General features: G+C 40.1%; 1 protein-coding gene across 1 annotated transcript; it reads right to left on the reverse strand.

Moving 5' to 3' along the window:
• Positions 1-17904: 17904 nt before the first annotated feature.
• ANAPC4 (anaphase promoting complex subunit 4) lies at positions 17905-59477 on the reverse strand. The gene is made up of 28 exons (XM_060103562.1): positions 59122-59477; positions 56268-56373; positions 54439-54571; positions 52830-52904; positions 52691-52717; positions 52554-52598; positions 51827-51911; positions 51081-51185; positions 49702-49785; positions 48500-48586; positions 48015-48079; positions 47205-47247; positions 47020-47096; positions 45459-45559; positions 45323-45374; positions 38946-39001; positions 36576-36622; positions 28207-28263; positions 27819-27875; positions 25648-25741; positions 22250-22347; positions 21620-21681; positions 21501-21539; positions 21303-21404; positions 20420-20494; positions 19308-19481; positions 18607-18730; positions 17905-18240 (listed from the first exon to the last, which is right to left on the reverse strand). The coding sequence occupies exons 1-28, from the start codon at positions 59248-59250 to the stop codon at positions 18013-18015; spliced, it is 2427 nt and encodes an 808-aa protein (XP_059959545.1). The 5' UTR covers positions 59251-59477; the 3' UTR covers positions 17905-18012.
• Between the last annotated feature and the right edge of the window lie 1471 nt (positions 59478-60948).

The following is a 60948-nucleotide window of genomic DNA, read 5'->3' on the forward strand; positions in this document are numbered from 1 at the left end:
AACAGATGGAGAAATATACCACATTCGTGGATTGGAAGAATCAATATTGTGAAAATGACTATACTACCTAAGCAATTTACAGATTAAATGCAATCCTTATCAAACTACCAATGGCATTCTTCACAGAACTAGAACAAAAAATCTTACAGTTTGTATGGAAACACAAAAGACCCCGAATAGCCAAAGCAGTCTTGTGAAAGAGAAACAGAGTTGGAGGAATCAGGCTCCCCGACTTCAAACTATACCACAAAGCTACAGTAATCAAGACAGTATGGTACTGGAACAAAACCAGAAATATAGATCAATGGTACAGGATAGAATGTCCAGAGATAAACCCACACATATATGGGGACCTAGTTTATGACAAAGGAGGCAAGAACATACAATGGAGAAAAGACAGCTTCTTCAATAAGTGGTGCTGGGAAAACTGGACAGCTACATGTAGAAGAATGAAATTAGAACACTACCTAACACCATACACAAAAATAAACTCTAAATGGATTAAGGACTTAAATGTAAGACCAGACACTATAAAACTTTTAGAGGAAAACATAGGAAAAACACTCTTTGACATAAACCACAGCAAGATCTTTTTTGACCCACCTCCTAGGGTGACAGAAATAAAAACAAAAATAAACAAACAGGACCTAATGAAACTTAAAAGATTTTGCACAGCAAAGGAAACCATAAATAAGATAAAAAGACAACCTTCAGAATGGCAGAAGATATTTGCAAATGAAAAAACAAAGGATTAATCTCCAAAATATACAAACAGCTCATGGAGCTCAGTATCAAAAAAACAAACAATCCGCTTAAAAAATGGGCGGAAGACCTAAATAGACATTTCCCCAAGGAAGACATACAGATGGCCAAGAGGCACATGAAAAGATGCTCAACATCATTAGTTATTAGAGAAATGCAAATCAAAACTACAATGAGGTATCACCTCACGCCAGTCAGATTGGCCATTATCAAAAAAGCTAGAAACAATAAATGTTGGAAAGGTTGTGGTGAAAAGGTCACCCTCCTACACTGTTGGTGGGAACATAAAAATTGATACAACCACTATGGAAAACAGCATGGAGGTTCCTTAAAAAACTAAAAATAGAAGTACCATATGACCCAGCAATCCCACTACTGGGCATATACCCTGAGAAAACCATAATTCAAAAAGAGACATGCACCACAGTGTTCACTGCAGCACTATTGACAATAGCCAGGACATGGAACCAACCTAAATGTCCATTGATAGATGAATGGATAAAGAAGATGTAGCACATATATACAATGGGATATTACTCAGTCATAAAAGGAAACGAAACTGAGTTATTTGTAGTGAGGTGGATGGACCTAGAGTCTGTCATACAGAGTGAAGTAAGTCAGAAAGAGAAAAACAAATACTGTATGCTAACGCATATATATGGAATCTAAAAAAAAAAAAATTGGTACTGATGAACCTAGTTGCAGGGCAGGAATAAAGATGTAGACATAGAGAATGGACTTGAGGACATGGGGTGGGAGGGCGAAGCTGGGGCAAACTGAGGGTAGCATCGCCATATATACACTACCGAATGTAAAATAGTTGGCTGGTGGGAAGCAGCAGCATAGCACAGGTAGATCGGCTCGGTGCTTTGCGATGACCTAGAGGGGTGGGATAGGGAGGATGGGAGGGGATACCGGGACATGTGTATGCATATGGCTGATTTGCTTTTTTGTGCAACAGAAACTAACATGGTATTGTGAAGCAATTATACTCCAATAAAGATCTATTAAAGGGGCTTCCCTGGTGGCCCAGTGGTTGAGAATCTGCCTGCCAATGCAGGCGACACAGGTTCGAGCCCTGGTCTGGGAAGATCCCACATGCCATGGAGCAACTAGGCCCGTGAGCCACAACTACTGAGCCTACGCGTCTGGAGCCTGTGCTCCGCAACAAGAGAGGCCGCGATAGTGAGAGGCCCGTGCATCGCGATGAAGAGTGGACCCTGCTCGCTACAACTAAAGAAAGCCCTCTCACAGAAACGAAGACCCAACACAGCCAAAAATAAATAAAGAAAGAAGCTTTCATAAAAAAGATTAAAAAATTACTTCCTAATTACTTTATAACATTTTACTACATTTTACAACACATCACTACTATCCATCTTTTGAGGTTATTAATGCCTATTGTATCTGTGAGGTCCAACATCACTGCTTGACTTTTGTCTCACTCCTTAACATAAATGAAAATATCAACTAACATTTATACAGGACATACACTCATTCATCAACCTCCTCTACTGAACTGGATAGTAAACAGGTATTGATTCATCGTTATTTATTCATTTATTCTGGTTTTGCCAAATCATGCCTGAATAGCAGCTAAAGGTACGTAGAGTTTAACAACAACAATGAAAGCATTCCGAGCAGAGAGTAATGTATATTTTATTATTATTTGTAAATGATGGGCATGATTTTCCAGATGAAAGTCCATTAACAGCCCAGTAAATGAGTGAAAATCGTCCCATGTGAAGACACATCATTGTAAAATCTCAGCATACTGGAGGAAAAAGGAGGGTCCTAAATGCACCCAGAGGAGAAAACAGAAACAAAACCCAAAACAAGGTCATTGCACATGACAGGTGGGTCATAGGCAACAAGGAGAGCTAAGGGATAAGGGAGGAATGCCTTCAAAATTCTGAGGGGAAATCATTTCTAACCTTGAAATTTGCACCCCACCAAACTATCAATGGATGTCAGAACAGAACAAAGACATTTTCAAAGATAAAACATCTTAGAAAGTTTACTCCTGTGTACCCATTCTCAGGAAGCTTCTGGAAAATGTGCTCCCCCCGATGGGGGTGTTGACTCAGAAAGAGGAAACAGGTGAAGAGAACGCTGGGGATGGTGGTGAGGGGGTACAGGACTCCAGCTGTGACAGCTGCAGGGCCGGCTGGAGCAGGTCAAAAGGCTCGTCTTGTTTTGTGTTTTCTATGCTCCTTGCTTCCCCCCTTTAATTATAAGAAGCCTGGTACTCGAATTTGAAAAAACCCTGGGACAAAGATCTTGGGTTTGGTTCAATCAAAAAACAGTGTGGGCTTCACTGGTGGCACAGTGGTTGAGAATCTGCCTGCTAATGCAGGGGACATGGGTTCGAGCCCTGGTCTGGGAGGATCCCACATGCCGTGGAGCAACTAGGCCCGTGAGCCACAACTACTGAGCCTGCACATCTGGAGCCGGTGCTCCGCAACAGGAGAGGCCGCGATAGTGAGAGGCCCGTGCACCACGATGAAGGGTGGCCCCCGCTTGCCACAACTAGAGAAAGCCCTCGCACAGAAACGAAGACCCAACATAGCAAAAATAAATAAATTAATAAAAAAACTCCTACCCCCAACAAAACAAATAAACAAACAAACAAAAAAACAGTGCATCTCAATCTTGTTTTCTGGTCCATAATTCAGGTGTTTCTCAGGCCTCCCAGAGACTTTTGTGAAGACTGCCAAATATTGAAGGCTGGGTAGGTGGATCAAGGTCACCAAGAAACCAGGGCAGTGTGGCACGTGGTCAGGTAAGGCATTTAATGAGCACTTACTGTGTGCCTCTGGCCACTCAGAACCAAGGTGAGCATCAGGCATTGGCAAATGTATCATGATTGCATTGCCCCATGAGTCACCACGCAGGTACCAGCTAGACACAATAGTCTTCAAACCGAGAGTGTCAGGAGGTGGAGCCAGGGAGAGAAGGAGGCCGCAGTGGCCACGCCTGCTGCTTATGAGTCAGTGCCCTTTGTCGTGTGCACTGCCAGTCTTCACCACTCTGCTTTAGTGGTGTGACTGCAGAGCGATGGGACTCCTCCCAAAACAGTCCTTCAGAATCTGCGTGAAACAAACCCATCCCCTTGCAAATGGCCACCTGGGAGGCCACCCTTGTGCTTCAGCCCATAGTACTGTTTTCCCAAAAGGTTAGGAAAGGCCTCCTTGGCAGCTGCCACCAGCTCTCATGGCGTCTTCTTTTAAAAGCCCTCAGCGGAGAAAAATCTTCATCCTTTGAGAGTTTGAGGGCATTCAATGCCAGAGCTATGTCTGAGGCGACATGTATATGGGGAAATTTTCTTTTACCAGAAAGAAAAACGTAACCAGAGCAATAGGCAGTGGGTTCTGGAGCTACTTTCATGATGCTGGATCATAAGCTCGGAAGCTTCCCCAGGGTGAAATCAGAAACTGGCCCCAACAAGGTAGGGGGGCAAGGAGAGACCAAGAAAGAGGCAGATGCTCCAGACTGGTAGGTGGCAGGTTTAATAAGCAAAGGAACTTACAAATGAGGCTTGTCTGGGGTGGCCCCAGATCTCCACACTGGCCCATCAGTCTTAAAAGTCTATGTAGAGGCCTTAAATGGGTTCAAATGGTCTCAACAACACATTATTTCAAGGCTGCAACCTTGAAACAGCTCCTAGTGGGGGAACAGTGGGCGGAACGTAGGTCCTAGGGATGGGGGTGGTGAAGAGCCTCCGATTGCCCGGGTCCAGCTCAAGGGTCAATCGGCGGTCACATCCTCTCAATGACCTCCTCCAACACATGAACAGCAAAGAACGCATTGAAATTCGAGTTTACGCTTACAAAGGAATTCATTGTTTTTGTATAACACAGTGCTGATTATAATGGTCCTTGAAAATTTTGCTCTCGACAGATTAAATATTGCCCTCCTCCCTGAAAATTTTTTGCACAGTGCATTTGCTTAGCAAATCTTTTTTTCAAAAATAGACCAAAACTTCTCTATTTAAAATGAACAGGATCCAAATTAGTAAGCTTTGACCCAAGTTAGATGTTTGTTTCAGCCCAAGCCCACTGACTATCCACACTGTCCAGAAGGCCCCGACCATACCAAGATAGAAAAAAAACAGCAGAGGATCTGCAGGCTTCAGAAGGAAACAGACTCGTCAACAGGCCCCAATGACATTTCCCTGGGCGTTTGAACCTGGGTTCCACCAGGAGGCTTTCAGTACTTGGGGACAGCACAATCTCAAATTCTGAGTAAAAGTTTGAAAACTGCAGCTAGATCATGAAAGCTTCCTTGGTCGTGAGTCCAAAGAACACAGGAATGACCACATCATGTACAGGACCCAGTGTGGGTCCCCTTGTCAAGAATTTCAAGATGGTGACAGTGGAATGAGAGACAGATTATACAAACGGTTGATGGCCAGACCATGTATAAAAATAGAACTCCAACCCAGAGCAACCTGCCCAGGAAACCATCTCCTCATCTGCAAGAACTAGTCCAGGAAGCCACCTGCTTTATATAAGTTGTTCTTGCAGGAAGGGAGACTGCCATCTCGACAGTGGGAATCCAGGATGCCAATCATCCTTGTAACAATCAGCCCCAATGGCCAGGACTCGATCAATAACTGACAGCTTCCCTAACTTCTGTCCCTGCTTCCAACTCAGGACCCACCAGAGAAAGCCAAAGAGCCACCCCCAAGCAACCACATAGGATGCTCCACTTCTACTTAACCTCCTCCAGCTTCCCAGGGGCCCACAGCCTCCAGTCAGGGCACGCAGGGGGCCATCCCTTTTCTCCACTATAAAGCGTCCCCAGCCCTTCTGCCTGCCTTCGAGTCTCTGCCAAAATGGAAGAGTGTCTCCTTTGCTCAGGGAAGCTCAAATAAGCAGCCTTGCTTGCTGTCATTTGGTTGGTCTTTATTTCCACAGAGCATTAAACCAAGCCTGGGCCCTTCAGAGCTAGAGGCCTGTGTCATACCCACGTGTCAGGAAGCCGACCCTGGCATGAACAGCACAAACAAGCACACTGCTGCCCTCTGCAGGGGTTTTCAGCCATCCTCCAACCTGCAAGCCAAGACGACCTCTGGAATCCCACGTCTCCTGATGGGGACCCTCCCACACATCTTCCTCTCTGGGATGTCCTTCCTAGGCCACTGGGCCTGGCAGAGTACTGCCTGGTCAGCCAGAAAGTCCATGTGGTACCCGAGCGTCCTGGATTGAGGCATTCCCACAGAGCAGCCTCAGAAACCCAGCTGCGGGGAGCAGCCCTCTCCTACCTTGGGTGGCTCAGCTCTGCTGCCCTGGACCTAAGGCTGGGAACCTTCAGCACTGGCCGGGTTGGGGCTAAAGTTAGGCTTCTCAGGCACCAGAGGGCGCTGTGGCTTCCCAAACAGGACTCAGGGGCCCAGACTCCACAAATTTTAAGGGTGGGGCTTCCTATAGGGCACAGGTCTTTAGTGAGGACTTACCACCAGGCAGCAGGGCTGCCTGCCCTTGAGGAGTTCACATGCCAGAAGGGGAAGGTATGTTATTCACAAGTAAAGGGAGGAGGTGGTAGAGGCCAGGGATGTACAGTGTATGATGGAGAACTCGGGCCCGGCCCCTCACTAGCTGTGTGACCTTGGACAAATTACCTAACCTCTCTGGGCCTCTCCTTCCTCCTCCGTACAAAGGGATGAACAATGCTTCCTTTCTCACGGGTGATGGGGTGGGGGCAGCTGGACAAGTTCATACCTGTAGTGCATTTATTAGTCTAGGTCCTTGCCTGTGCTTAGTGCTCAGTAACCACAATGGTTATGGTGAGAGCTTGAGGCAGAGGTAAGAGCCAGCCTGGGGCTGGGATGGTGGGGCCTGGAGTTGAGGTGCTGAGGCTTGGAGGAGTGAGGAGTGAACGGAAGCTTTGGAAAAGCATTTGAACTGGACTCTGGCACTGACAGAGGGATAACAATTCACTCCCTTCTCCCCCCAGAGCCACACCACTCCTCTCTGTTCTGCTTCCACCCATAAAACATGTCTTCATTTCCTCTTCCAGGGATTTTGTGTACTGTCATTTTCTTAACCACCTTTGGCAGCAAAGCATCATCCATCCCTCCGACTTCCGGAGATGGACCGGACCAGGTGTCACACGCCTAATGACCAGCCCAGAGCAAGGTGAGTTGTAAATTAGTCTTGCATTTAATTAAACATAAACAGGCCATCATACTAATTTTGGAACTAAGGGGAGTGAAGAGTACTGGGTTAGAAATGTGAGAGGTCTAAGGCTCACATTTTCATTGAATTGCTGAGACAATTTGCAAATCTGTTCCTTCAACTTCCGTTTCTCAAAAGGATCTACATTATTACATTTCCTGCTCCACCCCGAGAGTGTCACCCCATCAAGTCCCTTTTACATTTTAGATGAGTAAATAGGATAATTGGCATGTGATGCTGTGAGCTATTTTGTGGAAAAACACAAGACGGAGCTTATTTTCTCGACACTGCATTATCATCGTCCCTAGTCCACAACTAACAGGCCAAGTGTGCTTCTAGTCTGTATTTCATGGAGTCACACAGTCCTTCTCACAGTGTTCACCACTGAACATTCCGTGTTTTGAATAGTTTCCCTGCTGCAAACTGCAAATACACCCCCTGCCTGGCCCATGTATTTATTCAGAAGATCATCTCTCTGCCTTTCACCTGCTTCCCATCTGCCGTGGGAGCCTTTACCCATGGGAAGTCTGTAGACCAGCAAAATGCAAAATAACCTTGATGCATTGGGAGATGGGACAGAGAATATTCATGGCACAAATACTGTGGGCAGCTTCCCTGCTGTCACCTTTCTGGGGAGAGGACTGCTCTGTCTCTGTGAGCCCTGAACACACACACACACACACACACACACACACACACACGCGCGAACCTGCTCAGGAGGCAAAGGAAGAGGGCACAGTAACCGGCGTGGGCATTGCTGTCCTGGGGGAAACCACACTGATCTCGGGGGGCAGGATTTGGGGTTCTCACACATATTCCCGCTCTGCTCCCTCCTCACAGCCTGTTTCCTCACAGAGCTGCTGGTGATGATGAACGAAGGAGCTCTGGGAAGAATGAAGTCTTGGCATCGCTACCAGTCATTCCACACAGACATCACGGTGGCCGTGCCGCTGCAGGGAGACTGTGCCCGGGGAGCGCGGCCAGGGGCAAGGCAGCAGGGGCGAGGGAGGGAGGGGCTGCGGATCAACACAGACCCCGGAAAGGCAGCACCTGTAGGGGTTAAGAGCAAGGATGAAATATGGTCACCTTATCTTTGATAAAGGAGGCAAGAATAAACAATGGAGAAAAGACAGCCTCTTCAATAAGTGGTGCTGGGAAAACTGGACAGCTACATGTAAAAGAATGAAATTAGAACAATCCTTAACACCATACACAAAAATAAACTCAAAATGGATTAAAGACCTAAATGTAAGGCCAGACACTATCAAACTCTTAGAGGAAAATATAGGTGGAACACTCCAGGACATACATCACAGCAAGGTCCTTTTTGACCCACCTCCTAGAGAAATGGAAATAAAAACAAAAATAAACAAATGGGACCTAATGAAACTTAAAAGCTTTTGTACAGCAAAGGAAACCATAAACAAGATGAAAAGATAACCCTCAGAATGGGAGAAAATATTTGCAACCGAAGCAACTGACAAAAGATTAGTCTCCAAAACATACAAGCAGCTCATGCAGCTCAGTATCAAAAAAAACAAACAACCCAATCCAAAAATGGGCAGAAGACCTAAATAGACATTTCTCCACAGAAGATATACAGATTGCCAACAAACACATGAAAGAATGCTCAACATCACTAATCATTAGAGAATGCAAATCAAAACTACAATGAGGTATCACCTCACACCAGTCAGAATGGCCATCATCAAAATATCTACAAACAATAAATGCTGGAGAGGGTGTGGAGAAAAGGGAACCCTCTTGCACTGTTGGTGGGAATGTAAATTGATACAGCCACTATGGAGAACAGTATGGAGGTTCCTTAAAAAACTAAAAACAGAAATATCGTATGACCCAGCAATCCCACTACTGGGCATATACCCTGAGAAAACCATAATTCAAAAAGAGTCATGTACCATAATGTTCATTGCAGCTCTATTTACAATAGCCAGGACACGGAAGCAACCTAAGTGTCCATCAACAGATGAATGGATAAAGAAGATGTGGCACATATATACAATGGAATATTACTCAGCCTTAAAAAGCAACGAAATTGAGTTATTTGTAGTGAGGTGGATGGACCTAGAGTCTGTCATACAGAGTGAAGTCAGTCAGAAAGAGAAAAACAAATACCATATGCTAACACATATATATGGAATCTAAAAAAAAAAATGGTTCTGATGAACCTAGGGGCAGGACAGGAATAAAGACACAGACGTAGAGAATGGACTTGAGGACACAGGGAGGGGGAAGGGTAAGCTGGGATGAAGTGAGAGAGAGGCATGGACATATATACACTACCAAATGTAAAATAGCTAGCTAGTGGGAAGCAGCCGCATAGCACAGGGAGATCAGCTCGGTGCTCTGTGACCACCTAGAGGGGTGGGATAGGGAGGGTGGGAGGGAGACGCAAGAGGGAGGAGATATGGGGATATATGTATATGTATAGCTGATTCACTTTGTTATACAGTAGAAACTAACACAACACTGTAAAGCAATTATACTCCAATAAAGAGGTTTAAAAAAAAAAAAAAAAGTAAGGGTGTTGCACCAGACATCCCCATCCCACCCCTGATGCTCGTGTAATTCCCATGAACAAAGTAAGAAAACAACCTGTGCCTCAGTTTCTTCATCTGTGAAATGAGGATGATGCTAATAATAGCACTTACCTTGTAGGATTGGAGTGAGGCTTAAATGAATTATTCATGGGATGTGCTTGGAATGGTGCCCGGCTCTTATTAAGTACTCAGTTGTCGTAGCGATTATTACTGGCTGGGGTCAGATCATCTGTTTCGCATCCTGGCCCTGCCCCCGACTTGTTGTGTGACTGGGACACACGGAACCTCTCTGAACTTTTTTCTTTTCTGTAAACTAAGGAGAGCAATGCCTTTGCTGCAGAGCTGTTCAGGGAACCATGGGAGATAATGCATATGAAGCACCGTGCAGTCTCTCCCGCACTACTCCTCTTCCACGACAGACTTCTGCATAGAACACTGAAAAGCCAAACGCAAACCAGGAGAAGGGGGATGGGTGGTGGCACGTGCAGGTAGAGACCCTCTGATCACAACCAGCCTCAGGTCTGGCCTGGCCTGGCCCCAGAGTGTCCGCGGCCCCGAGCACTCGGGATTTTTGTGTACAATTTGGCAGATGCCGAGGTTCCCAGGGCCAGCTGGGTCTAGGCCCTCCTGAGTCTGCTAAGCAGCCCCCTGAAGCTCAGTGCCATCTCGTAGGGGCCTGGAAACTGCCTGGTTACCCAAACAGCCAGAGCCCATGGACCAGGCAGCTCCCCTCTGAGGAATTCTTCGGATGACCCAGGAGGGCACCCAACACCGGGGAGGCCCTGAACTGCACCCCACACTGGGAGAGAGACAGATGCTTCAGCTCCCACCCCTCCTGGGCCCCGCCCTGGGCCTCTGAACAGGCTCACTCAGGCTCACTGTCCTGGGCCATCACACCAGGCCACCTCCTGTCCACCCACAACTGTCTCCGAGAACAGCCCTTCACTCAAGACAGGATCAGGCAGAACAACCATGAACAACCACTTCCCAGAGCCAGCAGGGAGAGCTGCTGAGTCCAGCTTTAAAAATCAGAACTGACCTCCACCTCCATCCCGGCCTTCAATCTTATCTCCCAGATGGAGGAAGTACCAATCTATGGCTGATACAGGACTGGAAAACACTGCAGTGCTCACAGGCTGGCTTTGTATTCTTATCCTGCACCAGGTCCTCTACAAGCCTGGGTTCTGCTTCGAGCCCCTCTTGGGCAGTCGGCGTGGGGCTTGGGAGCCCGGCCCTGCCTCAGCCCGCCTGGGCTTGACTCCCTGCCTCACGACTTCCTAAGCGACCGTATGTAAGTCACGGACCCTCCTCTGGGCCTCTCAAAGCCCAGGAGCCTTGGAAGCACAGGCAGCTTCTCCTTTCCCTCCCGTTCCGCTCACAGCTGTCACCTCATCCTCCTCCTACCCTGGTGACCTCAGCACCCAACGCATGGTAACTTTCTCCACCTGGTTGCTGTCATCTCCTTTCTCAGCTTGAACAGCCAGATGGATGGATGAGCCATCCAAAAACCCCAGGCACTCAATTCTTGACCTACTGATCCCCAGTGACTTTCTCCTTCCCAACAGCAGCCACCACGGCCACAGTTCCCCTTGTCCTCACCAACTCCACCACCTCTGTACCACTCACTGCAAACGGCCCCTCTGGCCGCCGCCTGTCTCCCCATCCTTCTGGTTCAAAAACCCCATGATCCTCCACCTTCTAACCCACTGGCCCTGTCACAGTGGTACTACCTTCTCTAAGCCCCTCATCCCTCTCTGCCTTGTCGCAGTGGTTTGACAAAACCCCAACCCAGATTAAACCCAATGTTCCACCTAATCCACCCGACACCTGAGCAGTGGGAGAAAATGATTCCATTAATTGGACTCTTGGAATTTATGCCACAAATCTCCAGCAGACTCTCAATGCTAACACTTCCTCAGCAAAATTCACTTTCCCATTGGAGGTCAACAATTTCACACATCTCCTCTCCTCATCTCTCTCTGCTGAGACCTTACCTCTTGGGGGAAATTGTTGTACTATCCACAGTTCCAGCACCCACTAGCAACTGTCCCCACACACTCCTGTGAGCGTGCGTGGAAGGAACACCGTGCTCCAACCCAAGAAAGATCCTTCTGCTGACCTTCTGCTGGTCTCAGCTCTTTGCCTTCTCGAGGGTTTCACTCTCATATATTCCCCCCTTTCTCTAGAATGGTCAATCTCTCCCTCTTTCGTGGATTACTCCTATGGTTGTATAAATATGCCTTCACAGCATCCATATTTTTTAAAGAGCCCTGATGCCATGTTTCCCTCTGGCCACCCTTCCTCTCCCCTCTTGCAGCAAAATTCAAGACTTGCCTACTTCTGTGGTCGCCACTTGCTCACTTCACACTATTTCACACCCACTCAGATAGGGCTGCTGCTGCCAGCACTCCTCTGAAACACTTCCTGTCAGGGTCACCACTTTTTTTTTTAATACTAAAAATCATCTTTCTAAATACATCATTTCTATCCTAAATTCACAAGAATGAAGGCCTTAAAAATTATGTGAAGGCTGAAAACTGGGAATCCTGATTTGGAAATCAAGGCTGATATTTGGACAGACGTGAGCTTGCAGATCTGTAATTGTTATTTTCAGTAGGTGCAGACCGGGACCAACAATGACAGTTTTTCTATAGAGAAATCTAATCTGAGTGTCAAACAATCAGTTTGCAAATTTTGTAACACAGCCCATTTGTGAACAAATTCAATACATTGCAATGTTGTTAAGATTTCAGGATAATTTATCATATTTCAAACCAGTGTCCATTTTGCTGTATATTTTGATAATTGAATCGAGTATATTTTGAGCACCTACTATGTGCCAGGCACTATGCCAGATACTGAGTATAGAGAGGTAAGCAAAATGGACATACACTCTGATGCTACAGGGTTTATAATTTAATTTAGACAATAAAATACTAAGCACCAAATTAATATATAACTACAAAATTGTGACAACTGATATGAAGGGAAGGGGTAAGAGAGACTCCTAAAAGCACAGGAGGCTTCTCTGAGGAAGAGACATTGAGCTGAGAAATTAAGAATAAGTGTGAATTAACTCTGTGATGGATTAGGAAACAACAGCCCTAGTAGCAAAGGGCATATCCCAAAGCTCTGGAGTAGGAAAGAATTTGGTTTATTCAAGAAAACCAGAAAGCAAGCCCATCTGAGCTGGGGGAAGAGCCCCGAGATGACGGGAGAGTGCAGGGGAAGAGCCTGAAGGGTCCTGGAGAAGATGTTAAGGAGACTGAGGGTTATTTGAAAAGCAACCACCTCCAACTTTCAGCTTTTCAGAGGCAACAGCCAATCCTCCACCACGCCCTTTCTCCACTTCTTGGCAGCATTTCACATGGCTGACTGCTCTCCTGACTGGGCTTCCGTCAGTTACCTGGGTCTCCTCCTGCCATGTGGGTCACTCTTTCCAAGTCTCACTTGATGGCTCCTCCTGCAGCAGGGAGAAAATGGCACCCAGAACAACAGCCTCAGCCCCTTGGCTATCCACATTCTGCCACCTGGCGGAGATCTTGACTTTGCACCCCAAGTGAGCAAACCAAATCTTTTTTTGTTTGTTTTTTTTTAAATCCTTCACATGCCTTCCTGCAAGAATTGGGCAGGACAAAATAAGTGGTGGAAAGGAAAATGGGGAACCTGTTATCAATGTTAGAAAGTTGGGCAGCATCACTTAAAATGTTGACAATCACATCTAGCTGGGCTCCTAAACACCCAGTTTTATCATCTGAACAGTGGGGAAATTTAAAATAATAATGCTCCCTCTGCAACCGGAATCAGGATTCCAGTCTGGTTGGGGGAATATGACAACATCGGAATTCAGAGGCAGGAGGCATGAACTACAGATTTATCTCCTTGCCTAGACGTTTAAAACATCTATCAAGCCGGTAAACACAGTGTCATTAAGTCATGTCATGAGACAGTTTCATCATTGGTACAGTGGTAACCACACAGCACACTTTGTGTTCAGAGGCACTGTGACTTCAGTCTGACTGCACACACCTGAGGAAAGGTGACATTTATGAACTGAAATGGACTATTACCAACTCATGGCCCACAGAGACCCAACTGAGCATCTATTACTTGGTTGAACCATACCTTCCTTGGGCTGAAATGTGGCCTTAAGGGATGCATTTATACATGCCGTAGTACATAGAGAGTTGGGGTACAATTAGGTCCACCGCCATCTAAATAGACTTAATGGAAGTATGAGCACCTTGCATGTGAAATTCATCACCAGTGAGGGTTATTTTTAAAGAAAAAAAATACATCAATTTTCAATGCATCTAAGGGAGCAGCTTTTAACCTTACAACAACAACAACAACAAAATACTAAACATCTAATTACTAAAAAAACAGTTTCTGTGGAGAATACTGGTTCTTACCCTTGGTGGGCATAAGATCAGGTGAGTTGGTTAAAAATGCAGACCTGGGCCCCACCTTCACATTCTGACTGAGCAGGCCTGTGGAAGCACCCATAAATTTGATTTTTTTTTGCAGTACGCGGGCCTCTCACTGTTGTGGCCTCTCCCATTGCGGAGCACAGGCTCCGGACGCGCAGGCTCAGCAGCCACGGCTCACAGGCCTAGCCGCTCCGCGGCATGTGGGATCTTCCAGGACCAGGGCATGAACCTGTGTCCCCTGCATCGGCAGGCAGACTCTCAGCCACGGCGTCACCAGGGAAGCTCTAAATTTGCATTTTTAATCATTGGCCCAGGTGATTTGTATGTGGTGGCCTGTGCATCATGGGAAATCCTGTTCTAGTTCACTCAGAAAGTGAAAAACATTGATTATCTACCATATTAACAATTCACTTCTAAGCACTAACCCTTCAACAACTGAGAACTTCTGATCTGAATATTCCTCCTAAGAGTTCAAATACTATTTTCTGCTCTAATATTATCAAAATATTAATATCTTACTCTCACGTTATAAGGTTTTTGTGACCTTAACTTTGTGTAATCTTAGGTACCATCTCCCTCCGGCTCAGTAGAACTAAAGATGATATGTGCCGTCAAACATAGATTCTAATAAATGCAAACAGTCTATAGATAATTGTCACAACTTCAAGAGGTACCAAAGAAATTGATTTGCCCCGGTGAAATCATGCAAACCATAATTTCAGGTATAGCATCCTCTATAAGTTTTTAGCATACGTCTGCTTGCTGGGCCTCCTCAAGAATGGAAATTTAGATTAATTCAGATATATACAGACTCCTCTAGTTACAGCATCATAAACTCAGGCTATACCCTAATAGTTTTCTTCACATTTATATTCAAATGCTCTGAATAAAACATGTTTTAGCATCTTTTGGAGGGTAAAATTTTTATTTTGGAAAAAAGTCAACAATAAAACGAAAAAAATAAAAAGAAACCCAGAGACTTAAAAAGACTATTGGCACAGTCCAATAAGTCTGATGGAGAAAAAAAAAAAAAAGGCTATTTAAATTTTTAAAAAACTAACACAATTTAACACAGAAAAGAGCAGCACAGAATACTGTACTAAGAAGTGCTAATCTATCAGTTGTTTCCTACATGCCAACCACAATGCTCTACTGAGCCCTCATTAGTCCTCAAATCTTGGACAGGTTCTCACTTATCCCCACTGTACAAAGGTCAGGGCCCAGAGTTCCGCACATAGCCAGTAACTGGTGGAGTCCCACGGCCCAGGGTGCTCACGTCCCCACACCTTACTTGTCATTCACTAAATTCAAAACTCAAATTCAGCACGTGCTGCTAAATATACTAGAAATAAAGTGATAATCTATAATGATCAGATTGCTTCTAAATATTAAAAGCAAAATTTCTTATGATGTGGAAATGACAGCACCATCTAAAAATACAATGATAAATAGAAAATTGTTTTATACTTGCTAAAACATAAAAAAGATATATGCAGATATCAGTTTAAACTGTTTCACTTTGATATAATACAAACCCAGTTCCGAAATAGGTGATTTATCATATACATTAAAAGCATTAATGAAAAAACTATACTCCTATAATAAGGAATGATTCCCATTTTTTTTAATTGAAGTATAGTTGATAAACAATATTTTGTTACCGGTGTAAGCAAAGTGATTCAGTTATATATATATATTTTCATATTCTTTTCCTTTATTACAAGATATTGAATATTACAAGATATTGAATATAGTTCCCTGTGCTAGTCAGTCTTTGTTTCACATTTTATATATAATAGTATGTTATCTGTTAATCTCATACTCCTAATTTATCCCTCCCCCACTTTCCCTTTGGTAACCATAAGTTTGTTTTCTGTGTCTGTGAGTCTGCTTTATAAATTCATTTGTATTATTTAGATTCCACATATAAGCGATATCATATAATGTTTGTCTTTCTCTGTCTTACTTCACTTACTATGATATTCTCTAGGTCCATCCATGTCGCTGTAAATGGCAATATTTCATTCTTTTTTATGGCTGAGTAATATTCCACTGTGTGTGTGTGTGTGTGTGTGTGTGTGTGTGTGTGTGTGTGTGTGTGTGTGTGTGAGAGAGAGAGAGATACATATTCTTTATTCATTCATCTGTTGGACGCTTAGGTTGCTTCCATGTCTTGGCTACTGTACACACTCCTGCTATGAACACTGGGTGCATGAAGGAGTGATTCACATTATTAATTTAACTCAATGTTAAGGGACAGCTAGTGCATCAATAGAACTATTTCTGATCCCTGGCTCAAGATAAGGGCAAAGTCTAGGAGTCCCAGTTTCAATCTATCCCTATGCTGGAACCATAGAAAGCAAATATTCACATATCAAAAAATCTTTATAAATTTAATGAAGTGACATGAGACAGATTAGTCTAACAAAGAACTGGCTGCTTATTTTGAGACTGTAATTCATTCTAAGAACAATCTGTAACTATTTGTCCCTAAAATCCATCAAAGTTATTTAAATGTTATGTGGTATATCTGTGCAATGCATTCACCCTAATTTGCTCCACATACCTACAACCTATACTTTCTCTGTAATGTCATCTGACAGTTCACCTTTCTTGCTGACAGAAGTTAATTCAAGGCATTCTGCACTATGCCATCAACACTGACCAACCATTAATAAACATTTATGTAAACTGTATATTAATCGTATTTAAGGACTGTTAAGTGCAAGGCTGAGGGCTAGCATGGTTGGTCTCCTGAAGAGAGTTCTAATCTCCAAGCTCATGCACACAATAGTGGATTCTCTTCAGTTTTCCCTTCAAACCCAACAAAGATCAGTCCAACTGAGGTACCTTGAGAATCTTAAGTGTGACATACCTAAAATCAAAGTACAACAGATCCCTATTAAAGAAACAAATGACACAGCAATCTTGCAGTTACTCACTTACCTGGTTATAGTATATGTTGTTGCCTAAAGATATTTAAAGCTTTCAAAGGTGATTCTTTTACTTACTGGTGAACTGATATTAGAATTCACATAGGACTTCCCTGGTGGCGCAGTGGTTAGAAATCCTCCTGCCAATGTAGGGGACATGGGTTCGAGCCCTGGCCCGGGAAGATCCCACATGCCATGGAGCAACTAAGGCTGTGCGCCACAACTACTAAACCCGCACACCTAGAGCCCGTGCTCTGCAACAAGAGAAGCCACCACAATGAGAAGCCTGCTCGCCGCAACTAGAGAAAGCCCACGAGCAGCAATGAAGACCCAACACAGACCAAAAAAAAAAAAAAGGAATTCATATATGAACTGGGAACTTTGATAGTCACATGACAGTACCATTCTACTTTAAAAATGAGCATTAGGAAATCAACAAGCACTCATTTGCACTAATGCTAAATTATGTTTAGTTGATCCCTATTTCTCATGTTCCCAAGGAACCAACCACACAGACAGCCACATGTGTCCTTGACCAATTCTAAACAGAGGAAAAATACACTTCTAAACACTGGTGATTCAAAGGATTCAGAGCTCAAATAAAGTAATGGTGAGAAAAGATAATCATGCAGGTGTCAAGCAATGTTTTTGCTATTTAGATCATAAAGATAGTACCCATCTCTTGGCTTATTTAGGATTACAGTAAATCAGTATAAAAACATAATTTTGAAAGCATTCTGGAGATCTAAAATGAACTAGAAGAGGAAGATGGAAAAACAGGAATAAATGTTGTCTGCGTTTTAAAAATACTAAATGCATCAAAACTTCCAGTGATGAATGACTGAACGTAATTTCTTCCTGATACAGGAATGATTCCTGATACCTACCTTTTGACAGAAGATTAAACTTTTTCTTCACATTCAATTTATATTTTCTTTAACACTAGTTCTGCACACAGTATTAAAAAGAAATCTTGGTGAAAAGAAAATCTATCACAGTGGCTATACCACTAAAAGATGATGACGCAGAATAAAAAAAATAGAATTTACTGTTTATTTCACAAAGAAAATTAAGTGGTCCAACACATCTTCGATCATCATCTGTGTCCTTTCTGACAAGAGAACATACATAATAATGGCAAGCTAGATCATGAGTCTAGCTCAGGGTCAAGTTTTTCTACTTTAATGACCATCTCTGGAGCTAAAGCAGCAGTGCCAGCTTGCTGGTTCTCTGCTTCCGACTCAGACAATACTTCTTCCTTTATCTTTACAGGCTTATTACTGGCTTCCTCCTCTTCATCTGAAGACTCATCAAGCTCCCATTCATCATCTATGTCCATTTCAAATACTCTCACATGACGGAGATTTGAGCTTAACTAAAGAAAAGGCCAAAAAAAGAACTTTTAAAATGGCTTAACTAATACATTATATATAAAAAATTAGAAATCAGAAATCTGAAAAAAGTGGTTTTATAGGAAAGTTATTTTCCCATCAATTTACAACTAAATCACTAAACTCGGCTTTCATTTTGTATAAAAGGATCTCCACATACAATTTCAAGGTTACTAAAATCTAAAATTGTTATTAATTACTTAGTAAGCTTTCACAGAACAAGAGAACTAAATAGCTAAGGCCACTACATGCTCATAATCAATAAAAGCTTGACATCACTAAAGGTTTGCACTGAGAGGACTTACAGATCCTGTTGCTTCTGTTACTCTTTGCAACAATTTAATACTTACCACACAGGACACTTTGCGAAAACCATTCCCAGCAACATACTGTGCCTTCATACTTTCCAGTAATCTCCAGTGCTTCTCAAAGTGCATGGTACGGGTGGGAATAGCACCACGCTGCTCATCTAGCCTAGAGAGGGGAGAAAACCAACCCGGGAGTGAAATGGGGCTGTTTTCCCTGGTTTACTAGGGGTGGTATCAGGGTTTGATACTATATTCTATGAAAAAACTGCATTTCCAAATAGGCAGAATACCTTTTTAAGGCAGAAACCTTAGTAAGGTTTTTGATTCACTTTCAAGGTAAGCACATGGACTCATTTTAAAAATTAGAGATCTGCTTATTTAAATCTCAATCTAAAGCCCATCTCTTTCAACTGACCTTGAACCTCTATGTGGCTACTGAGGTCCTAATTCTGAAAGGGAAATACTAAAGGCAAATCTTAAATAATTCTACTACAAACTGGGGTTCATGCTATCCTTGAAAACAGAAGTTCCATTCTCCACACCAAATAGTTCCCCACCTTGTTCCAGCAAATAATTCTTGACAGAAGAGCTGTTAAAGCCAGTATTTTTTCAATAAAAAAAGAAGCATTTCTGCTCAGCTGACTTTATTTATCTATCATACCTAAAGAACCAGAATGTACAATATACATTAAAAAAACATTTAACTGTTCTATCAGAAAGACAATCTTACTAATGTAAGTTACCTTGTAGAGTAAGACCCAGTGAATTGATATTCTGCAGAATCTTCACTGTTATACACTAAAGACAACGGCAACTGGACCAAGAGTCTATCTCTTCCTTCACGTCCTACAGTGTCTTTAAGAACTACTGTGACAGTTTCATCATCATAGAACTGTGCATCTAAACAACTGTAGGTGCTAGAATTAAAATAAGTTTTGTTATAGCAAAGATGTTATCATGACTGAGAAAATACTGTATATATAACATTATACTGGTACCAAGCAGAAAACTGACAATGAAAATATCAAGTGACATTCTATACAGTAACATTTAATATATATCATTAGTTTACACTAAAGTCACAGTTACCTGTTGTACTGATTATTCACAAATATAGCTAGGCCCTGAAAACAGATAATCATGAAAAAAGAAAAACTTGTGAACTTGGTTCACAGCTCCAGAAAACTCTTGACATCAATGGTCAGGCCTCTTGACATCAATGGTCAGGCCTTAAGCCTGTGGAGATTCCATGAATGACAGCATGTATATACATATGTGTGTGTGTGTGTGTGTGTATATATATCTACATATATACAATAAACAGAGTTTACTAGAATGAAAAGTAAAAATAAGATTTACATATGAAAAGACACAACTTCAAAGACATTATCATAAAGAACTTCGTTTATGTAAGGAAAAGAGTAAGAAAAAGGTTGGTTTAGGATTAGTGTCAGTTCTTTCTCTTGCAAAAGCCTCAGGATGACATCAAGTATTGTTACCCTTTGTGCCCTAAGAAAATCCCACCCCAGTGAGAAGGATACCACCTCACACCTCTGCTGGTCATAAGAAGACCTTCAGCCATCTGCCCCCTGGACCCACATTACTTTCTTAGTGGACAAAGAGCTCAGAAGTATTCATTGTAGGAAAGCGCACTATAACAATTCCTGCAGGCCAGTAAGGTTCCTTTCACTGTAAGTCAAATCATCCTCTAAGTATAAAATACATAACCAACCCAGCCCCCTAAGTTGCAAATGACGAAGGCCTAAGAATATCATCACTGTAACTGAGTCTAACCATATTCTTATAATTGTATTTATTATATATACATCTCACTCAAACAACATTCAAGATTTACCTTCTTCTCACTTTTTCAGTTGTGGCATATGTGAAGCTCCCAAATTTAATAGCAATTAGTCCATTACTTACAGATCTTCAAGAAAGAAAAGGGGGTGGGGGAAGAGACGTTGTAGAACAAGTTGGATAGGCAATAATCTATATATGCTTGAAAGAACATGATTGTTAGTACATTTACCTAATCACCAAACCCCAGACCAAAATACTATTATACTCACTCTAGAATACTGATAACTGATATAAACCCCTGACAGATAAAACTAACATCAAAATTACAACTTAGTTTAAAATCTTTTAGTCACCAAAGTAGCAAGATTCCTTATAAAATAAGGATGTTTGGGACAACCAGATTATTTCTCGGGCTACATCTTGGTTTCAAAAAATTTCCCTCAGGTTTAGATTTAAAATCATTTAAGATCCTAGTGACATCCTGAATATGATTTATTTTTCAGAACTTTTATTTGCATTCTCAAAAGAAGTCTCTATATGCAAGGCTTCTTGTTTAATGAAAGGCATACTTAACGTGAGGTAAAAATCCTTTCTATAAGGAAGCCAAAATATAATTTTGAACTTCCACAAGTTGATGAGATATAATCCTATTCTGTTGTTATATTTTTCCTAACCCTAAAAATATCCTACACATAACAGCTATATACCAATACAAAATTAAATAATCTAGAATTAGAAGGGATCACATAGCTTCCTAATTTGGCATTACCACCTTAAAAATGTGAAAACGAAGACCAGAACAGTTAAGTTAGCAAGCCTAAAGTCATAAGGCAGCTTAACTAAAACCTGAAATGTAGGGCAGGGAAGTGGTATATTTTATGATTAAAAATAATAAAATCTTATCTCCTTGGTTCAAACTTCAGATTAATACTTACTGGGAAATATCAGTATGTCTCCTTAAGATGCACATTTTATAAAGTGAATCTTCTAAAATAGTAAAAAGAAGATAATGCAGATTTGAGGTTTTATTATTCCACCTAAGGAAAAAAATTAATGTCAAAACATGATTATTTAGCTACCAATGCATAGAACAAAACTGTATTATTCACATGAGATAGGGGAGAGACACTTACAGAAAAGGGAATTTGAACAATCTACGTGTGGAGTCCTCACTAAAACAAAAGCAAAAAAAAGTAAGAAAAATTTTAATTGGCTGCTGAATTATATCACCCAAAAAGGTTAATAGAATTACCTTCTAGCATCTCTATATAATGGAATACATATTGCTTGATTCATCGATTTTCCAATTACATCCTAAATAAGATTTAAAAATATAATTAAAGCACGTACATACACAAAAATAAATACTCCACAGAAAGTGACTGATCGTCACTGTTTAAGTCTAGTGCAAAATCATCTCTATCACCAACCTTCATGCAAGAAACTTTAATGACAGTCATGGCAGTAAGGTAGAGAGAAAGTTCTGAGCTGAAAAGGACCCTGGAGATAAGTGATGGCAGGTTAGAAAGCACCTCTTCTAGTCCCATAGCATCAATCATATATCATTCAGTAGTTAACAGACACATCAGCTCTGTAACTAAGACCATTTATAGGAAGCTTGTTCTGGGCACAAATAAAACACTAAAGGACGTCAACACGTTCAATAACCATGTATTTATTTTTTAATTTATGTAAGAAAGCAACAATAAGAGGAAATATTAGAGTGAACCATATGAAACTGCCATTTTTGTTAGTCAAAAATAGCTGAATATCAGCATTTTGATACGGTTCATCTTAATAACTACGATCATTTACATAAGTGAGCCACATATTACAGATGTTCTTGCTCCTACACAAAAATATGCATTTCTTTCAAACTTACTGCTGGCTTTTGCAAGCACTGATCAATAACATTCTCCATCCGCCTTTTCACAAAATGCAATGATTTTCGAGGATAATAAGGAAACAGCAAAGGACTTTCTGGTTTGAAACAAAAACAAAAAATAAAAAGCTATAACAAACCAGATAACTAGGAGAAACTAATCTACTGCCAGAGCCAGCCCACACAGCTTATCTGATGGTGGAATTCTCCCTGGCCACTTCATTATACCTTGGCATGACCTCACTAAAAATGACCGTGGCTTTCTGCCTTGCATCATCCCCTGCTGCCAGTCCACGGAAAACCACCACACTTACTACAAGCTGAGTCCTTGCAGCTTATTATTCTTATTTTATTTTTCCCACCAAAATCCAACAGTATGCTTCCGCTGGCTATAAGAAGAAAGGGATGATTTGGGAACCATAAGACATATAATGAAATAAGTTCATTTTTCTCTCTTCTTTGCCACAATGGTATAACAACAGCACTTGTTTTGGAAGAGTGTGATAGTGAAAACAAAAACAGGAGACAAGAAACTGGTGCTATGAAAATAAGCTCTTTACTTTTGAAAAGACTACTTTATCAGTAGAAAGTAATATATAATTTTTCATTTAGTGACACCAAGTATGCTAGGCTCTTTTTATACCTGTTATTTCTATTGTTTACAATAGCTGTATATATTAAGCATCATACTCTTTATTTTACTGATTAAAAAAAGAAAAAAAATGAGGCTTAGGAGGTGTAGGCAATTGCCCAGTGTAAGAATGACTAGGAAGCTAGACTCTGAATCAAACCCAGGTCCAACTCCCAAGCCTACCCTCTTCCACTGTGCTCTGTAGGCCTCCCTCACAGCACCTCATTTCCCAGCTATGCTGGATAAAAGGAGCTTTAATTGTGTTAACATTTTAAGCTCCCAACAGGTTACAGATGCTGTGGTATCATAGAGAGATATTCCGTCTTTGTCCCCAGTTCCTGGCCCAGAGCTCCTTAAAGCTCTTGGAATTTCCTGAGTGATAAGGATGACAGGAGCATACTCTGTTTTAATGAGGCCCTTAGATAGCTTCAGGATGGGGGCTGGTCTCCATAAAGACCAAGCCTTGATTAGAAGCTTGGAACTTTTAGCCCCTTCCCTCGACCTGCGGGTAGGAGAGAGAAGCTAGCATTGAGTCCCATCACCAATGGCCCCTAACCCCTACATAATGAAAACTCCATAAAGCCCCTAAACGACAGAGCAGAGGGCCTCTGGGTCGATGCTTAAGGTGCTGGGAGGGCAGTGCGTCTGGAGAGGGGATGGACGCTCCATGCCCCTCCCCATACCTTGCCCCATGCATCTCTTCCATTTGGCTATTCCAGAGTTGTATGCTTTATAATAAACTGGTAGATATAAGTTAAGTGTTTCTGAGTTTTGTGAGCCATTTTAGCAAATTATTAAAACTGAAGCATGGGAAGCCCCAACTCTGTAGCCAAGTGGAACAGAAATGTGGGTAACCTGGGGACCCAGTACTTGTGACTGAACTCTGAAGTGGGGGCAGTCTTGTGGGACTAAGTCCTAACCCTGTGGAGTCTGGTGGTAACTCTGCAGAGTTAGTGTCAGAATCGAACTGTAGGACACCCAGGTTTTGTCAGAATTGGTCTCAGGAGGGAAAAAAGCCTCTTATTTTGGTGTCGGAAGTGTTTTGAGTAAAAACAGCTCAGATGCATACTGCCTGCTTATATGCTATGTGCCAGGCACTATCCTAAGTGCTTCATCTAGATTAATTTGTTTCATCTTCCCAACAGCTTTTTGAGGGAGGCGCTCTGATCACCCTCACTTTACAGAAGAGAAAACTGGGGCACAAAGAGGTCAGGCAACGTGCCCTCAGCCCCACACCAGGGAGTGGCAGAGCAGGACTTCAGCCCAGGCAGCCTGGCTTCCAGCACACCAACCTCTACCCACGTAACAACACCGACTCTCTCACATCCCCTGGGAAGCGACGTGCGCTAAGCATTTAGCACTTGATTTTTGCAAAGTGCTAGGAAGAAGTTTCATTAAAAAGGTTTCTTAATAGCTCCATAATGACAGTCGGTATTACTTCATACTAGACTAAGAAACTGGGAGATTAATGAGCTTGTCCAAAGTCACACACTAGCAAACTCTTAAGCACTTAAGAGATGGAGTTAATCTGAAGTTAAACATGAGACCTGTAACTAAGATTACACCTCTCTATTCAGCCATAGAAGATGTGGGGAGAAAAAAGGGTAGAACCTGTTTTAAGCCCAAAGTCCCCAGGATGGATATTAGCCCAACAGTGACAGGGTCCAGGTGCCACCCTGTTGGTACACTGCCATCAGCCCTCCCCAGGCATCCTTCCTTACTCTTTGGACATCCTGATTAAATACGGTAAATGAGCTGACTCAGCTGTACTTTTATTTTCCCTCTATTCAATAGCTAACTTACGTCAATACATCTCTCTCAATTGATCTTAAGACTCTCAAACAATGTAAAATACGTCCTGCTCTGAAAAAGAATTTGGGCTTGTAGGGTTAAATCACAACAGCAGTATGCAAAGTTCTGGGCCTGAGATTTCTCGGCCTCCCCCCACTCACTCACTCATTCAGATACACAGCAACCACACAGAGCAGAGGTCACTACTAAGTCCAGTTAAAAACTCAGCAGAATCCTAGCTCTATCGCTTACCACCTTGTATCATCTTGGGGCCTTCTCTAACCTTCAGTTTCCTCACTAGTAAAATGAAGATAACAAGTAACTACCTCATAGGTTCTTGTGAAGATTAAAGGAGGTAATATATGTATGTGGCTATTACCCCAAGGATCTAAGAAATAGCTAAACTGTGGTCAGGTTATTCTTTGAGAAAGCAAAGAAACAGATGCTTTAAAAATCTTTTCATCTAAAATGGAGACGTTTTGACACATTTAATGGTTGCTATTTTGTGTTGTATTCTCAGTAATGTTGGCTAAATAAAGTTTTAACAAATCAACATCCTAGAGAATGAAAGGCATAACAATTAAAAAAAATACAACCTCAGAAGAATACAGTGATGCATCATTATAGGAGTTAAAAGCATTATATGCTCTTAAAAGCTAATAAATTGGAACTGGCAAAATAGACTTCTCTGACTGATAGGCTCTACAGTTTTCTTCCCAATATCCTATTTTTTATACATATTTTTTATAACAGACAATACTTAGGCAATCTTACTATATCACAGTTAATATCAGAGTGTTTCTGAACATGGTAATGTCATATACTGTTATTATTTTACTGTTTCTATAATCAAATAAAATGGACACAAAACATAAATCTAAAGAACTTAGGTAAGTATTCAGCAAGTACACTTGCTGATGTACTGGTCTCAAATAAATATAAACATGGCCAAAATCCATGTTGGTTCATGATATACCTTTAAGGTGGCTGCTGTTTTGAAGAAAGTCATACCACTGGTTCCCTTCTGTGTTAGGGGGTGACACAAGATCATCATCTTCGTCTTTTAAGTACTAGAAGTACAGAATTAGAAATTTAAGTTTTGTAAACCAAAGCATTAGGCTCCGAAATTGTTTATATTTAACACTATTCTACTTATTTTGTTTTACTGCCAAGTCCTCTGAAAGTGCATTATTCTGTGAGATGACCAAAATTTGCTAAATGCCAAGCAACTGAACTGCAAACATTAGAATGCTGTGGATTTAGAGACTATAAATTGAGTTTAAGTTTCATGTTCTATTTTCAGGAAGCACATTTTAAACTTACACGTGTAAGTTTATAAATTAATTTGAAAACTATCAACTGTCAGTCTAATCTATGGCAGTAGTTCTCAAAGTGTGATCCATGCAACTCTGAGAGTCTTCCAGATGCTTTCAGAGATCCATGAGGTCATTACTATTTTTATAATAGTATCAAGATATTATTTGCCTTTTTTACTGTAATGACATCTGCCCTGATAGTCAAAAGCACAGGTGGAGAAAACTGCTGGCACTGTCACCAAGAATCAAAGTAGTGGCCCCAAACCATACTAGCAGTCACTATATTCCTTTTTGCCACATACAGTTTCACTAATCTCTAATGAGGCTATTAAAATGATTAATTTCATTAAATCTCAACAAAATCTTTTTAATATTCTGAGTGACAGAATTGGGAAGTATAAATAAAGCACTTTTGCTGCCTACCAAAGTATGACAGTTATCATGAGGGAAAGCATTTATGAAAATGTAGTTGTGAGTCAGGCCAGGCACTTCTTTGTTATTAATGGAATTCCATTTTCACTCAAAAGAATAACTGGCAGACAAACTATGCTTACTCATTCTTGGGTATTTGGCAGATATGTTCTTGAAAATAAAAAAAGTGATCCTGTCACTTTAAGCAAAACAACTGACAGGGGCTTCCCTGGTGGCGCAGTGGTTGAGAGTCTGCCTGCCGATGCAGGGGACACGGGTTCGTGCCCACGTCCAGGAAGATCCCACATGCCGCGGAGCAACTAGGCCCGTGAGCCACAGCTACTGAGCCTGCGCGTCCGGAGCCTGTGCTCCGCAACGGGAGAGGCCACAAGAGTGAGAGGCCCGTGTACAGCAAAAAAAAAAAAAAAAAGAAAAAAGCTGACAGTATTTATTACCAATGATAAAATTTAAACATTCAAGCAAAAATTAAAAATTTTGAAAAACCTGTATCTGCCACTATGTGCTTGACAACCTCACAGCACTTAAATATTGTCTGATGAGATTGGTAATGACATTAACAAAATGTGACTTTTGGATACTGTATGAAGAAAGGTGTCAGCACATGGAAGATCGTTGTAATTCAGCGAATCAGTATTTTCCAAATGACCAATACATGATATGGCAAAATCACATGCACAGCGTAAAAGATCCATCCAAAGTGCAAGGTAGATGAATGAATTTTAATGAATCAGAATATGAAAAGTCCACCGATGCAATTTAGATTCCATACTGAAACTAACCTAAGATATTACCACTTGTCAGGATCTGGTGTAGTATCAAAGAATATTCACAGTTATCTAAAAAGCTATTAAAATACTTTACCCTTTCCAACTACACACCTGTGTGAAACCAGGCTTTCTTAACCAAAACAACACATCACAATAGATCGAATGCAGAAGCAGATATGAGAATATAGTTGCCTTGTCTTAAGCCAGACATCAAGGAGATTTGCAAACATATAAAACAATGCCATTCTTCACTTAATTTTGTTTTGTGAAGTATAGTTACTTTTCGTTAAAAATATTTATATTAACATGTAATGGTAAGTGGGTTCTTTTTAAATGAATTAAGAGATAAATAATTCTTTATTCTGTTTAATTTCTAATACCTAATAATATCTACTATTGATAGATACAGTGCACATAAAAGCTCTCCGGAGTCTTCAATAATTTTAAGAATGTAAAAGGGTTCTGAGACTAAAAAGTTTAAAGCTACTCTTTGGTGATTTTACTCAAAGGGCAGGGTTACTATATAATTTGGCATTATATTACTTTCAAAAAGTTTTGTATAATAAAAACTAACACTGCTAAAGTTTTAAAAATAAAAAAATTAGTAACTAGATTCAATCCAGAGCCCATACCTGACCAACTTTTTCAACGTTAAAATATTTTCCTTTTCGATTATAAAGATCTGGAGCCTAGAAAGAATAAATATAGTTTAATTCTTAAGTCAACTCACTGAGGAAAAAAAAATCTTACATATTTAAACCAAAAACTCTATTGTTTAAGAAAGCTGTTGGTGGCAGTTACTCTTTAATATGTAGCAACACACACATACAAACAAAAGTTCAATTTATATGCTTCACATTTAATAAATAAGTACTGCCATTAATTAGCTCAATAGTTTAAAAGCATACATAATTGCTTAGAACTTCAACTAAACTGGATTAAATTTGATTACTTCTTACCATTATCCCGATTTATTGTGATTATTTTTTAAAAAGCACTATAGAAATACCAATTTCCTACCTCATTGAAATGTTCAGTTAGAAATTCAGCAACAAATGTGATGTCTTTTTGAGTCATCTATCAAACCAAAAGGAACAAAAAGAAAACAAATTAAGTTAAGAGAAAGCTTGCCAATAAAATTCTATGTAATAATAAATGTGACTTTTCTACTATCTACTAAAAGTTATGGGACAAATAAGCAAAGTTCCTTTAAAGAAAATGTCAACAGAAATTCAGGAGATTATGCAACTCTGAAAATATGAAATCCTAGGGCTCTAAGAAGCATGTAATTAAATATTTTAAACCCATTTTCCAATCAGCAAGGCCAATAGCTACAGAACTCTTTATGGCCTAAGGCTGTTTATTATTTTATGCTTTATGCTAAGACTATGTGTGTAGAGTCCTGCCTTTGGGAGTACAGGACTGTCAGTCCAGATAAATAACCTCAATGTGAGTTAAGGGCTGCAACCCAAAAGTGCTTCAGTGTTGGCCCTCTGCTTCTTTCAATGACCCTGCCTTCTCCTTATCCCGGTTCTTCAGTTCTCAAAAAATTACACATTGAGGGCTCTCCCAACAAGTAACATATTATATTTCCCCAAATAAAGCTAAGAGTGATATCAGAGAAACAGCTAAGGTGAACGCCTCTGGTTTGCAAGGCCAGTCATCCACAGCACAAAAGATCTACTTCGTATAAAAGCTGTGATCCTTTACTCATCTGGGCCACCAAGGTTAATTTTTTTTTTTTTGCGGTACGCGGGCCTCTCACTGTTGTGGCCTCTCCTGTTGCGGAGCACAGGCTCCGGACGCGCAGGCTCAGCGGCCATGGCTCACGGGCCCAGCCGCTTCACGGCATGTGGGACCTTCCCAGACCGGGGCACGAACCCGTGTCCCTTGCATCGGCAGGCGGACTCTCAACCACTGCGCCACCAGGGAAGCCCAAGGCTAATCTTAATGCTCTCCATTTTTTCAGACTCAAAATTACCTAATCTATCTGAAGCAGACAGTTTGGGCAGGGGTGAGGATGAGCAAGCTGCAGGAACCCAGTGGGAATTTTGCCTTATTCTGTAAGATTTTTCTAGAAGAACGTTCCATTGTTACTTGTCACAATCCTTAGAATCAGAAAGAAACTGGTGTTTGCCAGACCTCAACATAGGTACTAATACCTAAGTACTAGCTTTCCAAGGAAAATAAAAATGCATTTAACATTTTAGGAAGTTAAAGTAAGGAATCCAACCACCCTATGTTATACACATTACAAAATCTTATACAAACATGAAAACAATAAACTTAGACAGCCATAATAAAGGTGTTCTGTGAGATTAAAAAAATATCAAACACGCAAATTAAAAAAAGGCTTACTAGGATCTGTCTTGTGTCTACAGCCTAACATCTTGTTAACTAATAACTGCATAAGACTACCAAGATGACCAGCAAAGCTGAGCTCAACCAGGGCAATATTAACATATTAGGAGAGGGGCGGAGTCAAGATGGCATACTAGAAGGACGGAGAATTTCTGTCTCCCCACAACTAGGGCACCTACCAGGCACAGTGGGGGACCAAGGACACCTAAGGGGATAAGAGGAAGCCCCAGCGACCAGGGAGAATGTGGGGCGTGGGGGGAGTAAGGGGGGAGGAGAAGTGGAGGCAGGACAGGACTGGAGCCCCTGAGGGGCAGCTGGGGGAGGGGAAGGGATCCCACGCCCGAAGGGGGAAATTGTGGGACCACTGAGAGGGCAGAGGATCCAAAGGGAGCATGGCCAGGTTTCCCCTGCCCACCTGGGCCCCCGGGAACCTGCTGAGATCCCGGGCCTGATCCTCTGCCCACCGAGGCCCCCTCCAGCAGCGGGTCCTGAGGGAGCAGGAGGGAGGGAAGGGGGAGGAAAAATAAAGGCCAGACCTATGGGACCAGCACCGCTGAGGGGCAGCTGGGGGAGGGAGGAGTTCCTACAGCCAGAGGGACCCTCCCATGATTAGGGGTCCAGCGGGGATGGGGGAGACTGTTGGTGGGGGGGCGTGGAGGAACGGAAGGGAATGTGGCCAGTGCTTTCCCTGTCCACTTAGGCACCGGGGAGCCTGTTGGGCTCCCGGGCCTAATTCTCTGCCCTCAGAGCCTCCCTTCTGCCCTGCAGACACAAGCCCCGCCCCTACACCCCCACCCAGGGCCCCGCCTCCACACTCGGAGATCCCCTCTGAGAACCCCTCCAACTGTGCTGGGCCTAAACCCCACCCACACTCCCCCACCCAGGGCCCTGCCTCCACACTCCGGAACTCCACAGCCAGAAGGCCCTCCTTTGGAGATGCTGCCTCTCCCCTTCCGGGCGCAGGTCCTAAGCAGAGGCCCCGCCCCATCCTCAAACGCCACCCCCAAGCCTACCTAGGCTCTGCCCCACCTTAAACCCCACCCCTGACTAAGTTCCACCCCCACCTAAACTCTGCCCCCATAGCCAAGGCTTTTTTTTTTCTTCTTTTTTCCTCTTTTAGACTGGGGTTCTGTTTTACCTTTTTGATTCATTTATATTTTATTTTTTTCAAATAAATCTTTTACTTTTCTAAATTTATTTTATTCTTTATACTTTGTTATTATTCTCCTTTTGGATTGTTCCCTCCCCCTCCCTTTTTTTCTGTTGTGGTTTTATTTTACCTTGCTGCAGTCATTTCAATTATACTTTTATTTTTCCTAATATATTTTTTATCTTTCTAATTTTATTTTGCTTTTTATTCCTTGTTATTATTATATTGCTCCTTGTTTTATTCTTGTTTTTTCTGTCACGCCACACGGCTTGCGGGATCTTGGCTCCCAGGCCAGAGGTTGGGCCCGAGCTCCTGCGGTGGGAGCTCTGAGTCCAAACCGCTAGACTAAGAGAACCTCAGACCCCAGGGAATATTAATTGGAGTGAGGTCTCCCAGAGGTCCTCATCTCAGCACCAAGAGCTGGCTCTATCCAACTGCCTGCAAACTCTAGTGCTGGAGTCCTCAGGCCAAACATCCAGTAAGACACAAATACAGCTCCACGCATCAAAAAAAAAAAAAAAAAAAAGAAACGACAAAAAAATATGTTACAGACAAACGAGCAAGGTACACACCTACAAGACCAAATAAATGAAGATGAAATAGGCAACCTACCTGAAAAAGAATTCAGAGCAATGAGAGTAAAGATAATCCAAAATCTCAGAAACAGAATGGAAAAAATAAAACAAACATTCAACAAGGATCCAGAAGCACTAAACAGCAAACAGACAGTGATGAACAACACAACAAATGAAATTAAAAGTACTCAAGAAGGAATCAATAGCAGAATAACTGAGGCAGAAAAACGGATACGTGAACTGGAAGATAAAATGGTGGAAGTAACTGCCAGGGAGCAGAATAAAGAAAAAAGAATGAAAAGAATTGAGGACAGTCTCAGAGACCTCTGGGACAACATTAAACGCACCAACATTTGAATCATAGGGGTCCCAGAAGAAGAAGAGAAAAGAAAGGGTCTGAGAAAATATCTGAAAAGATCATAGTCGAAAATTTCCCTAATGTGGGAAAGGAAATAGTCAATCAAGTCCAGGAAGTGCAGAGAGTCCCATACAGGATAAACCCAAAGAGAAACACACCGAGACACGTTAATCAAACTATCAAAAATTAAATACAAAGAAAAAATATTAAAAGCAGCAAGGGAAAAGCAACAAATAACATACAAGGGAATCCCCACAAGGTTAACAGCTGATTTTTCAGCAGAAACTCTGCAAGCCCAAAGGGAGTGGCAGAGCATATTTAAAGTGATGAAAAGGGAAAAACCTACAAACAAGATTACTCTACCCAGCAAGGATCTCATTCAGATTCAATGGAGAAATCAAAAGCTTTACAGACAAGCAAAAGCTAAGAGAATTCAGCACCACCAAACCAGCTTTACAACAAATGCTAAAGGAACTTCTCTAAGTGGGAAACACAAGAGAAAAAAAAAACCCACAAAAAAATCCTCAAATTAATTAAGAAAATGGTAATAGGAATGTACATATCAATAATCACCTTCAATCTAAATGGATTAAATGCTCCAACCAAAAGACACAGACTGACTGAATGGACACAAAAACAACACTCTTATATATGCTGTCTACAAGAGACCCACTTCAGACCTAGGGACACATACAGACTGAAAGTGAGGGGATGGAAAATGGTATTCCATGCAAATGGAAATCACAAGAAAGGTGAAGCAGCAATACTCATATCAGATAAAATAGACTTTAAAATAAAGACTGTTACAAGAGATAAGGAATGACACTACATAATGATCAGGGGATCAATCCAAGAAGAAAACATAACAATTATAAATATTTCTGCACCCAGTACAGGAGCACCTCAACACATAAGGTAAATGACAACAGCCATAAAAGCAGAAATCGACAGTAACACAATAATAGTGGGGGACTTTAACATCCCACTTACACCAACAGACAGATCATCCAGACAGAAAATAAATAAGGAAACACAAGCTTTACATGAAACAACAGACCAGATAGACTTAATTGATATTTTTAGGACATTCCACCAGAAAGCAGAAGAATACACTTTCTTCGCAAGTGCACACAGAACGTTCTCCAGAATAGATCACATTTTGGGTCACAAATCAAACCTTGGAAAATTTAAGAAAACTGAAATCGTATCAAGCATCTTTTCCAACCATGACACTATGAGATTAGAAATCAACTACAGTAAAAAAACACAAATACTTGGAGGCTAAACAGTGTGCTGCTAAATAACCAAGAGATCACTGAAGAAACCAAAGAAGAAATCAAAAAATACCTAGAAACAAATGACAATGAAAACACAATGAGCCAGAAACTAGGGGACGCAGCAAAAGCAGTTCTAAGAGGTAAGTTCATAGCTATTCAAGCTCACCTCAAGAAACAAGAAAAATCTCAAATAAACAATCTAAACTTACACCTAAAGCAACTAGAAAAAGAAAACCCAAAATTAGTAGAAGGAAAGAAATCATAAATCAGAGCAGATATAAATGAAATAGAAACAAAGAAAACAATAGCAAAGATCAATAAAACTAAAAGAACACTCTTTGAGAAGATAAACAAAATTGATAAACCTTTAGTCAGACTCATCAAGAAAAAGAGGGAGAAGACGCAAATCAATAAAATTAGAAATGAAAGAGGAGAGATTAAAACTGACACGGCAGAAATACAAAAGATCGTAAGAGACTACTACAAGCAGCTATATGCCAATAAAACAGACAACCTGAAAGAAATGGAAAATTCTTGGAAAAGTACAACTTTCCAAGACTGAACCAGGAAGAATTAGAAAATATAAACAGACCAATCACAGGTAATGAAATTGAAACTGTAATTGAAAATCTTCCAACCGACAAAAGTCCAGGACCAGATGGCTTCACAGGTGAATTCTATCAAACATTTAGAGGAGAGTTAACACCTATCCTTCTCAAACTCTTCCAAAAAATTGCGGAGGGAGGAACACTCCCAAACTCGTTCTATGAGGCCACCATCACCCTGATACCAAAACCAGACAAGGATATCATAAAAAAACAAAATTACAGACCAATATCACTAATGAACATAGACGCAAAAATCCTGAACAAAATACTAGCAAACAGAATCCAACAACACATTAAAAGGATCATACACCATGATCAAGTGGGATTTATCCCAGGGACGCAAGGATTCTTCAATATACACAAATCAATCAATGTGATACACCACATTAACAAGTTAAGGAATAAGAACCATATGATCATCTCAATAGATGCAGAAAAAGCTTTTGACAAAATTCAACACCCATTTATGATAAAAGCTCTACAGAAAATGGGCATAGAGGGAACCTACCTCAACATAATAAAGGCCATATATGACAACCCACAGCAAGCATCATGCTCAATGGTGAAAAACTGAAAGCATTTCCACTAGGATCAGGAACAAGACAAGGATGTCCACTCTTGCCACTCTTATTCAACATTGTTTTGGAAGTCCTAGCCACAGCAATCAGAGAAGAAAAAGAAATAAGAGGAATATAAATTGGAAAAGAAGAAGTAAAACTGTCATTATTTGCCAATGACATGATACTATACATAGAAAACCCTAAAGATGCCACCAGAAAACTACTAGAACTAATCAATGAATTTGGTAAGGTTGCAGGATACAAAATTAATGCACAGAAATCTCTGGCATTCCTATATACTAACAATGAAAAATCAGAAAGAGAAATGAAGGAAACAATCCCATTAACCATCGCAACAAAAAGAATAAAACACCTAGGAATAAACCTACCTAAGAAGGCAAAAGACCTGTACTCAGAAAACTATAAAACACTGTTGAAAGAAATCAAAGATAACATAAACAGATGGAGAGATATACCATGCTCCTGGATTGGAAGAATCAATAGTGGGAAAATGACTCTACTACCCAAAGCAATCTACAGGTTCAGTGCAATCCCTATCAAATTACCAATGGCATTTTTCACAGAACTAGAACAAGAAATTTTACAATTTGTATGGAAACAAAAAAGACCCCAAACAGCCAAAGCAATCTTGAGAAAGAAAAATGGAGCTGGAGGAATCAGGCTCCCAGACTTCAGACTATACTACAAAGCTACAGTAATCAAGACAGTATGGTACTGGCACAAAAACAGAAATACAGACCAACGGAACAAGATAGAAAGCCCAGAGATAAACCCACGTACATATGGTCACCTTATCTTTGAAAAAGGAGGCAAGAATATACAATGGAGAAAAGACAGCCTCTTCAATAAGTGGTGCTGGGAAAACTGGACAGCTACATGTAAAAGAATGAAATTACAACACACCCTAACATCATACACAAAAATAAACTCAAAATGGATTAAAGACCTAAATGTAAGGCCAGAAACTATCAAACTCTTAGAGGAAAACATAGGCAGAACACTGTGACATAAATCACAGCAAGATCCTTTTTGACCCACCTCCTAGAGTAAGGGAAATAAAAACAAAAATAAACAAATGGGACCTAATGAACTTAAAAGCTTTTGCACAGCAAGGGAAACCATAAACAAGATGAAAAGACAACCCTCATAATGGGAGAAAATATTTGCAAATGAAGCAACTGACAAAGGATTGATCTCCAAAATATACAAGCAGCTCATGCAGCTCAATATCAAAAAACCAAACAACCCAATCCAAAAATGGGCAGAAGACCTAAATAGACACTTCTCCAAAGAAGATACACAGATTGCCAACCAACACATGAAAGAATGTTCAACATCACCACTCATTAGAGAAATGCAAATCAAAACTACAATGAGGTATCACCTCACACCAGTCAGAATGGCCATCATCAAAAACTCTACAAACAATAAATGCCAGAGAGGGTGTAGAGAAAAGGGAACCCTCCTACACTGCTGGTGGGAATATAAATTGATACAGCCACTATGGAGAACAGTATGGAGGTTCCTTAAAAAACTAAAAACAGAACTATCATATGACCCCGCAATCCTACTAGTGGGCGTATACTCTGAGAAAACCATAATTCAAAAAGAGTCATGTACCAAAATGTTCATTGCAGCACTATTTACAATAGCCAGGACACGGAAGCAACCTAAGTGTCCATCGACAGATGAATGGATAAAGAAGATGTAGCACATATATACAATGGAATATTATTCAGTCATAAAAAGAAATAAAATTGAACTATTTGTAGTGAGGTGGATGGACCTAGAATCTGTCATACAGAGTGAAGTAAGTCAGAAAGAGAAAAACAAATACTGTATGCTAACGCATACATATGGAATTTTATTTATTTTATTTTTTTATTTTTATTTTTTTTGCGGTACGCGGGCCTCTCACTGTTGGGGCCTCTCCCGTTGCAGAGCACATGCTCCGGAGGCACAGGCTCAGCGGCCATGGCTCACGGGCCCAGCCGCTCCGCGGCATGTGGGATCTTCCCGGACCGGGGCATGGACCCGTGTCCCCTGTGTCGGCAGGCGGACTCTCAACCACTGCGCCACCAGGGAAGCCCCATATGGAATTTTAAAAAGCGGTACTGATGAACCCACTGGCAGGACAGGAATAAAGACACAGACACAGAGAACAGACTTGAGGGCATGGGGGAAAGAGGAAGCTGGGATGCAGTGAGAGAGTAGCGTTGGCGCATATACACTACCAAATGTAAAATGGACCGCTAGCGGGAAGCTGCTGAATAGCACAGGGAGATCAGCTTGGTGCTTTGTGATGACCTAGAAGAATGGGATAGGGAGGGTGGGAGGGAGGCTAAAGAGGGAGGGGATATGGGGATATATGTATACATACAGCTGATTCACTTTGTTGTACAGCAGAAACTAACACAACAATTATGAAGCATTTATACTCCAATAAAGATGTGGAAAAAAAATACTACTATATTACTACCTTATTCAGCTCAGGAAGTACGTGGTCTTCTGTCATTCTCAACATTGCTGGAAATATAAATTTTAAAACTATCTTTAAAAGGAAACTACAAACATAATTTTAATTATAGATGCATTTCAAAAACTAAATGTATTTCACTGGACTACATTTTCCATTTTAAATAGCTTCTTGTCATCAAGGAAAACTTATTTTTCTTCGAAGAACTAAAAGGTGAAGAATTTAAATTTGATTTATATTTTCAGGTTCAAAATGGTTGGTATAGCCATCCTAAACTATTATTTTTCATTTTCTCCTTCAATTCAACCTACTGCCACTCCGGACAAACAAACCTAACTGCTGCCTTGAGCTAAGACTACATGTGTAGGGATTCCTCCTAACTCCATGATGTTTCTTCTCTTAAAATGTGCAAGCAGTTCTTTCCTCCAAAAGTCTTAGAATACCAAAAAGATGTGTTTCTTTCCCTTGGGCTTTTTTGCTACATGAAAATATTTGCACTAAGACTTATATGTGTAAACACACACTTACATGTGTGTATATATATATTTATATACTTTCTTTAATATTGTGGTTTGTTCTTTTTGTACTTTCATAGGGGTGTCTTTATCAATACCGTGTTTTCTATACATTACATCCACCTAAGTCAAGAAGTATGCTGCATGTGCTTTTGCACAGTGTTTGAATATGCTTCTTATGTTTGGCTGGGAAAAAGCATGTTGGACATTATTCTGCAAATATGGATTATTTTAAGAAACTGTTTTTAATTAATTCAAACTTCTAAACTATCTGAAAAACCAGCCATAATCTGGGTTCTACTGATTCATTTATCCATCCAAAAATTAATTATTGAGTGTAATATAGGTACTAGGGATACAGCAGTATAAAAGAAGTCCCTGCCTTCATGGAGAATGCATTTTACCCAAGAGCAAACCAAGGTTAGAGCGCTAACTAGTGGCAGCACCCAGCTACAGTTAGGTCTCCAGTTCTCCAATCCAGTGTGCTTTGCTCTAATGATAAGGACTGAGCAGTAATTCATTTATCTTCTAATGCAGCTTCTTATTACAGTTAGGATAGGCAATAAAAATATAAACTGCCTAATTACTCCAGTAATTATCAGTAAAACCAAGCTACTACTTCTGTAAAAGAAAGTCACTTCTAAGACTTCGTTTAATTTGAACATTGTAATTTATTCTAATTAACTCTGATATTAAACAGGCTAGCCTGATAAACACTCTGGCTCCCCATTCTGGCTAGTGTTGGTATGGTTTTGAGAAAAATATAAGAATTTTAAATGTCAACATCTACAGATAGCTTTCATTTTTTTATTGAAAGCAATTATACTAGGCTAACAAATATGAAAAGTCTGTTTTAAAAATATGAGAATTAAAGATCTGGGCATTTGTTTCAAGGATATTAGCACATTATAGGTAATTTACTTTCTATTTTACTCTTTAGAATTTTAACAAATATAAGAGTCGTAAATTCCATTTACGACTAAATTTTGCATATGTTGGAGGGAAATGTATGCTAAATTATTTCAAAGATACTAATAGAGGTCACAAAAACAGCAGTACAAATGGACCTAAATAAAATATGCATATCCTGTAGAGTGAGCATTAAAACATTTAATATCAAGTCAGTAACTATTTGTTAATTACCTACAAATGCAAAGATACTGTGGAGACATAAAGAAAGGCCACAAGTGGTCTGCATTCTATTTAGCTAGGGCATCACTGTCCAATAGAAGAGATAACGGAAATGTTCTAGTTCTGTGCTGTCCAACATGGTAGCCACTAACCACATGTGGCTCTTGAGCACTTAAAATGTGGCTAGCATGACTAAGGGACTGCGTTTATAATTCTACATAATTTCAACTAATTGAAACAGCCATACGTGACTAGTGGCTACCATAATGAATGGCACAGATCTAGAAACAGAAGACCAAAGTATAAAACAGGAGCTAAGCTATTCAAGGGCAGAGGTTTTGTCTTATTTTTTCTCCCCCTTTTCCCCCAAATCTAACACCTAACAATACCTAATACAAAGCAGAGATTTAAAGAATGTTATTTTAACCTAAGGAGACATTACAAGGTAAATAAGGGTCAATTCTCAGTGAGTGCCAGAGACAATCAATGTTAGAAGGTGTATCTGTGGGGGTGGAGATGGGTGGGTGTATAGAAGAAATAAGACTGGCCATGTGTTGAAAACTGCTGAAACTAAGTGACGAGTAGAAGGCAGGTCACTTATACTATTCTCTCTACTTCAATAGGTATTTAAAATTTACTATAGTAATTGAAATATGCTAAACTGATACTCCCACAATTTTTTTAAAAAGTGTTAAAAATACAAGAATGCTTCATTCAGTTCACTTACCCACATACAGCCACCGAAAAAATGCTTTGAAGTTTTTCATACTGCTATCTATAACTCTAGAAGATAAAAATAAATCAGAAATGAAATTATTATATGGGGTTCATGTATCATTGTTCAATTATTGTAGAATATAATAATCCTTTTTGTTCTACTATATCCTATCTGGATGACATGTAAGCCTTTACAACAGATTTAACAAATAAAACACATACCCAAAAATAAAGTTTCAAAAAAGCAAATCCTGATTCTCTTTTAAAAAAAAAAGCAAATAACTCAGATTCTAACTGATTATAACAGCCTTGCCACAAACTGTGTAACAGTCTTTCCTTTCTGGGCACTCAGTAAAGTATGAAATCCTTTTCTAACTTTGGAAATAAAAGAAATCAGAAAAAAAGTTTCCGGCACCATTCTCAGTTAAAAAAAAAAAACCTCACTGATCAGGAAGAAGAAACAAACATCAAACACAACAGAAAATCATTATTATAAACTTGTAATATGTCACTACCACTACCTCTGATATCAATAGACATTACTTTTGGAAGCTGATTTTTTATCCTTACAGTAATGAATCTCAAAATTTGAATTTCCTTGGGCTTTACGCAAATGTACCCCCAAGATTAAGGGTTATAAGTGGAAGTCATCTTCACTTTGATGCAACTGTCTCTGAATATAAAGATGGATATCATTTTTTAAAAAACCTCTTTAAGCTCACATCTGTAAGATAATTACTCTAAGCAAATAATACGTGCACTTTTCACCCCTAAATCTCAAAGTCCCTTCCAAGCATTAAATGTCATAATACTACTGGAGAAGTAGGTCAGCATCATTAACCTTTCTGTACACAGTAAAACACCTGACATAAAAGACTGTAACATCTCTTGCATTACCGAGCACTATGATCAAAATTCTCTTGCAGCAAAAATGAAAAACAGAAAAGACGTTCCTTTCTGTCTTTCCCAGTCAATACTCTCACCCCAACCCCAGGCAACCACTGATCTATTATAGGCTAATGTCAAAGTTCTCACTGCCTCAGTTTCTCCATTATAACCTAAAATAATGCTATATTCTACTTATCTCAAAGGAGGAAGAAGTTAAATCAAAAACTACCTTTCACTGAAAGGTGATCACAGAAAGCTTAATATTTTATGTTTACTCTCTGCAAAAAATTATTCAACATTCAGGAAAAGGTATATCATTTCTCCTCCTGCTTTGTTCTTTGAGCACACACATCTGTAATAAGCTCTACCTTCTAGAAGCCCATTAGGGGCTTCCCTGGTGGCGCAGCGGTTAAGAATCCGCCTGCCAATGGAGGGGACGTGGGTTTGAACCCTGGTCCGGGAAGATCCCACATGCTGCAGAGCAACTAAGCCCGTGTGCCACAACTACTGAGCCTGTGCTCTAGAGCCCGCGAGCCACAACTACTGAAGCCCGTGCGCCTAGAGCCCGTGTTCTGCAACAAGAGAAGCCACCGCAATGAGAAGCCCACGCACCACAATGAAGAGTAGCCCCCGCTCGCCGCAACTAGAGAAAGCCCGTGCACAGCAACGAAGACCCAACGCAGCCAAAAATAAATAAATTCATTAAAAAAAATAAAAGCCCATTAAAATGATGATGGATTGGTGGGGAGAGGTGGATGTGTTATAAACTCACACACAAAAAGAGGACACTAGAAAAAAATTTTTTTTAAGTTTCAGAAATGTCAAAAGCCAACAGAAGACTAGTGACTGGTGAAGGTCACCAGAGGCGGCCATGTGCCAGGCACTGTGGAAAGAGAGCAGCAACGAGTCATCCGCCTGGCAGAACGCCAAGGATACTCAGTCCTTAGAAACATCAAGTTCAACAGAAGACATTAGGATGACATCTGGGGCTGGACAAAGGAGGACAAACTGAAACACAGAGTGGCCAATACACTCTTTCCCCCAAAATATGAATGCCTAGGCATTTACTACCTTCCAGACAAAAACAGAGTTCTTCAAAGAAGCTGAATAAACTGGGAAGAGCCAAGGTGGCTCCGGGTAGGCACTGGCTGCCCACAGCACAGGTCCGCATGCTCTGGCACTCATGTTGGCTTTGGGCCACCCTGCACCCAGCAATTCCAGGCAACTTTAAACTGCCTCACGAATAAATATGAGTAAACAATCAGGCATCAGGTTTTTGAAGAAAGCTGGCAACAAGAGACCAAAATAAACAGCAAAGTGACACACAAAGAGGAGATAATTCAGGGAGCGGCAGAGATTTTTTTAAACTCTAATTAACGTCCTCAGAGAGCTGTGGGAAGATGTCACATCCACAAAGGAAGAGCACAGCTTTGAAAAATGATTAAACAAATAAGAAAACACTTAGATATTAAAAGACAGGACTGCCATAATAAGACATTCAATAGCATGGTTCAGGTCAAAGATCTCGTCCTCCACCCCACCTGAGCTATTTATTCTAAAGTTCACACCCTAGACCTTCATTACCAACGTGAACCTTTTTTAAAATTTATTTATTTATTATTTTTGGCTGCATTGGGTCTTCGTTGCTGTACATGGGCTTTCTCTAGTTGCAGCAAGCGGGGGCTACCCTTTGTTGGGGCGCATGGGATTCTCACTTTGGTGGCTTCTCTTGCTGTGGAGCACAGGCTCTAGGCACACGGGCTTCAGTAGCTGTGGCACGCAGTCTCAGTAGTTGCAGCTCGTGGGCTCTCTAGAGCGCAGGCTCAGCAGTTGTGGCGCACGAGCCTAGTTGGTCCGTGGCATGTGGGATCTTCCCGGACCAGGGCTTGAACCCATGTCCACTGCATTGGCAGGTGGATTCTTAACCACTGCGCCACCAGGGAAGTCCACCAACGTGAACATTTAAAATCTCAATTTAAAGCATCCTGCTCACCAACAACCAGCAACTATCTTTCCAGTGACTTTTCTCCAGTAGCACAACATTCATCCCACCAAGACTACCACCTACTGGTTCTACCACCTTTCACTGTCTCGCACCCCCTCTGTGTCCTCACTTCCCTCCTAAATCAGTACAGATTTGAGGTTTATCATTTTAATCATGCCCTTGCTTCAATTTCTTGACTCCCCTTTGCTTCCTTTTACTCACCAAGCCTAGTAAATCAAACTGTTCACCTATTCTGTGCTCCCAGTGGAGCAGCTGACCCCGGCTGGAGAAAACCACACAGCCACGTTGGCTGGTCTCATTTTAACGTTCCTGGGAACGCTAACCAAGCAGCCCTTAGCGCTACTGACAATCCTCCTGCTTCATCAGCCCATTCACGCTCCTACTGTACTAGACAAATGGCTCACACCTCTTCCTTTATTCTCAAAGCTCAATACCACTTCCCCATCCTTACCTTCAGCTGATGACAGAACATTTCATATTTCCACTAAGATAACAAAAACAATTAGAAGTGAACATCCCCAAGCCCTCATCTGCTCATATACCAGCATGTGTGACCCCTGTCTTGGCCTTCTCTCCTATAACTATGGAGGAACTATTCTTCCAGCCCCTTCCCTGACACACTAAATCCCATCCCCTCTTGAATCCTCTTGTTCTAGCAATCTTCCCTCTCTTTGCCATCTCAACTGTTCCCCTTCAGAAGAACATTCCCACCATAAATAAATATGCTCCAATTTCTCCCATTGTAAAACGAAAGAAAAACCCAATGACTATTTTTAAATGCTGGCCATTCCCTTTAAAGCAAAACTCAAGAGACTACATTTGTTGTTTTCTTTGTATCTGCTCTCATTCTGCATCATACCTGCTCCCATGACTCCACGGAAGTGGCTCTCATCAAGGTCACCCATCATCTATTCTGATAATATTCTGATCTAGTCCACTTCTGGTCCTCACCTTACTTGACTCAGCAGCATTAGACAACCAATCCCTCATTACTTCTTGCAATGCGTCCTTCACTCAGCCTGCAGGACACCCACCCCTTGGTCTTTCTGCCTCTCCAGTTTCTTTCGCTAGCGCCACATCAACCCCATTTCTAACACTGGAAAGCCCATCACCCAGTCTTCAGATCTCTCCTCTAAGCACACTAACTATCTCATCCAGGTTCGTGGCTTAAAATAATACCAATGTGCTGATGGCTCCCAAATTTACATTTCCAGCCTGGATCCCTCACTTGAACATAATCTCATACAATCAACAACACGCTGGACAGCTCCACCAGGGTATCTAACAGTATGCCTAATACATTGACCATGTGATCAAAATTAACATCAATAAGAAGAGGTAGCCAGACACTGTTTGCCTCTGGATCTGACACCTTGAGAAGGACATTCCATTGATTATGTAATATTCTGGCCAGGGATGTATAACTTGAATCAAACCATGAAAAAATCAGATAAACCCAAACTGAGGAACATAAAATACATATATATTTCCTATATTCTCCCCCAAGTCTTCCCCATTTCAGTAAATGTTAGTCATACTCTACCAGGTGCTCAGGACCTAATAAACTCGCAATTGTCCGTGACTCCTTTATTTTTACCATCCATACAACCATTCAGCAATCTTGTTATTTCTACTTTCAAAATATATCCAGGTTCTGACCATTTCTGATTCTGACCACCATTTGTCTCGTGGCTTCTGTCCTTGCCCTCATATAATCTATTCTCAATACCAAGTAAATAACAAGAGGGATCTCTTTAAACCTAAGTCATATCCTGTCGCTGCACTGCTAATAACTCCCTAAGAGCTTATTATACGCAGAGTAAAAGCCACAGTCCTTACAACTGCCTACAGGCTCTACACAACCTGTCCCATCCTCTGTGACCTCTTTCAATTCATTCCCTACAACTCACGTTGTTATTCAAGTCACTTTAACTGTAGTGGCTCCTTGAGCCAGGCATGCTCTAAACTCAAGGCCTTCATACTTGCTGTCTCCTTTGCCCCCAAAGTAACAGGGCTCACTCCCTCCTCTCTCCAACATCACCTTCTCAGTGAGGCCTTCCCTGACCAAAAAATTGCACCCCTACCCCCAGCATGCCCTAGGTCCTCCTTCCCTCATTAGCTTTTCCCACCACTACTTATCACTATCTGACTTGCTGTATGTTTTAATTATTCATTTCTTTATTGTCTGTCTCATCATGTACGAATATAATATCTATGAAGGCAAGATTTTTTTTATCAGTTTTGTTTACTGCTATACCCTCAGCATCTAGAATAGTGTTTAAAACATAGTTAAATGCTCAATAATTGTCTATGATGAATGGTAGCATTGGATAATTAAGTCAAGAAAATTTCACAGGAAATAGAAAAGACAAAAGATATTAAAAAAATGAGAGTAAAAATAAATGACAGAGGATCAATCCATGAAGTCTAATATCTGACTAACTAGATTTCTAGAACAAAAATCTAGTTTAAAAAAAAGGAGAGGGAGAAGAGGAAATTGTCAAAATAATAATACAATATAGAATTCAGGTTAAAATGGCATTTTCTTATTATGAGTACAACAAATGCGAAGACCCACATTTAAAACTCTATTGTGAAATTTCAACATATCAAGGATGAATAAAGCTTTTTGAGAGGAGAAAAAAAATAGCACACAAAGGAATGAGAATCAGAAGCACCAGACCTTCCATTGGCAACAAAAAGGCCAAAATACAATGGAGCAAAGCTTTGAAAGTTCCATGAGAAAATGAATCCCCCTTCATAATCTATACCCAGGCAAAATCATCAATTAAGTGTCGCAGAAGGAGAAAAGACACAAAAGGACACACAAAGCTTACCCTCACACATCCGTTTTCTAAGTTACTGGAAGATATTTTCCACAAAGTGATTAAATGAACCAAGAAACAGAGGAGATCCTGGAAGTAAGTATCTAACCCATGAAAGCAATGAAGAAAACGCCAGGGTGGTGGCTGCACGAGAGGGAGCCTGCACGCAGGCTGGTGCAGGCAGCGGGAGGCTAATGGAGGAAGCAGCAGGGACAGAGGGAGTTCCAGGGGTGTGACACTGCCCCTGAGACGGCGGAAAGCCTGAGGATGTGAGCAAGGCAGACTGTGCGAGGAGAAAGCAAACAGAGTCTAGGAAAGACAGACACACAGAGAAGAATAATTTCTCAAAACTGGTAAGTAAAAGAAAGGCAGTACAGTCATCCAATTTAGAAATATGGAAGTAACCTACAGACCTAAAACCAGAAATAGTTAAAAGGATTCCCCCTGGAAAGAGGACCTGGGGTGAGGATGGGCGGGACAGGAAAATACCACTTTAATGTATGAAACTGCTGTGCTATTGGATTGTTTTAATCATGTAAAGTATAATTTTGATAAAAACTTAAAAACTCATTTTTAGAAAATCACAATTTGCTAGGTTCTTATTTATAAGTAAAAAGTAAAACATTCTCAAGTCAATGATTCCAAGATTCAAGTATCCCCAATACTTACTGAAGAAGTTCATTTGCCTTGAGTATGAAAGAACCCACTGCAGTAATAGCATCTAAAAGGAAGTAAATAAATAAATATCATTTGTCAAATAAGTAAAGTGGATTTAATGCAGTCTATTGAGGGATTAAATTACCACCTTCAATTCCTGAAGCATCTAGTCCAAGAGGTTCATATTTTTGCTTCCATGAAGCCATTCCTTTCAGTTCACTCAAATGGTATAATAAAGACTCTGAGCCACTATCAAAAACAGAGCAGAAACACCATCATCAAGGTGGCAGGCAGCTACTATCTTGCTTGAATATTTCTAAGTTAAGTTTTCAGAAATAAAAACTGAAAGTAACTTTTTCTTTCTATGAGAAATAATTATTTCTCAAAATTATTTTGAAAAGTTGTAGAAGAATCATTGGGTTGTCATGACTAGTGAGATGAATGTATGACCACAAGATTAAACTTTGTAAGATCAAATTATGCTCCACAGTTAGTCCTGGCACTTTTAAGATAGTCATATGGTCATATTGTTTACCCAACAGCTATGTATTTAACATTCAACAAATATTTATTAAGCTCCAACTTTAGGTCCAGCACTATGCTAAATACTGGGGACTTAACGGTGAACAAAATGAAAGGGTCCTCATAACACTGCCAGTATAATGGGGGAGACAGTCATAACCATACAATCAGACAGTATATCACTCCAACTACCATAAATGCCTTAAAGGAAACACACCAGGTGCAGGTCTAACAGAAGAACCTGATCTAGTCTGGGGATTAGAGAAGGCTTCTCTGAACAAGTGAGATTTGAGCTGAGAGCTAGAGAATGAAAGTGAAGAACAGGGTGGGAGTGTTCCAGAAAGCAAAAGGGCTGTACAAAAGCCCTGGGTAGGAGAAAAACTGTCAAGTTTGAGAAGGCCACCAGTGTAGGTGAAGCAGATAGGCAGCCATCCAAAGGTATTAGTCCTAAGAAATGGGAAGGCACTGGAAGTTTTTAAATATGAGTAACATGATCAGATCCACTGTGGAGAATATATTTGAGGGGCATAATGTGGACTGGAAGAGACCAGGCCAGAGGGTCCTAAAGTGATCAAAACAGGAGGTGATATAGTAAAGCCCAGGGTCTCAGCATAAAGAAATTTATCAAAAACACTGAACATCTACCTGCAAACTGCTTCAGTGAGGTAGCTGTAGCTAGAAATAGCATGAGACTTGAAGACCTGGGGCAGTCTTGGCTCTGACACTTAATAACTTTGGGTCAGCCATATGTAACCATTCTGAACTTCAGTTTCTTCTAAATGAGGATAATCATAACCAACACCTTGCCACAGAGTTAAATGCAAAAATACAGACATGCTTTTACATAACATATAAAATGATATACAAACTTACTTAATTTCACCACTCAAAAAAGGGTTTATGCCCTATTCAAGACATACCTCATGGCTGTCTGGGTGAGATAAAAGCCCAGACAGGGCCTCGGGTGGTGAAAAGATGTTGGAAAGTTATTTCATAAAGCAGAATTACCATTATTGACTCTTTAAATCTTGGGCACTCCAAGAGTCCCCTCAAATGCTAATGCCACAATTTTAGCCAGAAGAGGCTCAAACAGAGAATGCCAGATGATGAAAAGAAGGTTGCAGAAAGAAGACCAATGTCAAGTACGTGTAGATGCAATACCAAAAGATTCTACATCACCTTCATACCTCTGTAAGTGACTTATAACCAATTTTTGTATACTGGAATATGATGACTCTATAGATTGGCCAAGCTTTTTTAAGCCCTAATTAAGAGAAAAAAAAGTATTCAGCATACAAGTAAGATACTATATGCTATTCTCAAAAAAATTAAGAATGTGTTCATAGTCATTAAAATACAAAGATAACTGCACCTTTACTGTTAACTGGTTCATTAAGAGGGTCTGAAGTTCAGCACTAGAATGAAAAAGAAAGTATTTTTAGTCTTCTCTATTCAAAATCTGAATGCATCACTTAAAACGTTTAAATTTCAAAGAACAAACAAGATTTTTAAACAAAATAAATAAAAAGAAATAGCCCAACAAAAATTAAGATTTTGTTGTACTCACAAAGAAATGGACAAAACGGGAAACAATAAAGTCTAGGAACAGACTGAAGTAGATATAAGGATGTACTATATGCTAAAATGGTATTTCACATCAGTAAGAAGAAGGTGTAATACTCAATGAATTATACTGGGCAATTACCTAAACACTTGAAAAGAAAGAAGTTAGTCTTCCACAGCATATGACCAAATAAATCACATCTGGAACATGTAAATGGAATAAAAACATAAACCACAAAAAAATCTCTGGAGGAAAATACAGAGCTTTGAACACTTAATATGGAAAAGATCTTTTTAAGAATAATGTTAAGGCAAATACAATAAAGGAAAAGATTGATTTGGCTACATAGAATTTTAAAATTTTTATACATTTAAAAAGTACATATATAATATATTTACATGTATTACACATACACTCAGAATGATCACGTTTACGTAAATAATAAATACGTGAATGAAAAAGCCTAGAAAAATATATACTACTTTTTTGGTCTTTGTACACCAGAATCTTCTTCTTCTTCTTTTTTTTTTTTTTTTTACAATGAATGTGAATTGCTTTTGAAATAAATTACTTTAAAAAGAGAAGGAAAAGCAAGAGTACCTAATATGAGCTCATTACCTTGCTTTCCCCCACAACAGCAAGTCCATGAATTCATCTTGCACTGATGTGGTTGTATTCTTTTCCTAGAGAAAGATCAATAAAATCATAATAGGTATTTTTTAAATTATAAGCATATTTATTCAAAATTACAGGAACATGACTCCCTTTCTTACCCTTAACCTTCTCTCAAATTCATATTTAAATTGATTATCTGAATAGCAGTTACAGGAAAACAACCAGTCAGCTCTTCCAACTCCTGTCCTTAATCCCCAAGCCCTACCAGCTCCACTTCACAATCCTGTCCCCACCTAAGTTGTACCAAGGGGAAGAGCTGTGTGTATCACTCTCTGAGATAATAGTATGAGGTTAGACCACACCGTTTGAAAGAAATCATGATCTGAGCCTTTTACAAAACAGACTGATTTTTCTCATGTCCTTCATGAAGTAAATAAGGATAACGTGCATTCTTTAACACCTTCCATGGGAAACTCCAGGTATATTACCTGCACAAACTTGGTGAGACGAGAATCCATCTGCATCAATATTTCTTCCCATGCTTCACACATACATGTCAGTGACAAATTTATATACTATTAACAAGAAGAAAAAAATATTAAAGTAGCAAAAAATATTTAAGTCAACATGCTACCTAAATAATACATGTTTCTTACTGTCAACTGTCTCAAAGAACTCCAAAATTTACTATAAATCACTTTTAACTCAGTTAAGCCTGAGAAAGAAAAGACCATAGCTAACACTTGATAATCACTTAACTATCAAACTTTCTCAAATTCAATTTTTATCTGGTAAAACAGATATTTTCCAGCTTTTTACATATAAGATGCATTTTATATATAGTAACTGTCAAAATGCTGACTGGTCAACTATTCAATTTTCAAACAGTATCCTTTTAAAAAGACACTAATCTCCAGAAATCTTTGACATGAAGTACATTAGTGACTGTGACAGATTGATAAAAGAAGGCCACAGTTCTTTGTAGCTCCTCTATGCAGATGTAGACTCAATTTCTCCAGTCCTTCAATCCGGGCTGGCCTTGGGTCTTAGTGTGACCAAAGCAGAAGTCTAAGGCCCCAGAAGGTTTTGCATGCTTCCACTTGCACTCTTGACACCCTGCCGTGGCCACCACTTCATGAACAAGCCTGGTCCAGCTAGCTGGGAGATGAGGAATGTGCAGTCCAGACAAAGCCATCACAGCTATGGGACACTTGGACCAGCCAGCTGACCACCAATGTACGACCAAGCCCAGCCCCAAATAGCTGAACCTGGCCCAGAACAACAGAACCTTCTAGCTGAGCCCAGCCCAAATCGTCGACTAAAACACCAATCACAAGCTAATTTGGGGTGCATTTATCATGTACAAAAGCTAACTGATATGATGTTTTCCATACTACTTTATTTGTAAAAAAACTTTTAAAATTCCAAAATATTGTTTTATTTATGAGAATGTTTAAAAAGGTTTAAACTACTTTTTTTCTTTTCCTTTGGAAAAATAGAGATGGGTGAGAGTAGATTTTCAATTAAATTTCTCTTTCTTGCTTTAATGGACATTATAAACTTGCCTATCAGACTAGACACCTCTGCCACATAAAGTTGGCTTTAAGAAGTAAGATTTTCAAGTTTTTTATTTACAGAACATTAGAAATTTATAGTAAACAGTCACATAAAACAAGCTATAAATAAATACCTGTAAAAGAGCTGAAATATGAGTAAACTTTCTGGCCATTCGAGTTACTTCAGGTAAGAAAGAGTACAATAGATTGGTTTCAAGCTGTCAAATCAAAATAATAAAGTAAGTCACAAGCAGACATATTTACTTCTTTTAAAGAAGAGTCAAAGTCTAACTACGTATCAGAAAGACTATGCCAGAATTCTGCTCCTTTTGAGCATAACGGTTTGGAGAGTAACAGAATATAATCTTAGGATTTTCTAATCTGCAGTGTCTAACTATGCACAGAACACCCTCTCGAGGTTAGCAACCCTTCTACATAGTTAGAATAAATGTAATAATCTATTTTATAATACTCTTATGAGGAATTTAAAAAATGATCACAAATATCTGTAAAAATTTTAAAGGAATTATAGTTATTGATAAATACAAGTGAAATATCTATTACAATGGTACATGAATTATCTCAATAAAGTTGTTTGAAAAATACCTATTACAAATCTCACATAAATAGTGAATCATTTTATTACAGCACCAAATGCAATCCTAGAAATCACATTTTCACAGAACCTTAAGATGAAGAGCAAATATGAACAACTGTTCCAGCAAACGCCAGGAAGTTAAGAGTTCTCTGATGTTCTGAATACAACGAATGTTGGAAGGCATCACATGCATCACACCTTGCATCTTTTCACCCTACTTTTGTTTGAGAGTTCCTGCAATACTTAGGCTAAGTGGCTGGGTTATCTGAGATGAAATTTTAGGGAAGCTTTTCTTGAAGACAAGGCTACAATCTAAATACTCTACAGGAGCCCAGTTTCCACAATCTATGATACAAACAGCACACAATGAAAAAGGGTTTTCCCAACATTAACTAGTCATCTTACACAAGAGGCAATGTGTTAGTTAAGAGCACCAACTCTGGAGCCAGACTGTGCAACATCACTTTCCAATGCTCACCAAGCAAATTACAGTTTGTGTGCCCATTTACTCAACTATAAAATGGAGATAATAGTACCCACCTATTAGGTTATCGTGAGGTTTCAAATGAATTATACTGAATCACTCAGTACTGGGCACATATTAAACAATTAATAAATATTAGCTTTTATTATTATTAGGGTCAGAATCCTAAGAAAACACTTGGTACAAAGATGGAACTGGTATAGCAATGAGTTAATATGGTCATTAATAGACCATATTAATTATGCTGTGCCATTGGAATAGTAAGGTATTCACCAGTAAGACTCTATATATGTCTTAGAAGCTCCAAGTCGATTTTTTTGCTTTGTTTTGTTTTAATGACCATGAGAATCCAGTGAAATGGATAATAAAAAACTATAAAACCTTTAAAAATATATATTTACCCTCTGCTGCTATTAGGTTCCAGTACTCACCTGAAAGTACGAAACTTCTGGGGCACCACTGGTGGAAACTTCTGTGACCACTGACAATGATTTCAAATCACTTGATAGACATAATGCAAGACAAGTACCAACAATCTGTAAAACAGTCAAATCTCCATTATATTTAGTGTCATTGCTAGACTGCATCTGCTTACAATATAGGAGGCAAATATTCAGAGCTCTAAAAAGCAGAAACACATGCCTGGCTCCTGCCACACACGTGGCACATGAAGGCATGTGTCCTCTTAGTTGCAAGGACACAAACACCCCCCCCCCCACCAACAAGGGGCCCAAACTAAGTGTTGGAGAACTAACATTCCCACAGAGCCTATAACATTTTCTACCCTTTTAGGGAACTGTAAGAATAAGAAGAAAAAGATATGGAGAAGACCGAGACTGAGCATAAGATTGCTTCTGATGATGTTTATCAAATTCCAATCACAAAGTGTAGCTCTTAAACACCACAAGACTAGAAAAACATTAAATCATAATCCAGTGTATCATACCAATCTTTTTGTTAAGAAAAAAATTTTTGACTAATTCCACTAAGAGCCCCTGATCTTCATAGACATCATATCACTATTCTTAGTAGGAAAATTATCCTTTTAACATTTAAGAACAAATAATTCCAATAACTGAAATTAAGAAAAAAAGTAATGTTTTATTCTTTTTCCATAAATCAGTCAGCTGCTATATTCTAAGAGAAACAAAAAGGAAGATTTTAAAGCAAAACTTACCCCAGTGACTCGAGCAATTTTGAACATTCCATAAGCATAAAGCTCAATAAATGCAGAGCTTCCTCCAAGGACAAGAATATTAAGCCTAATTAAAAATAATGCAACAAGCTGAGGACAACAGACAGGAGCGAGTTCTTAAACCAAGACATGCTCCTGCCCTCACATAATCTGCATGTTCAAGCTTCCTTGTGGGGAACTGAATCCCGCAACAAATTCACCAAGCCTCAATCACATTGGGCTTATTCCTTTCTTTCAAAGGAACAACATAAATTTCATCCAGCCTAAAAAACATCAGTTTACAGTAAAATAAGAATATATTATTTTAATGATGATTATATTTGTATACTCTCAATAACAAAATCATCTATTTTCCAGTTAATATAAAGCACCAACAGTTTTATCATGGCTCTGATGCTAAATGCATTAAGTGAGCTTAAAGAACTTGAACATTTAAATTTAAATTTTAGAAACTCTAGCACTTCCACCCTCCTTTACTTTTTAAAATAAAAGTACATCATAATATTAAACTTGACACAACCAAGTATCATAGAATAAGAACAAGTAAATAATAGATATTGTCTGTTTATCGTTCAGAGGTATTTGTCAGCAATGAAATAACATGACAAATAAGGAAACTGTCCTTGGAACTTTAGTCTAAAAACTGCCTCAAATATCAAATTTAAGAAAATAAGACTTGTTAAATATTTAAGATATCTGCAAGATTTACCTGACGTCTCCCAAAAGCTTAATAATTTCATCAGAATTTTCTTCACTAAAATATAAAAATAAATTGGGTTATCTTTAAATATATCTTTCAAATAATAAAAGATTATCTTACTTGCAAGGAAAACAGGCATATCTTACCTAAATATTTTTGAGGTGTTGCTATAACTAGAAAAAAACCAGAAATGCATTTTTTAAAACACATGAGAAAATTGTCAGAGTGCTAAAAGGAAAGGAATATCCAAGATTAATTCCAATGAAATTGAACTCTGATACTTACTTTTTTGGCAGTGTAGGAAGTTTAGGTAAGAGAAGATTTGATTCATCCTCAGAATTATAAAAGGACGTCAGAACACTAAAAAGGTGAAAACAAAACAAAAACAAGTATTATAAAAACAAAGATTCTACTTTTCTTTCCATTAAAAAATACTAGTTTTTTTAAATGCCCTATTTTATACATCACACATTACCAAGTAAATAGCTGCCAGACACAGTTTACCACTGTAAAGTAGTCACTATAACAATCACAAACAAGAAATAGAAAAGTTGGAATTTCTTCATTTACTTATAACTTTAATTCTGGGGAAAAAAATCAGCCTACCCACTTTACATTTAGAGGAACAAATATTTATCAACAATTTTCTCAGCATATGAAATGTATTCATATGTATTCAGTATCAGCACCAGATACAGACTGACTGACTTAACTCTCCTCTAGGAACCAACACTGAACATATGAGTTCCAAGAGTAACTGTAAAGAACACTGCAATTATTATATAATGTAATGATGGCTTCTATAGCTTACATACATATGAAGATGTAAAAACCCAGCAGGTACATAAGATGACACCACGTATTTTGAAACAGTCTTATTTATCCCCCCCCCACTTTTTTTCAATCCTACCTCCGAATATGGCTGGAAATAAATGAGTAAGAAGGTGAAAAAGTAGTGTCCTGAGAGACCCTAGAATCTCCACATAATATTTCTGAACTCTTAATGAAAAGTGTGTTAGGAATACACTTAGCAGGTAACTGGACTGGGATAGAAATTACATGGTATATTCTGTTCCTCTAATCTTCTATGAATTCACATGACCATTTACAACCTTCGATTATTTGATGATGGATTAATCACTGTTTTATCTACAGTGAATTTCAAACCCAAGGCTAGACCTTGTTATCTAATGCTTTACAGTCCCTTCCTTGGGAAATTTGTCAATTAATAATCAGGATTTACAAATACATTTGATATTAACTTAAAACTTAATTAGAATGAAAAGAAAATTATCGTATTTCCTCAAAAAAGAAACTTTTATTTTCAGTATTCACTAAGTCCACTGATCCTTTAAGCCATCTTTACTGCAAACCTGACGTAGTACTTGACTTCACAGACTAAGGCAAAATTATTTTCACAAAATAAGGAAACTATAGGGACCATGAACACAGAAAGAACCCATTCAGCATCAAAACAGAATGCTCAATTCAGCACTTTCTGTATTCTAAGAATATTTACTGGGACACAAAAACACAAAGCTCCAGGTGAAATATATGATGAAAAGGAAAACAGAACCTCAATTTGCTTATCAATAATTTTAATTAATATTCCTTGAATGTATAAGTCATCGATATAAACCGTTAAAAATAACTGAAAAGAAAAATCTTGGCCATTGAGGCATTACTGCTCCAATAAGAAAAAAGATTTTTTCAAGAGAAAAAAAACCCAACGAGCATTAAAAAAACTGCGTCTTGATAAGCTTAAAACAAAAAGTTAAATGCAATGTACACACACTCAACACCCAGATACTCCTAAGTTTCCACTTTTAAAAAATGAGAATTTCAAAAACATCCTACTGTGACTACTGGGGTTTTTCTTTTTTTATTACTCAACCTGCTCTCGACGGTCACTTCCATCCAATGCATACAAGAAACTGGAGCCTCCACAGAAAAAGAGTGCAAGCTTTCAGGTTTTTCTACATCACACAAAACGATTTTCTTGGTGTCAGCAAGAGCAAAGGCCAAAACTAAAGAAGAAATAATTAGAATAAGTTAGTGTAATATTTGAGAAAAATGGGTATTTCATTGCTTCCCCAATTTTACTATTTTAAATACACCATAGTCATAGAAATGATTTAACCCGCAAATCCTTGCTTTAAATAATTAAAAAACTAAAAGATACCCTTGCATATAGTTATGCTGTTACCTACACTTATTTTCAAATGCTCAAACTTTCATGAGCAATCTACTACTTTCTCGTGTACTGTTCTTAACATCTTACATATCAGAGCCTCTAGACTGGAACCCTGATGTCAAGCAGAAAATACAGAACAGGCATCAACAAATAAACAAAAATATCGTTAGCACCAAGACATATTGGTCCCCACCTAAAAGTTGAAAAGTGATTCCATCTGCTTGGTTCTTGGAAGGTTTTTTTCCTCTTTTTTATTTCTAACCCTTAATGAACAGGGCCATCAAATACCGATGGGTCTTCTTCCTTTCACTGTGGCTGGATTATCTAGTATAGTTTCTCTACATAAATCATTAACATCTTCCTAACATATCAAATTGAAGAATTTCTAAATAGAGGGCTGTGATTTTCACTGTATACCAATATATGAAGCTTTGCTAGATGTGAGGCAATCCAAGTCTCCTCTTCTTCAAAACGATTTAAAGCAATCTTGAAATAATCATTACCAAAAAAACCCCTATTTTACTGTCGAAAATCACAAGACATTTTTTAATGATAAAAATATCATCTACTTAAATACATTTTCACACACACTGACTTTCAGAATTTTTGAGATCATGGCATTTTTGGATGAATAGTGCAAGATCTCAAATTATTACTTACAAAAGTTCTTTAATTTTACACATACTTTGTTTTTATGTAAAAGATGAAACAAGAACGGAGCAAAATGAGTACAGACAAAAATAGTTGTTATCTGTAAAGTGATAGGCTTTCAGGGCATTTTTACATACTTATATTTATCTAGAAAAAAAGCAAGCAATGAGGAGTACATATCACTTTACAAAAACAATTCTTTTTCTTTTTTTAAGCACCAATGATACAGGTGAACTTTAAGCTGTATGATTTGTAGCATTTTCCTGTGCTGACTGGACGTGTACAACAGCTTGAACAATGACTGTCCTTGTAACAACACATGGAAGAGGAGAGTTCAGTCCTCAGAGCTACAATGCAGCAAGCTACAACATACAGGGCACCAAAAGGAGTAAGATCACACAGAAGTTGTAGGAAGCGGGGTCAGAACTGACAGTCCTTCAGGTGAGGCAAGCAAATGTGCAGAGAGAATATTTATGAGCCACACATTTAATGCTAAAACACATTCTGGGGAGAAAAGGGTCACGATGGCACTGAACTGACTAGTGAGTAACAAATGAAGCTTAGGGTAAACAGTGCAGGACAACACGATAGCGAAAGAACAAAACCAAAGTACTCTGTATATTCCCATCAAATTTCTTTTCAGCCTTATCTTTGCCAAGAAGTCAGATTTCATTTTAGAGATACCTTTGCCAAGAAACAAGATGGTAGAATTAATCTGAGTTCTATGAAAACACTCTAAAGCATTTGAAAAAACAAAGTTCCCAAATTTAGAATTCTAGTATATAATAAGAACAATCAATTCTTCCTGGAAATAAGTTCTCTTTACAGAATACTCCTTCTGAACAACAAAAATGTATTTTTTACAATACTATCATTACGTTTGCCATCTGGTCTCCAAGCCAGACAGGTCACTTCCTTTCCTGTATTTTCATTTGGTGGAAAACTCCAAACTCGATGAAAACTTGCAAGTCGATGAAGTAAAACCTGAGACAAAACAGATATAATGGCAAATAATAAAAAATCCATTTCCAAAAATAAAATATACCTAGATCCCCACTATAAAATTTTTAAAAAATCATATCAAGTATAATATTCAGCTATCAGAAGAAATTCGAAGACAAAAGTGTCTGAATGAACTTATGGTATTTTCAAAGAAATGGCTGAAACAAGGTCTAATTTAACCCTGTACCCTATACACTTCCTAACTTTCATGTCAATAAGAGACTTATCTTTTAGAAAGGAATAAGGCTGTCCAAGAAGATAACGAAAAAAGCAATAAAGGACACAAACAGAACTGGAAAGGCAGCTGTATAAGATCAAGTAACACTAAACTTGGAATCAGATAATTTCAGCTGTGTTACTTACTGGCCAAGGATCTCAGACAAGTCACTTAGTCATTCCAAATTTCCATTTCCACCGGGTATATTCCCACCTTGGAGGATAAAGATGATGCCCTGGAGTTCCTTGTGCTTCAGAAGTAAAACTGTCCCTACTCTATCCTCTATACAACCGGTAGAAATGAAGAAAAGGCCTCGAACTGCATGTGCTCCTGAAGATTCCCCCCCCACACACACCTTAGTTCCCTGCACTCACAGCTTTACCACTCCCTGCCTTATCTCATAGCATCCTTCCTTCACTCTTGGTTACAGGGAAGCCAGGACTCCCAAGGAATCGCTCATCCCTGAGACCCGGTGCTCTTTTCTGAGCCCATCTCTGACTTTCCTTACTTCTGAAACCCTTCCTCTGTGCCCTCTGGAATTCATGGTCAGGTATCAAGATCCCCTGTATCTTCACTGTCTTCCCTGAAATGTACTTCTCACCTGAGGACACCGCTTCCCTACAGGATTCTCAGGTGGTGGCCGTTTTGCACACCATGTTCCCTATACTACTGCTGGGCTAGGAGATAAAGATTTCCTCCTTGATGCCATTTCTCACTGTTTTTTCTTCTCTTCTCTAAAATCCTCTAACTTTGAATCATATGCAATCAGACCATATGGCCTGCTATCCCTCTTAACTGCAGTCACCTATAGACTCCTAGGCCATCCCCCTGCCCCCCCACCCCATTCCTGGGAGATTTGGACTCCTGTCTGGCTCACTCATGCTTTCCAACACTACTCATCATCATTCTTGGTGATTTCAAGAGATACAATGTCCTGGCTTTTTGGTGCTCAACTACCTCTTCTTCAATGATCACATCCTCTACCTCACCTCAGTCAATCCCAGGGTCATGCCTGTGACCTTGTCATTACCAACAACTACAAATGCCGCCATAATCTTCAGTTGCAAACCTCTCACTTTCCATCACCACCTGTATCTCTCCTGCTCATCCCAGATACCCAACTTCAATTCTTCAACCTCACCAAGACATACAAGCCATTGACTCTACCACCGACCAACTCATTGTCCCTCACCCAACACATGACCTCACTTCCCTAATCAGGTTACAATCCAAAGTTCATCATTACAATCACTCCTCTTACATATAACTTCAACCCCCTTGCATCTCTCTTGCTTTGTCACAGTTAGTCACAACAACTCTGGTTAAACCCGACCATGCCTGCACCCATACAGCTGAACAGAAGAGACATACGACCACGCTCACTAGTTTCACTACAAATCACTAATCTCATGTGGCTCTTAATACTGATGAACAATCCTACCAAGTTTCATCAGTCCACTTGTCAGCTTTTTCATACCTCTCTTTTCTCCTCAAAATTCCAATATTTTCTTCTCCATCCTCACTCCTAAACAGCGCCCCTTCTTCTTCACTGAGAAAATGGAAGCAACAAATGCCCACAATTGATTACATCTATCCATCTGATCACAGTGATGCTCCTATTCTCTCCCTTCTCTCCTGTTGTGGCTGTACTAACTGCACTTCTCTCAGGGCCAAGAAAGCGTTCCAAAACACCCTGGCAGTGGAGGGAAACTAGAAGATTTCATAGAGGGCCTTGAGAAAGCAGATATCAATACCCTGACAACGACGTCATGACAGTCAACACAGTTTTGCAGGCTGCTAAGTTTCCCTGACTGCTAAGTTCTCTTTACCACCTAGTTTCCAAGGTTGGCTGCACACCACACAACTCTCACCTGGCCAGATAACTATCAGGAAACCTGCCAAAAGCCAAAGGAGTAAAGAAGCCAAGGTGAAGGTTTCCTTACAAAATGGCTGCCAAGTAACTAAAAACTCTCAGCAGAAAGTTACAACCCGATTACACTTGATGAAGCGTAATACAATGTGAACTAGAAATGTTAACTGACAACACTCATGCACATTCCATCAGGAATCCAGTGATGGCTATCCAACCCATTCTGTATAACTTGGACAACAGAATAAAGATTCTTAAACATCCTCTGTGGCAGCTATAGACACGCACATTCGCAGCTCAAGTCTGACAATAATTCATCTTTCTTCTGCCTAAACTGCAAGTAAACTAACTGCAGAGTCTGTGGACCTACTACTATGTCTAGCTCATGAGTGACACATGAGCCTTTAAAAAGCCCACTTAACAAATAACTGAAAGTCTTGGGGATGCAGGACTGTATGACTGCGTTAAGCTGCATGAAAACTGTTGTTCTGGCCATAAAATGCGGGCGGTGGGTGTATAAATGACCTTTCCCATATGTGGCCCCTTAGATTCACTTAAAGTTTTCAGCAGGGCTGGAGGAAGGGGCGGGGTACACAGGTGGCCCGGGCTCGGTGTCCTCGGGGCTGCACGCCGACTCACTCACCTCGCCCGCCGTATTGGCCAGAGCAATGAGATCCCGCTTGGGTGACCAGACCAGGAAGATGATCTCCTGCGGTAGCTGCTTCTCTCCCACCACCCGGAAGGACGGGAAACAGGTCGGGAAACGCAACATGGGGGCGGCCCTGCAGCGACACCCCTAATCGGAGGCCGGCAGGGGCCCCGCCGGGGCCGTCCTGCCCGGGTCCGGCGCCGGCGCCTCCTCCGCCCCCGGCCCTTCGCACAGAGCCCGGATGGTGGCGGTACTTGCCAGATACCCCACGGCAGCCAACGCAACCCGGGCGGCCTCTGCCTCCAGTTCTCCCCCAACGAGTCGGTTGCCGCCGCCGCCGCCGCCGCCGCCGCCGCCGCGCGCGCGCGCGCGCGCTCCAGGCACTTCCGGTAGCCGGATTTCCTCGCGAGAGCACGGAAGCGCGGTCTCGAACAGCTGGAACCTCTTCGATAGTTTCTAAACCAGTGGGTCTCAGACTTGGGTGCTCAGTAGGGAGGGCTTTTTTTTTTTTTTTTTTTAAACCCTGCCCAGGCAGCACCACAGACGATTAAAAGAGAATTAATACGGAATGGGACCAATATTTATTAAAACGCTCTAGGTGCTGCCACTTTGCAGCCAAGGTAGGAGAGTCCTACTCTAAAACCTATGACATAGGCAAATATCTTGATTCTTTATCCCATGCCTACAACTTATTAGTAGTAGTAGCCCCCACCATAATAAATGAGGACCGTGGGCTCAGCCAGGATGTGTCCCGTAGCTATTGGAGCATCTACTATGTGAAGGAGCCTGAGCTACACAAATGCACGGGACAGAGGCTCTGCCCTGTAAGGTTCACAGGTCAGCCTGGCGGGTTATGGGAATCAGAACTCATCTGATGCTTCTTGTTACACATTTAAATGTGTTAACTTGTTTAAAAGTTTCCACAAGTTATGAACCTGGTTAAGAGAACGTGACAGTATCATCCTGTGATTTTTGATCTTAAAGTCTGTGGTAGAAAGCCATCTACCTTTCACTTCTTTTACTTGTTCAAAGTAGAAAGGAGGCAGGATCTTCAATTTGCAACAAGCCCTGTCTTCCTGCCCTCTGTCTGGATCTAGCCCCTGGGATGAAGGTGACAGAGGTAGACTAATTCATTCAGCAACAAATATTCGAGGCACTCTTTTGTGCCAGGCGATTTGTAACTCCTGATGTTTACCCTGCTTCCTGAGATGGGCTTTTTCCCTTGCTTTTTCTGCAAACAATTTAGAATGTCCTCCAAATTCACCCACAGGCAATATCCTAAGGTGAGAATGGACTTTCCTTTGTTATAAATGAAATGCGTTTTGGGGTATTATTTAATGTTCTGGGGTGGTGTGTGATTGTTAGCACAACTGATGCCACCTTGGGCACGTACAGTTCCTCCCGTCCTTCCACTGCCCTACCCAGGACTGTACTGTGCAGTAAATCACTTCTCTGTCAAGGGCATTGTAGTTAATAGATAAATTGTTTAATAATCATTAGGACCAGGTGGCCTCTATGCTCTGTTAGTCCCCAAGCTATAATGAAGACCTTCCCTGACGTATTCCTGGCTCCCACAAGACTAGTTACCCATTCATAAATCTTGACTTAACGAATGCACTTCCTGTTTCTCTAGGTGAACTATAAAATTGTCCCAGTGGTCCTTCGGCGATGCAGAGTGCAGCTGTGAATGCTTCCAGACCATTGTCTGCTTGATCCTATCCTGTAAGTTACCGGATAAGCGTATCCAAGGATTAATAATAGCTGCCTGCCTCATAGTCTGATCTCAAGATACCTTCTCCATCCTCCAACAGGTGGCAATAG

The sequence above is a fragment of the Mesoplodon densirostris genome, chromosome 1, assembly GCF_025265405.1.
Source record: "Mesoplodon densirostris isolate mMesDen1 chromosome 1, mMesDen1 primary haplotype, whole genome shotgun sequence".
Classification (NCBI taxonomy): Eukaryota; Metazoa; Chordata; class Mammalia; order Artiodactyla; family Ziphiidae; genus Mesoplodon; species Mesoplodon densirostris.

Coding starts and splice junctions, on each gene's coding strand:
- ANAPC4 (XM_060103562.1), bottom strand. CDS start 59,250: ATGTTGCGTTTCCCGACCTGTTTCCCGTCCTTCCGGGTGGTGGGAGAG. Junction 47,097..47,204: donor TGAACCAGTTAACAGTAAAG/GTGCAGTTATCT, acceptor TCTCTTAATTAG/GGCTTAAAAAAGCTTGGCCA. Junction 20,495..21,302: donor AGACATACTGATATTTCCCA/GTAAGTATTAAT, acceptor TCTTTCTTGAAG/ATCTGTAAGTAATGGACTAA.